The 70187-nt window shown below is 38.4% G+C and overlaps 3 protein-coding genes across 13 annotated transcripts; 1 reads left to right on the top strand and 2 right to left on the bottom strand.

The window, feature by feature from the left end:
- Window positions 1-96: 96 nt before the first annotated feature.
- Window positions 97-2259, bottom strand: LOC108560839 (myb-like protein X). Its single transcript, XM_017918548.1, has 4 exons — window positions 2061-2259; window positions 1685-1752; window positions 1179-1498; window positions 97-1114 (listed from the first exon to the last, which is right to left on the bottom strand). The coding sequence occupies exons 1-4, from the start codon at window positions 2168-2170 to the stop codon at window positions 125-127; spliced, it is 1488 nt and encodes a 495-aa protein (XP_017774037.1). The 5' UTR covers window positions 2171-2259; the 3' UTR covers window positions 97-124.
- A 174-nt stretch (window positions 2260-2433) lies between these two features.
- On the top strand, window positions 2434-6086 carry LOC108560838 (exocyst complex component 2). Its single transcript, XM_017918547.1, has 8 exons — window positions 2434-2934; window positions 2990-3142; window positions 3204-3477; window positions 3534-4395; window positions 4450-4809; window positions 4874-5476; window positions 5535-5776; window positions 5832-6086. Exons 1-8 carry the CDS (start codon window positions 2826-2828, stop codon window positions 5923-5925), a joined length of 2697 nt encoding a protein of 898 aa, XP_017774036.1. The 5' UTR covers window positions 2434-2825; the 3' UTR covers window positions 5926-6086.
- Window positions 6087-10194: 4108 nt separating this feature from the next.
- Window positions 10195-63892, bottom strand: LOC108560827 (latrophilin Cirl). Of its 11 annotated transcripts, XM_017918531.1 has the most exons (16): window positions 63739-63892; window positions 63007-63663; window positions 36052-36154; window positions 18924-19122; window positions 17925-18031; window positions 17223-17588; window positions 16491-17156; window positions 15687-16285; window positions 15431-15596; window positions 15147-15364; window positions 14926-15029; window positions 14389-14433; window positions 13788-13956; window positions 12937-13282; window positions 12308-12352; window positions 11730-11832 (listed from the first exon to the last, which is right to left on the bottom strand). In XM_017918531.1, exons 3-16 carry the CDS (start codon window positions 36140-36142, stop codon window positions 11819-11821), a joined length of 3135 nt encoding a protein of 1044 aa, XP_017774020.1. In that variant the 5' UTR covers window positions 36143-36154; window positions 63007-63663; window positions 63739-63892; the 3' UTR covers window positions 11730-11818. The 11 variants fall into 11 exon arrangements, with proteins under 11 accessions (XP_017774014.1, XP_017774013.1, XP_017774018.1 ...); XM_017918525.1 differs by lacking the exons at window positions 17925-18031; window positions 63739-63892 and adding an exon at window positions 18240-18346 and having other exon boundaries at window positions 10195-11832; window positions 12107-12352; window positions 13079-13282; XM_017918524.1 differs by lacking the exon at window positions 63739-63892 and having other exon boundaries at window positions 10195-11832; window positions 12107-12352; window positions 13079-13282.
- Window positions 63893-70187: the final 6295 nt, after the last annotated feature.

Below are 70187 nucleotides of genomic sequence, written 5' to 3'. Positions count from 1 at the left end.
CGGAAGCGACATCTTGCGGGTGGTAGGTGGAAATACACAGTTCGAATAATTTATATATTTCTCAATAAGTTAAATACAATATAATCAACATATTTATATAATAATAACTAGTAATAAAGATATTTTAAGCGTTATCTTGTCTGCCCAAAAGTGAGCCTCTTGTGAGTTTGTGCTTACGTATTTTCGGAATCGGCTGCTGATCTTCATCGATCATCTCCAAGTTGTTGTTTAATTCGTCACGCGAACCAGATACATAAATAGATTTCCTTTGGTTGAACTCTAGCAAATTGTCGTTAGATCCAGCGATGTACATTGATTTGGACTCGTAGAAGTGCACGTCAGTGACTCCCGACAATTCATCTGTATTGTTATTATGATCGTCCAAAAGAACCGTCTCTTCCTTCCTCTCATGATCATCATCTACTAATACTGACGCATCCTCGCTTACGACATTCTCATCACCTTCAACGACCTCCGCTTTAATATCTTTATGTTGCACCGCAACATCATCAATATTTTCAATAATTGATATAATTATCTCTGCCTCAATTTTAACATCGGCTAATTCAGTTTTGTTAATTGTTTCTAAATCACTTTGTGCAACATTTGTGCTTTCAACAACCTCGTTAATTTGTTTCTCATAATTAACTGTCGGAATTTCAGGATCGTCATTCGAATGATTCTCAGCGACATTCAAATTATTGTCATTCGCTATTTTTTCCTCGCATACTATTTTCACTTTCTCGCTACTTTCATTATCTGTTGGTTTTTCGTTATCCTTATCAGCGTTATCACCAAGTATCACGTTCTGATCGGTATTATTTATACTATCACTATGTGCATTATCGTTCATTGCAACATTCCTATTTGTATCCTCGCCTTCTTCTTCTTCAACTTCTTCTTTTATGTCGTTGGTGCATAGCTTTTGGATTTCGGCTGTCATCTCTTGTATGTCTTTCAAATGATCGGTACTAACGTCTTCTTTGGACGGCTCATGATCATCATTGAATTCCGTCTCCGTTTCGGATGCGTAGTTTGAGATGTCCGTATCGTAGGAGTTTAAGCTCCATTTGGAGTTATGATGATCTGGGACGCTAAGGAGATTACCTTCGGACTGTAATAAAAAAATATGGTCTTTATTAATTTTGCTGTTAAAGTGAATTGCTTATTTCATTTACCCTATTCAACTGAGGGGGTAGAGGTGCGCGTTTCTTTCTCCTGTGTCGCTTCCTGAGGGTATCCGTCGCAGGTATTTCTTCCTCCGCAAACGGATTGAGTGGAGATTTATCGGTTTCGTCGGGCTTCTCGTCCGCATCTTCCTCGAAGGGGTTCGACGAGTTTAATTGATCTGTAGCGCTCGGACATAAAGTTTTAGCATGATTTACTCTCTCGTTAAACCTGGAGCGTGGAAGCACCAGAGTGTTCGATCGTTGAACGGTGTTTGGCTTCCGCAGGGCAACAGTTTCCGTTCCTCGATGATTGAGATGAGCCGCACCCGCTGCGAAAATAATACGGAATAATATAAATAAAAGAATCCGGCACCGAGGATTATCCCATCGCCGCAACTTAGAATTAAGTACGGGATATCACATCCCACCAACAGCACTTAAGACAAAAACTGCGCGTAATCTGACGCAATCATGTTTACAAGTGAAAAACTGCTTATCAATTACTAAGAAATTACCTGATTGATCAGTGCGCCGCACCTCCACCTTCTTGTCATCCCTATTCTTCAAACGGAACGACTGCCGCCTGAAAAACGAGAATCAATCATACGATAGATCATAATTGGTAAACTGATTAGCATTTATAAATCCCCACATGCAGTCGTGAATTTATTTTCGAATGTGATGTAATTGGATTTAATGAAATTCAAAGGTCAGTGCGAGTCCGACAATAAAGTTGCGACGCGCTCGCGACTTCGAGAAGATACAACTAGATTGATACACTTTCCCCTCAAAACAAACTGATTGGCTCTGATTAATTGGAGTCAATCGATTTGAACTCTTTGTTGACAGACTAGTAAACAAATCACTTAGTGAACAAGTTTGTATACATACAGCGTTCTCTTCAAGTTCCGGAAGGAATTTCCGATGGCGGAGCGCTTTTTCGGTTCTTTGAACGGATTCAAGTGCTCCGGGTATTCCGTTGCGATGTCGTCCTCACCCATTTCACGCGGTGAATAGAAGCCAAGTTGTCATTCTCTTCATGCACTTATCACTAAGGACGATAGTAATGAAATGACAAAACTCATTTCACGGTCCCCCACCTTTCCGCATGACGCATAAACGCTATGTACGTAGAATTCAAATTGATTGCCGATAATGGAAAGAGATGCGCGCACGTTACGCCAACGGTAGAAAGCGATAGACTTATGTACATTGTGATTTTTTTTTGTTTGGGGAAAGTGGAGATTAAAATAAACCGCAGTGAGCTATTATTAAATAACAGCGCAGTGTGCGATGTCATTCTGGTTGCCAACATTCTTCGTCCTTCCCAGACACCTAGAAACTGCTAGCTCAACTTATTCACATTGTGGGTTGTGTGGAAGGTATAAACAGTAGACTATTGATTGACTCGACAACGTTTCGGGCTGTGGCCAACTGTCTCTGTTGTCAGTTGTAAATATATTACTCGCATAGTAAAAGAATTAACCAATTCCCACTTGCCTCGTCAACCTGTGATCGCTTCCGCGTTAACTGATACACCGTTAAACTCTAGTCAATAATGTTTATCCTCAACTTAGTTCAGTAGTCCAACATGTATATTTAGTGCGGAAGTTTAACCTTCATATACCTGCTAGTTAGTGTAGAAGAGTTGATAAAATGACTCCGCCCCCTATTGTAACAGGGTTATCGCCTAACGAAGGACCTCCTGGCACCAAAATCACAATTAGAGGGGAAAACTTTGGTACCAAACCTACAGATCTTACAGGTGCTTAAATTAACCCTGATTCAAAATACCAACTACATATGTCTGTTCTTTGTAGGTTTAAAGGTGTGTGGCTGTGACTGTTTATTGTCAGCTGAATGGAAATCACCAAACAAGATCATTGCCATATCTGGCCCTGGTAAGGGCAAAGGGGATATTATAGTTACAACTAGGTTAGGTGGTGAGGGAGTGTGCAATGTCAGCTTTAAAGGTAAATTGAATAATAACATCAGTCTGTTAAATGAGGTGTTTGAACTGATTAATAATACTAGGTTATTATGAGACTGTTGGGTCTTTGAAGGAGAGTGCAGTATGGGTGGAAGAGGCTCCATACTTTGGAGGCAAGCACTCTCTTTCATCAAGCAGTTACCAACAAGAAGATCCACTAGGACTATCAGTTGAAGGCAATGATAAGAAATTCCCAGAAGATGACTTAAAGGAATTGTTCCCTAATTCCTCTGGGAACATAGCATTGGAAAATTTCTCACCTGGATGGTTTCTGCTTGAAAACCATCATGTCACTTCTTTCAATGATTTGAAGGCTGGGTCAGCGTCTTACTACCTTTTTAAGTTTACATAATATTAATAAGAAAAAATTGCAGTCTCTTGCATCTTAGAAGGAAAGTGGAAGGTCAGAAAGAAGGTCAGTTATCATTCTTGAAATCTAACATTTCATCGGTCGTCGACCAATTGGATACCATCGGTTCGATGAAAGACAAATTTCGATGCGACCTAACGGAATACGGAAACGAACCAACTTTGAAACTGGATAAGTCTATCAAGGAATGCGAACGAGACGCGAGGAAGTTATTCGATGATGTTTTAACGCGTCGTGATCGTGCGGAGAAGACTCGTAACGCATTGAACGTCTTAGCCCGATTTCGGTTCTTGTTTTGTCTTCCTTGCGTGATCGAACGAAATATTAAAAAAGGTGATTACGAAATCGTGATCAACGATTATATGAGGGTTAAAAATCTGTTCAACAAAAGCGATGTGGCTGTGTTTAAAACGGCGCTGAACGAGATCGAAAAAAAAGTTGCAGGTTTACAAAAAATGCTTCACCAGAAGTTGGTGCAAATGCCGATAAGCGTAGAAGAACAGAAGCGTCTTATAAGACATCTGGTCAATTTAGAGTCTCCTTATGAACCTGCTTGGGATGCTATCCAAAGCCATTCAGAATACATTAATCTTAGGATGAGGCACTGCTACGAGGAGCACAAAGTTGCTGAAGCGATATTCATTGAAGAGATAAGTAAAGCTAAAGGCGGTAGTTCTACCTCTAAATATTCGAAGTTCAACCAGCCACCTCAGGATTTAAGCTCCATTCCAGAAAACGTGCTTTTCATCGAAGATTTGTGCGAGATTGTCTCTGAACTGTTTCCAGATTTATGGAAATTGGGTCAGGCCTATTTCACTGGTGATTTACACGTGAAAGTTGAACCTGGACGTCAAGTAGGATTTAAGGTGAAATAGGGCATAAATACAATTGAAGTATGAATAACCGGATTAACGTTTCAGCACATTGTACTAAGCATCATGGAAGCGTTTTGCAAGACGTTAAGGTCGGCAATCATTCCTCACACGCTAGATAAGAGTACGGATAAAGCGACTTACGGTACCTGGTCTACACCGGACAGTGATACTATCAAACCTTGGCTACCAGCATGCCTGAGATACGTGCGATCTACTTACTCGATCCTGATTAAATTGGATTTACCAAGTGAAGCTTTGGATATTGTGTTCAAATTCATATTAGATTTAAGAATACATTGCATGAGCGTTCTATTTAAGCAGGCCTCAGACCAGATTGAACAATTGTCCAAACAAGAAACGTGGAAGATTGAATTCACCGGCAAACACAACGGCGTCACGGAATTGGTAATTGATATGCTTCAAACTATATATTAACTTTGTTTTATTAACACTTTTGTTCATCAATCAGCCCATAAAGTTTGAGCAGTCTGTGCAAGAGGTAATTCAGATAGTCAGAGAATCGGTTTTGTTGAGCGAACAAAGGGAAGGGTCGTTGCTCGATAATCCGACCGCAAACAAAGAATTAGATAAACAAGTTGATTCTCTCCTTTCGATGTTCCATAAAGTACTCAGCAATCTCTCGCTGAAAAAGGATAACGACGATGATGACGAATGCACAACCGTTGTATCCCAATTGATAGGCACTCCGACAGCATCATATCGCACTCATAATTCCAAATCCCAATTACCAATTTGGGAGCACAGACTGCTGACGACGCTATCCAACTGCCAGTATACAAGACTAGTTGTACTGAAGAACTTAGAGGAAGGATTTACCAAAGGCGGATATCCTGCGCCAAAAGTAGCCTTGGATAATTGCTGTAGCAAATTAGAAGCATTAGAGAAAAGCGTGCTCGAATTGTATTTAGAAGAAAAGAGCGACCCACTTGTAGGCACAATAGAACCATCCATGTATTTAGAAAGATTTGATTGGGATACTCAAATCAAACCCACGGATGTTAGACCTTACGTCAAGGAGTGCATCAACAACTTAATACACGTTCACAGCGAAGTATATAAAATAAACTCTAAATAGTTCGGCATAGCAATTCTGGATATATTTATTTTAGGTGAACAGCATTTCGCCAACACTTGTCAATAGCGTATTGCCACAAGTTGTTCAAACAATCTCTGAGGAAATTTACAGACTTATGGTTTGCGTTCAGAAGTTTAGCAAAGCTGGTATTCTGCAAGCCAGAGTCGATATAAATACGTTGCAGCATTTTTTCCAAAATTATTCGACATCGAAAGCCAAGTATTATTTTAAGGAAGCCCTCGATACTATTCCCGCGCTCGAAACTTCGGAACAATTGTAAATATATCTAAAATGTATCTAGAAAATTATTGAATATTCTCATCTTTCTCAGGATAATCGAGGAAATATTAAAGGTTTGTAAGAAGAGGATGAAGCTACAAATATTGTGCCTACAACAACCAATCACCAACGGAGTACTCAAATAGCTTTACTCAGATATTTATTTACAGTTTGTATATGTGTAAATAAATTTTATTGTATATAGCGAGACTGTGAAAATACACTTATCTTTTTAGATTAAACTATTAAACCAAATGGTATATACTTATTGTAAAGACAAATATAGTGAATTTTAAGAGCTTCATATATTTTCTTTTGTATAATCTTTAAGTTTCTGTTAATTACTAAATAAAACTGCATTATTTCGTTTATTATATTTATTCATTTTTTTATTTCGCTAACCAAATGTAGTATTTTTGCAGCCTGAAAATTCAGTTTAAAATATTTGTATCCTATATTATAAGTATAATTTAAAGTTGTCCGATTTCTAAAAAAGCAGCGATTTTTAACAAAACACTATTCACTTTTAAACCAATTTCTACAGATCGAAGATGCCAATAGTTTCGTTGAAAAGGTGAGGTATTCAGATTTAAATTGTATGGTCGATGATGTAATTATCTTCCCAAATTGAATTGAGAATGAAAATAAAATACTTAATTTTGATAACTTATAGTAGATACTTTGGTACTGACCAAACCACAATGGTGGCAGTTGGCTCATTTGAAAGGTTGTAGTTTTCGCTTTAATTTGTGTATTTGATGGTTTTTTTAATGAGTGGTAATCGACTAATTTAAAAATCGTGAAGGTATTACAGCAAATTGAAAAAAAATAGTTAAATAAATGGTTATATTAATAAATATTATAAAATATTAATTTACTGTTTTAAAGAATAATTATTTCGCTTTCGTTTGCTAAAATACGTTAGTTTTGGTCAATTAATAAGAATTATTTATTAATTTGGTCAATTAATTATTAAGCTTTAATGAGGTTTTCGCGAAATACAGGCCATTATCTAAGACGTTGTTTTCCTATTTATTCATCAAAGTGTATATGTTTGTTTGGTTGAATGCACTTTAGGCGCAAAATATATTTTCCATTTTTTCTGACAGCTAGCGCCATCTGTTAGCAATATTTCAAAGATTGTAGTTCAGGCATTTTGGCGCTGCATAAAATCCAATTCGTTAAAATGTTCTAATTTTAATAAACAAACATATCAGAATAGTGCTTGAATTAATATTATGTTATTAGTTTAGTCTAATAATTTAAATGCTAATTATTTTTCGAGTTTTATGCGTTTTAATTTCCACAAGCATAGACAACTTTCGAAATATTTAAGAAACATTCTGCAACCAAACATACATATAAACTTTGATGAACAAGTAGGAAAACAACGTCTTAGATAATGGCCTATATTTTCGTAAACATGAGCTACCAGAAGAATGTTATATATGAATGTTGATCTTGAATATACACAGATTAAAATAAGCGTAAATATTAGTTTGTAGCTGCAATGATGTCTTCATAATTGATTAACAAACTTTGGTATTTCACAAATGAGTTGGGGAAAATAACGTCTTAGAAAATGGCCTGTATTTTCGTATACACCAACTCTCAGAAGAATTTTGTGCATTAATATTGATCTTAAATATACAGAAATTAAAATGAGTATAAATACAGGCTTGTAACTACCATATCTTGGTCACAATTAATTATCAAACTTTAGTATTAGATAGTTTGGAAAATAACGTTTTTCGAATATGTCCTTTATTTTCGTATACACCAACCCTCAGAAGAGTTTTGAACATTATTGTTGATCTTGAATATAGAGAGATTAAAATGAGTATAAATATAGGTTTGTAACTACCATAGCTTTGTCACAATTAATTATCAAACTTTGGAATTCGATAGTTTGGAAAACAACGTTTTGGAAAATGGCCTATATTTTCGTAAGCACTTTCTTCTAAAAAAATGTTGAACATGATTGTTGATATAAAATATACAGAGATTAAAATAAATGCAAATAAACATTGATAGTTCTATAAAATACTTTTAGTCTCTTTCTGGGGATTTGATGAAAATTAACATTTTTGTTTTTCCAGTATTTTCAATGCATCTAGCATTCAGAAAGGTTATCCAGTCTCTACTGATCATGTACAAAGCAACAACAGAATCATGGGTACTACAGGGTTCATAGTTGTTATTCATCTGCTAAATGAAGTAATGTTTTTCAGCAGTTAAGAATTCCACTATTTGCAAATGAAAACTGCTAGTAAAGAATGCTTTCCATTTTCTAGGGAACTTAAGATCATCAACTATACATTAGAGGCATGTTCCTATCAGCTCCACCTAAAATAATAACAATTGTACCAATGATTGTTGACTACTTACATTTTGACTATTAATAATTAATGCACATTCTTATATGAAGACACTGTTTCATGTAAAAGATTTTAAGAATTGTTCCTACTTAGCTTCAGTTTCTGTTGTATATTTTCTGAAGATAAAGTGATCGATGGTTGTTTACATTGGTACTTGCCCGAAGTGAAATGTGAAGTTCAGAGATAGGTTTTCCATACAAAGAAAAAGATGAAGGAAGCAATGGAGCATGTTGTTCATTAAGTGTGCATTCAGAACAATGTAGAATAAACTGTAACAATAACAGTTCGCTCACTCACCCAAACGTAAAATTCAAAAATTCAAATTTCAACCAATCAGGAACGACCGATCCTAGGAGCTCAGATACCTCCTCGCTACTCATGGTCTCCTAGTACAAATCGAAATTTTCTGGCATATTCGAGAATCGATGTGGGGGTTTTGATTCGCGAAAACCGCCAACTCATTAAAGCTTAATAACTTTCTTATTAATTCACCAAAACTAACGTATTTTATAGCAAACGAAAGCGAAAGAATTACTCTTTAAAACAGTAATATTTTATAATATTTATTAATATAACCATTTATTTAACTATAAAATTTGTAAAATTTATATAAAAATGTTACGTACTATAATGTCTTATATTTACTGAATAAAGTAGATAAAAATATTTAGTTTCATAATTATTAACGTATTCTTCATATGTAGTTTGACTATTATTTTGGGATATGCGAAATTTATATTTTGATAAACAATTTGTATTTAATTATTGAATATTTGTGAAATATATCAGAATAGCGTAACTAGGATTTGAAAGAGTCGCGCTTTGACGAAGGATGTCGCGAGGAGCGAATGCGCCGGGTAGGTCTCTACACAGCTGTAAAACACATTAATAACACTTCTATTGCAGAAGACAGTCCATCATGTCGTGATGGCATAATTAATTATTCCAAAATAAATTAAATTGTGATTTGTTGACCCGTCTGCTGGGCACGACAATAAAAGATAGGTAAATTCATTTGCATTGATGTTATTACTCTTACCTTTTGCATCTTCAGCTCTATATCAACGACAAATATAGAAAGCAAAGACAATTGTTGCATTGTATTAACTTCTTCTTTTATGCTTGCTTACCTTTATATGTATGACCTAGAATTAGATAGTTGGTTTCATGTAGTTAATAAGAAACAAATGACATCTATGCTATGACTTTATTGTTACACATATATTATTGAACATTTCATTAGATAAACATTATATCGAGTACAGGATGATGATGATGAGTTTATGATGACAAGTGTTACTTCCCTACCCATGTAACTCTTTTTAGGCGGAAGTATGGATCTGAGCGAAAAAGTGTCTATTTCTACGAGAAAATTTAAATGTATTGGTCAGACTTGTAATTTAATTGGAAACGTTCCTCTCTGCGTGCGAACTTATGGTTTAGTTATTATTATTTATTTATCTTTTTTATGTTATTATTATATTTTTTTTCCTTCTCCTCTCTTTTGCTCTTCATTTTTCTTTAAATACAATTTAAATAATGAAACTTCTAACAGTTCCCACATTGCTGTTATTATATTAAGATTACTTTTATGTTCTGGCTATGTTCTAAAGCCATAGCTGCGTTAACAATTTATTCCTGACTAATGTCAACATATACAAAGCGCTATACATTATATACAATAAAACATAATATTAATCAACGTAACTGTCGCATCATCTTGGGTTAGCTACACATCAAATTCAGCCTTAAACACAGGTGATGGGACTGGGATGATTACAGCATTACACTGTATGTACATTATTATAACTAATACAGATACAATATGACCAATGTAAAAAAGCCCATATTTTCTTTTCAAAATATAATAAATATATGCAAAGTAATGTAATGGCAGAAGTTCAGTGGGTTGGGGGGGTGAGACTTTGTTACATTGGCACGTTCACAAGATTATGTCTTTTCTTATTTTTTTTCGTCTTCACTTAGATATAAGTAATTAAAAATAAACCTTTTTTTTTATATTTATATATATATAGATATTTATACTGTATATACAATTGAATTCATTTTATTCGTGCAGGCTACCTTTTTTTTCTTTTCCACGTTAATTTCCTCAAAAAGCACTAATGTAATCAAGACCCAGTAACTTTGATGGCGGAAAAGGTACTAATAATAAATTAATTATCGTTTTCATTCTCTTAGTGTATATACGTACAATAAATAGGGGGCCAATGTTAACTGGGACTTTTGGAAAAGTTACATACATGCATAGAGATGGAGAGATTACAGTCGGGGGAGGTTGAATAGATATCGGTATCCGAATTGGTGACAACAGTATTTATCAATTACAGAAACACACACCCTCCTCCGGATACACCTTAATTCTTAAATCTGCTTCTTTAAATATGTTCTTTTATAGATAGATGATCGTTAATAATATACATTGACGCGATTTCTTATTATTTTTTTCTTCTTCTTCTTCTTCTCTTTCACTAAACATCTTAAATACTATGTAATATCACTCTAGGGCTCAAATCGTCTCATTCAATTGTCCATTTGAGAGCCCGAGAATCCAGTGAAAACAGCTACGAGTTTTTTATATCGTTTTAAAGAATAATACAAAAGGGCAAAAAAATATATATGTATAAATAGTAATGACTCGAATTACTCACATCTCGTAATAGACTACTCGTATATATATATATTTATTTTTTTCGTCTTATTCACCTTTTTTCTTCTTCGTCTACGCCTTCCTCGTTCTCTTCTCCTTTGATATAGATATATCATACTAGTGCGTGTTTCTTCTTTCTTCATTACCGTTTCTCTTTTTGTTTTATTATTTTTTTCTTAATAAAATAGTTCATTACTATAAAATTATCACTTTCCAATCAAATCATTCATTCTCTGAGCTTACTTATAATTACTATGACCGAAAGTTTGATCAAGGAATCACAGATATACACTTGCAAATGCAGGTTCTTAACTGTCCCCATATTGTGGCAGGACGAGAGTCCGAGCGTTGTAAGGGTCGTGAGGATAAATGTCGGGAGGTTCGAGATGGCACACGACGGTTTCGCCATCCAAGACGGCGGCTAAAGAACGGGCAGCATCGCCCCGGTACATGTTTCGACGACTTTGGTAAACGTCCATTTGGCCATCAAGGCAGGAATGTATGCTTCTATCGTTGGCGGGACTGTAGGGGATCAGAGGTCGATGGTCACCGTAAGATCTGGACGACTGTCGACTCATGTCGCTCTGTCTCTTCCCATCTTCATCGCTCATGTCGGACACCTGTATCTCGTTCCGTTCGATCTCCTCGTAAACAGGGTCATCCTCCGGTACCTGTCCCCTCTGCATCCTGGCATCGTGTATCTCGGTGTAAGTATGGTTCCAAGGGCTGGTGGCCCTCAGCAGGCTGCCGTTCTTCTTGCGCATCCCATGAGCCTGCGGCAACGGTAGATGCTTCGGGTGCGGCAACGAGTCGGTCCGTCTTCCGTATTCCATTTGTAGATTGTTGGCAATTGCGTGGTTGTACTCGGAAATGTATGGTTGGCGACGCGTATCTTTGGTGCTATTCATTCGTCCATCGGTGAGCATTGCGTGAGATCGTGGAGAATCTTCTTGTTCCGAACCTCCGTGGCCAGAATCCCTACTGTAGGACTTAAAAGAAATGTTCTGTGAATGATAAAGTAAAAAAAAAACAAATAAAAACGGTGATCTCGCAAATAACTAAATAAATGTAGTAGTAATAGAAGTAGAAGTAAGATTATATGATTTATATACTTGGATGATAGATATGTAAGTGAAAGAAGTGTTTAAAAAAAATATACATGAAGAGGATGGATACTAAATAAAAGCTACGACAAGCATTACCCAAAAACATAAAACAAGTTTCGTCATTTCAGCAGCAGATGATCTGCACTGATGAGACTTGTCTTATTTTACAAACCTTCCAGTGTAGAGGGTTATGCAGAGGCCCCCAAGTAGAAGCAGACTTAGGTAGGTTAGCATTGACAGCAGATTGCTTATAGAAGTTACGAATGTAAGGTAGAGTAGAGGTGTTGGGGGGCTCTACAACTGCAGCCCCCATTCTCTGTGGTCTGCATAAAGTAGCAGCCATTGTAGAAGCGGGTACAGTAACTTTGCCTACCCGGTTCATACTGGTGCAACTGCGAGAATTCCAATCCCGTTGTAACTGTAACAGATCGAGGGGATTCCTTCACCAATTCACCAATTACCAAAAGATACATTCATCCAAGCAACTCTACTAGTCAGAGTGTGTTAGATTAGCATAGAGCGAAAGAAGCAAGTTAGTAGCAGTGAAGAATCAAATTACCACCAGCGAACATGCGTAGAAAAAGGGATGCACGCAATGCACGCACCACCACTGCACCACTTTAGTTAGTAAGCAAACAAAAAAAAGAGACCATTATGTAACAACTGAGGGTATAGAAATATACAATATAAAACTCTTTTCAAAACTGTACCTAGAAAGATCATTACCAGAGAAGAACCTCTTGAAAAAGGAACAACTGAATGCGTGTTTCTGTTTCAATCAATCAAATGAATCTTTAAACAGCCAATGTTAGAAACAAAAACCAACTTTGTTAAAGTGAAATAAAAAAAAATGAGAGAGAAGTCGTGAAAAAGCAAAATAATAAAAGAGAATGCTAAAAATATGTTAAAACCACTAAACAGGAAAAGCATTGACTGTTTGAAGAGTATTATCGCAAGGCCACTCTCTGTTAATTCGTTCTAACTCTTTCTGGCCGTAGGTACCTTGTTGAGAAATATTATGTAGTCTGTTGTGGTTCATCGTGGTGGTACTAGCATTGTTGAGGTCAGTTCTAGTGAGAACTTGAACCAACGCAGTGGGACGCACGTTATTAAGATTATTGGAGATGACAATATTGGTACCCACACTTGTTCCATGCGGCGAAAGTACATTGTCCACGGAAGGAGCGGACGGGTTTCCGTTAGATCCGGCATATAAACTAGTGCGACCTTCCTTGCCTAAACCTGAGCTGCCGCTACCGCTGCTGCTAGACGTGTTAGGCTTGGAACAACGTAGGCATTTCGGCAGCCACGAGTGGTTCCTGATAAACTTCCGATATTCCTTGCGGACCTGAGCAGAAACAAATTCGGAAACCGTTGAAGAACAACAACAAAAAAAAAACAAACAAATACAAAAGTAACAAATATAAACGAATATTTCCTGAGAACTCAGAACAAGTGCAACTCAAACTAAAACTAGTGCACCTCATGTCAGATAACTTTGCAACGTTTCGAGGGTGGCCTCCTACATGGATCGTTGGCTAAAGGCAAGATCAAGAAAACGGAATTCATAAGATAACAACGGTATCGTGAAGCGAGTGAAACTTTTTGAAATGGAAACGGGGTCGAATTCCCAGGGAAGTTTATTTATTTCTATTCGACATTACATCCTCGTTCAGTCGGCGACCAACAAATTCATAAATATACTTCACATCTACGGCCTTCGAGACTTCGAGATTACATTAGCACAATGCAACACGTTTTATTACAAACTACACTCTCTTTTCAATAAAAATTATCGGTAATAACGAATAGTTATCGGATATATAATTTGTTGAATTACAAAAGTTTCTTACCTTTTCGTTCTGAACGCAATGGAAGATGAAAATGAAAAATCCTTGCAGCGTGTTGAGGATAGCGAAAATGTATGCCATGACGACTGTCTCCTTGTCCAAATAGAGGAATCCGAATGTCCAAGTCAATCCCAATAGAAATACCAACACTATGGCACCCTTAATCCAACTTCTGTAAACGCAAACATTGCATTAATTAAATATGTACGTACACACGTAGACATAGCATGCATTCGACAATGACAACAAATTATAGAGCCGAGCGCCGGAATTGTATGAAATAGAAATTCACGCATTGCATTTTATTGTTTACCGACAACTTCATAAATGCGTCCGCAAACAATGAAATTACATTTAAATACAATTTTAGTTTGATTAGGATTATTTGATATTTATACAATTGCCGCGCTGTTTACACTGCGAGCGTCAACAATAATAACGCCATGCAGAATTGGAAAGAAATCAACATGCATACATTAATTGGGCTGCAAACGATAATGCGAAAACCGAAGCGTTCGTTAATGATTAACCGAAAACACAACAAATTGCAAAATCAAAATGACTAATATTGTTTATCAATTAAATGTCGGGGATAATATCTTACAGGTGAGCATGGATTTTGGTTTGAAGTGCATTTTCTTCTTTTCCACTACCATAGAGGTTAAAGATCGCCATGCAAGAAAAAGAAGAAGACATTAGGCTGTGACCAAACATATCTCGTGTATAATTGAATAACTCGGATTTACAAGTAACTTATAATAATTAGACATGCCGACAGAAGAGGTACATAGAGACAAATCAAAAAATAGAAATGTTTATTGCGAACGCATAGTTTTCAATAATGAAATAGAAAACTGAGTAATTAAAATGTAATTGACAACGGGGAGTGAATGGTATGTAATATGTGAGTGCATGAAGTGGATGGAGAGAGAAAATGGAGATGGAGCGAGATAGTAGAGCAAAAGGAACAGAGAGGAAGGCATTTATTGGCATTTATAATTGAACCGTTTCAATTCTCTTTTTAATTATATCCGAACTATGCGACAGCATAAAATGAAATAAAAAGAACCGAATCGTCATCGGCAAACCGGAACGCAGGACTGAACCGGCGATGAGGAATTGAGTTATTATAATGAAATACCTGGTGCTGGCGAGTCGCGACTGCTCCTTGTTCTTCATCGATACCGTGGCGTTGGCATGTCTGCACATCTTGGTAATTGCCATCAGCAGGAAAATCAGGTTGAACTAGAAACGGCACCGTCGACAAACAAGGGATACACGAAAACAAAATAAGAACGAGCAAGTTATTAGAGAGTGCATTTCGAATACAGTTGTATAGAGGAATTGGAAAGTGAAACTCACCAGTAGAACGGCGCCGACGGGCACGACGAAGCTGTAAATGAATTGGTTGCCTGGACGTAGCCAGCAGTACTGTTCTGTTCCGTAGCCGTGCGAAAAATTCACCAGAACCGAGATGCCTACAATCAGCATAGGTGCACCGTAAGCAATTATGTAGTACCATCGGACACGCGACTTCTCCGCTTCGAAAACTTCGATCAGCATCACGTAGAGGTGGAAGCCTAAAAAATAAAGATTATTTGTTTCGATATTTGTTTATTTATTTATTTTGTGCTAAATAGAAATACCTTCGAAGAACATCCAAGCGAATGCGCAGAGGAATACGTATTGCATGACAGCTGCAATGACACCGCAAGCAATTTGATTCTCCGTTCTACCTATACCAGCCAGGAAGAGGACTTCTGCGATGAGGAGGCAGACGCACAAGTTTGAATGGATGGTGGTCCGGTCGCTCTGTAGAATCAATAAACAATCAATGAATCCGTAATCTGGTGTTGCCGTTTGAACGGATTCGTTGACAGATTCGTGCATCCGAGTGCTTACCTTCAGCCCCCTGAATAATTGGAATGTAATTATAGCCAGTATTAGGCAGATGACGGATATGATGCATCCGACGTAGGTAACGATCTGCAGCGCGAGTTGGTGGCCCGGAGGCAGATACACCGATCTGACGTCCATAAGGATGGCAAAGTTCGTCAGATGGTTGCAGAGGCAAGTGGTGTGCGTGTAGTTTGTGCCTTCCACGTGGCATCCTTCCTCTGACCACGCGTTACTCGTGTAATCCCAGAAAACGCAGCTGGGATTGGTGACGTTGTCGGTCTGCAGATGCCTCAGGGTTAATCTAACAGGTTCCCTGAGCTGGATGTGCCTGCCTTTGCCCAAGCTGGCCGAAATAATTTTGCTGTTCAGTATGCGGGTCAGATTCTTGCCGGAATTGGCTTCCGAGGAGTCGGGATGCCACTGCAGGATTTCCTCGAGTCTATCGAACGCGACGAAAACCAGCCGCACCAAACTACCGTCGCTGTTATCGAGCAAAGGCACTTGCGGCAATTCTATCGTGTCATTGCTCGCAGACCATTTATTGGCCGATGGGAATCTCTCGGTTGTAACTGTTTTAGTGTCCAGCACACGCACGGACAACACTGAAATTCGCAGGAGAAGAAACAGAAAACAAAATAAAAATGAAAGCCAATTTAAAATGAGGGATGGATCTTCGTGTTCGGAGTCATCCCTCAGCTCGCTATCTCTCGCCTGGCTGACCATTTATTCGGGCCGCCGCGGCGAGAGCAAGGGCGAAGGAAAAAATGAGAATGGAGACGGGGTCGACGTGAAGAGTGCAAAACTTACTTATGTTCTTTACGACCTGGTCAACGGTTTTTTCCCTCATCACCGTGTCGGCTAGCAGGAAAGCGTTCTCCTCTAATCCGATTAGCAGAGACGTGGCGACGCGCATTTGCTCCTGATGGCTGAGGTCGCGCCACGAGGGATGCTGGGAGAAGTCCAGCAGATTGCTTCCTGTGCGCACGACATCGCTCAGCAGCTCCGTGACGATGACCTCGCGCTGTCTGGGGTCGGAGAACGTCTGGATGTCCATTGCCATCTTGTGGGCCATCGATTTAATTATCTTCGTGGTGATCATCATGTCTCCGCCGTACAGCGTCTTGCTGGTGGTGACTTTCGCTAGGTCACTGGTAATGGCTAGCAATTTATCTTCGTCGGAGGAGATCCGTTGCTCTAGGCTAGTTAACCAGAGGGATCGGCACTCGCTCAGATCGGGCGTCAGTGTGGACCACTGAGATTCGGCATCGGTCCTAATGCACTTCCAACGGGCAAATCCGGTCGTACCGCCAGGACACGGCTGCACGCTGATATCCCCGGCCCGGGTCCAATTCCAATATATGTTCCTCAGTATTACGGGACTACAGTAATCCAGGTCATTATCGCCAGGAACAGCTGGGATGAGGCTAGGAGACGGCACATACGTATTTACAGCGGAAACGGCGCTGCTATCTACTGAAAAGAGGAATCCGCGATCATATCGTATCCTTTTCGCATCCAGGCTTTCGCTATCAATCTTACCAGTATACTTTTTCGGATGCGCGGTGGTAAATGCCACGCTCGTGATTTCGTCTGGTATTTTCTGCGGGAGTTCGGCCCCTTTGCCGTATTGCTGCTGCTGCTCTTGTCGGTCCTTGGTCCTCTCCCTAATATCATCATCTAATGCTGATATTGGGGGCTGGACGGGTATAGGCTTCAGAGACGTCGACGTGTGGATGGACAGGCTTGGTGTCGTCGGCGGTTTCGGAGGTGGAGACGTTACAGTACTCACTTTCGGAGGTGGTGGCGGCGGAGGCCTAGCTGACGTCTTGATCGTGCTCCACATGGGAGGTTGCGACGTGATCAACCAAGGCGGACTAGGCCTGTTTGTCGTCGTCGTCATCGTGGCTATAATTATTCCCAATAAAAAATAACTATTCCTCTGACAAAAGATAGAGTAGCATGCGAGTGATACGCACGCAGTGATAATGGAGACAAACATAAAATACCGACGCTAATGCGAATTGTAGAAACGGAGGAAGCATTTAATACGTTTGAAGATTAAATTGAGCTTGAATGATCAAAATGGTATAAATGGCAAATACGCGTTATTAACATAATACTCTTGTGAACATCAAACGCTCGCGCGTATAGGGACGACGGTGGGGTTGGTTGTTTGCAACCCCTTGCCGCATCAAAACACAATGCGCGCCGTCGTTCTTATTTTATCATGTCGTAACTTACCAGGAGCACATTGGTAATGCGCCTCTAGGTACTTAAGGGTACCAGGGCAAGGGTCGCCAAACATGCTAGTGCTGGCCGGGATGCTGCAGTTCTGTTTATCGTAACACCTGGTGGACGAAATGAAAATTCAAATAAATTCAAACAATCGGAACACTTTCAAATACTTCCTCGTGTTTCTGTCTAAGGGTCTGTATCTTTTCTATTTGTTTGTTTCTTTCTTTGTTTGCTTTGTATGTTACATGAATTACGCAAATAAAACTTTAAAGAAAATGACGCGCGGTAAAAATGATGATCGTTTTGCGTTTTGAAACTAACCGTAACACATAAAATGAGCCTCGACGTATTTTACGGTTCCCGGACATGGGTCTCCATCAAATACATCATTGTTGACATCAATAGTGCAGTTCGTTTGCATAGAGCATCTGAAATAAATAAAGTCTGAGAGAGACCGCAATGGAACGCAATGGATTTTCCATCATGCCAAATGTTAATTTATTTGTTATTGGTACAAAAACATGAAACGAAAAACAAACTTCAACATGTATGAAGCGCAAACCATAGTAGTTATAAAATGCCCCCACAAATAAAATGAAACAAAGGGTTTATATGAAATTCAATGATTTTTGGTAACATACATAACAGCAACAATAAAAAGAACACAAAACAAAACGAACAAAATATGATAGACACCAGCCAGAAACGTAAGGAGTAAAAACACATTTTTAACAGTGATTGGTAACAACGAAAATAATTAAACACAGCGTACACACACACACACACATATACACATACAGCGCAACGCATGGTCGACAATGGTTTTGTTGCTTGTTAGGTAATGATCAAGTGTGAGAGGCGACGTTGTTAATTAATAAAATCTGCGCCCTGGATGCGCGGATAATTGTTTAGCTTTTTCAAACCAAACGGAATGGGAGAGAAATAATGAGTTAGTAGTAATATAAAGCCATGTGTCATTCCTCCAACCCTCCCGGTATACTTTACCTGCTGTGTAGGACTCGTAGCGACTTCGCTGACATACAGTTGACACTCCAGTCGGTGTTTCCATGGTCGTTGCAAATCGTGATAGAGAAACGGCCGTAGTTCGCCCGTATCAATTTAATCAGCTCCCCATCTTTACATTCGATCTTTAAAATCTTCCCTTCGCAAGCGTACGCCGTGTCGTATCGTATCGACACTTCTGCTGAAACCAAACGAAACCTTGATTAATAAAAATGCTAATTTAATATAATATAACTACAACAAAAGCGGATGATGAAGCGGAGACAAGGATTGCATTATAATCTATAAGCAAGTGAGGAACGCTGTGGTGAAACGATTCGTTTTGCGGTTTATCCGTGTAAATAGTCCAACTAATTACGGTCCAGTGCTCAAGCACAAAAAACACGCGTTTTCTCTCATTTATCCTTAATTTATCATTATTCATAGCTCAATGCATTTTCAAAAGATAACTGATGATCCTATGTCACTTCTAACAAAGATATAATTCATATTAACATGAATTATACCAGAATAGAATTTTTCAATAAAAACTTTAAATTATACTAAATTCTCGATATAAATGAGTTAAAATGTAATCTGTAATCATCAAATATAAATCTTGAGAAGTTGAATATGTTATGTCGTCTTTAAGGTAGACATGGTTGGCAAGAAAGCTTACATGTCAACCAACCAGATATCGATAGCAAATGGAGGAAAATTGAATGCATTAATTAAATAATGAATTCGAGTGTTCAGACTTGCAGCATTGAATAATTGAAGGGACGGCAAATCGATCGTTGTCGTTCCGTTGTTTGTTTGTTTGTTTATTGTTGGCTGTTTTAGGTGATTGGGGTGGTGGTGGAGATGCATTGAACGATTTTTGATAATATGATGGAACAATAACAAATTTATGGATCCATCATGGTTTTACGACCGTTTTGTGCGGCCAGGGCGAAAATATCTATGGTTTTTACAACGAGTGAGAGAGAGGGGGAGACCTGGTGTGAAGTAATGTCTCGGTAATGGGTTAATAAAATGAATTATGGCGTCCGAAGGACAAAAATGCGGTCCCCGGGACGCACTTTAGAAGATGGCCGCGTTATGTGCGCTCGGCCGAAAGGGCAGAGCCTCAGAAATTGATAGTCATTATTTCTAGGATCGTGATAGACACATATACGTCTCCGTTGATAGCGAACGCAAGTCACTGAACCGTTAGCAGAGTTAAATCAATGCCTGTATATGTTTATACTTTGATACCTTATCGAAGCGCAGCACAACACCACAACGAAATCTACAAATACCCTTCGACAGAACGAAAAACTATATATATATATTTATCCATTGCGTGCGGTTGTATTCATTCCTCGTTTTGCACCAACTTCGGCAACAAAAATTGATATACACGTGCAAAAGAAAACAGGATTCCAGATGGATCCGATGCAAGCGAGATGTCTCTAGAGAAATTAATGGACCGTACGGCGGACGAAGATGGAAGGAGCACAGGCGATGGGGGCAGGAAAAAAAAGCCAACCAACGAGGAGGAGGATGAAGAAGAGGAGACCGAGCTGTGCCCTAATCCCTGAATGGAACAGCATAAAAATTGCTTATTATTAACTTTAATTAAAGTTTCTTATTAATTTTTCATCAAACCCACGAGGAGCGAGATAGAAAGGCAGAGGCACAAAAATTCCCCCCAATTATTTTTATCGAGCAATCCGGATTCATCCTAATCCCAGGGTAAATGGGATTTATAGTGCCGCTATAAATGTGTTTGCGCTGGAAACTATAAATTCACAAGAGGAAGACATCTAACGATTTCCTAGGGATGAAAAAAAAAAGACAGCGAATCACCCTCTTCGCTGTGATGAATTCGAAAGTTTTAGAGACACTGGCATCTCACTCTTCATTGTCTCCTTCATTACAAGCAGGAATTAAATTACCTTATTTTCTTTATACAATCAATTTGAAATTATTTCATAATATTTTTTTTTAATTTATTTTTTTAGAAATGTAAATCCACAATGTTACACAACAAAATATTAATGAATAATTTTCAAATTGGAAAGTTTAAGAAACACTAGACGTTTTCAATACGAGCATACGCTTTTGCTTGCTTACAACGCGGGAAATGATTTAGTGCAAATGCCATTGATTAAACTGTTGCGCAAAACCTATGCATTATATACGCCGCAGATCGCGTTCAGCAATTCTGATATTATTTTTTCTTTATTTTGGCTTGAGAGGTGTTGTCCTTACTTCACGCCGCAATAAATCCGATTTTATTGAAAACAAGTTATTTTCATAGCGATATTTATTGCACTTCCTTCAGCGTCGAGGCGCTAAATACGTTTCTCAACAAATAAATCAATTTTTGAACGAAAATTTTCCCAACGTCTGTTCTCTTCTTTCTCCCATTCTGAGCTCGGAATGGATATAAACCGACGTCAGATGGGAATTTTTACTTTGTTCGGAGAGCGCCGAGCCCTTCTGCTCAGGTAGATCTAACAATAACCTTAGAAATGAAATCACCGAAGAATGGAACGGACACTAATTTACTCCACTAATAAAACGACTTATGGTTATACCAATCTCGAGCTAATACTTCCATTTTTTTTCATTCAGCTTAACGCACATTAAGATCAAATTAATTTTCAATCATTGGGATAATTATTAGATATAAATTTCAATTTTTCAAATATCGCTCGAATATTTAACCTTTTATATAACTGAATAAAAAAGGTATTTCTAAGTTTATGTTGTAATAAATATTATTATGTTATTCATATAAAATAATTAGGTTTGAAGATGAATAGGTATTTTACCTTACCGAATGCATTATTATATTAATAAGGTGAAGTATGAGTATAATACGCATCAAGTCTGCTCATTTAATTCGTTACAAGTGGCATTTTGAAGATGAACGTTATACACGGTTGTAAAACTCTAGTTAATTTAATGTACGGTAAGAATACAGAATGTTATTATATATTTTTAAAGTAATATACAATTGTTGTTGAGCATTTTTAGCTCAGTGGATTTGTAAAATGGAGCTGCGCTAATTTGAAATGGAGCGAGGAACAGGAACAAAACAAGCTAGGTATTAGGTGTTTTCAGTTTGGAACGAGAAGCTGAGGAGTTTTAATGGCGGAGAAAAGAGAAGATGTGGGAGCGATAGAGAGAGAAAGATCCACAGGTATGTACGAGGAACGCCGTGGTGCGGGAAGAAAAGTGGCTTTATTTAATTCTGAATGGGTAATTAGAGCATTTTACATGCGTCGCTCGGCTCGTCGTGGGAGTTGCGCGACTCCTCGAGGACGAAACCGCGAAAACCGTCCGGAGGCCAATTTTAAACGATTCCAATTAGGAGAGACAGAAAAAAAGAAGAGAAATAAAATGAAGATGAATAAGAAGAATGAAGTAAGGAAACTCAACGTTTTGGTAGGGAAATAAAATAAAGCGGACACCTGTCCCTCTTCCCCGCACAACCATCCATTCCTTTAGATGCGAATATTTGTTGGGCCTGGCGGGTGTTTTCGTTTAATTAAAAATCGAGATGAGGCATTAGGTGGATGGATACCGGCCGTCGCTTGTTGCTAAGGTTGCTCTTGGGTTGTTGGTTGGGTCTGTTGGTCTCGTCGAAGGCAAAGCTAAAGGAAAATATCGAAGGCAACAACGGCGTACCACACGTTGGTATGTGCCGTGAAGTGCCGAGCCCGAGCGGGGGAATATAAAGACAGCAAGAGGAGAGCTGGAATGTTGCTCGCACAACAGGTAATTACTAAACTAGATAGATGCAGCGTAATGTGTGAACTAACCGGGTGCCTTTTTATGAACGAACAACCAAAACGAAGCCAATAAAAATTCAGAGAAGAAAAACGAGTACCACGTAGGCAGTTGAAAAACACACAGCTATATGATCGTTCTATTAGGAATAGCGCAATTGTGTGCAGTGGCGTAAAGATTTAATTAATAAAAGCGGAAGAGCTATTCCGAAATGTATTCAGGATAGAAGCAGAGCGAAGACATAAAAGGATTTTATAGTTTTATCCAAAAACTTTTACGATACAACCGGATTATAGATTCGGGAAAATCCGTGTAATTACAATTGGAACTTCAGGCAAACTGAAAAAAAATGAAATAAACTGAAGAATACAAAAAAAAAACTGAAAATAATAAATGGCTTTCGAAAGAAAGAGTAGTGTAATAACAACGTTCAGCGTTAGATACGTATGTACCATGAATGGCATCCATTTTATGAGAGATTTAGGTTCGGCGGAATCGCGCTTATTTACGACGGCGAGTGGAAGTTTAGAACGGATGCATGATTTGTGATTTGCGGTATCGCCGGTATCGGGGTATTATGTGCTTTATGGAGCGGCAAAGCCAATCGAACCACTAAATTACAAATTAATTGACACTCCGCAATTAATGCTTCGCAATAATAATAACAGCGGCAATAATAATGATGATAATAATAATAATAAGCGTCGCTGCGGTTACGATGATGTTGATGATGATGATGATGATGACGAGGAAAGTTTCGACTGGACCGAAGCGGGGAAGAAAACCGGGCTTTCGGTTTCGGTTTCGGAAAAAGTGAACGCCTCTCCAGCAAGCCGCGGGGGCAGGGCGAGGCGGCGGCGGCAGCGGCGAGAAAAGAGAAGTAAGCGCAATAACTTGTAATTATGCAACGGCGCGCCAATAAAAGCTACGCAACTCTTGGGCGTTTTCCCTTCTGCCTCTCTTTGTCGCTCGGCGCTTTATATTTAATACTTCCATGCCGACGTACATGCATACACACACTCTGACTTACACACACGTATACGTAAACGGTCATACATTTGATATAACAAACCTACGTGCATTTAACTTTCAATAAACATTAAACTGGAATTAATTATCATCGACCTGGATGTGGTAAGAAGGTGGTTTTTGATAGTTATTCGCGTATGGTCAAAGATTGGTTCGCGGCGCGCGGAAAGCGCGCGCCTATCGGCCGAAGCCATCTAAGGTTCAATTACGTGATTAATGTACCATCCAGCGAAAATCGGTTGCGCAACACACAATGCAACGATTGCGATCTGCGATATTTTCAATTACCACTTTTTGGTCCTTTCTGCACAGGCAAAACCAAAACAATACGGAATTATTCCTCTCTCTCTCTCTCTATCCACTCCTCTCCAACCGTGTCCATTCGTTCCGTTAAAAGCGAGGCAAAGATAAATATCCCTTTTATAAACAATTACAATGCGAAATGATTCTATTAAATTTATCGCGGACGCACAAAGGCGCTGCTGTGTTTTTGCCGCCGCCCCCGAGTTGAAGTTGAACGGTTTCTCGGATGCATAATATTCGCATCGGTTAATTGAAAAGATAGCGCGAGGGACGAAAGAAAATGGAAGGGAAAAACGAGCGAATAATAAAAACAACGAACGCAATTACCGTTCCGATAATTGCGCGCACCAAAGAATAAGTAATAATCGTTACAGGTAATTGTTATCGGAATTAACGAGTTGCAGATTATGGAAACGTTTTATACCAACTTTTTTTCCTGAATCATCTTGATTTTTATTAAATTTACTTATTGTTTTCGTGTATAATAACGCACTTTCAATCTTCAAAAATGCGTTTTATGTACATACTCATTATTTTTCATATACGTTTCCACTATCCAATCAATTCGTTTATTTTTTTTTTGTAAATTGACTATTATTTCGTATAATCAATTGGTAATAACTTTGGAGCAAATTTCTATGTGTATATATCCGGATTAAAAACTGTAAAAAGATTAATATGAAAAAACAAGTCTATGAAAACGATTTGTAATTTACTTGAATTTAATATCGATTTAATTTTAATCTGATAGATTTTTAGATTGAAATAAACGAATACAAATGCGTGAATACAAAAAAAATTCTTAAATGTTGAAAAATGAAATATATATTTTTTATATATTAAAAGGTTGTGAGGAATCAAACAAACTTATAAAATTTCAATAAATTGCCTTAAAATTATACTTTGTTATATGTTATATAATATAACATATGTATTATACAAAGAAAGCTTTGTATCTGTGGAAACCGTTACGTTAATAACTGTTTTATGTTTGTTTTGTCCTTTGCTGATGGTTTACAATGATTAATATTATTGTTTTATTAACCGTTAAATTGATGCATGGGGACGTTCAAAGTGTTGCTTGATTCGGGTTAATTCCTGACTGATGAACTTTTATAACGCAACCCCTATAAAGCTCGTCCATCACCACCACCAGCTATCGTTACAAATTTACAATCTGTGAGAAAATGATTATCGCTTATCGCCGCCATTAACGATGAAGGTTCTAATGAAGCGAACGAAGAATTTTTATGACCGCGCGTGTGTCGAAAGCTTTATGTACGTTACGTTTTCGAATCCTCGAAGTCTTCCATTTTGTTTTCCTTGCCCTTTCTCGATTTGGTCATTCATAAATGGTGCGTTTAAAGTGTAATTAGGGTAAATGCTTGATGTAAAAGTGAATATCATTTACGTGAATTCATTTCAGCTCATGCATTCAACTATTGAATTCCATAAACATATACATATATACAAACAGACGCATACAATGCGCATGTATTTATCTTCTTCTGTAGTCTCGTTAGCGCAGCATACACGGCCACGGTAAATTAGTATAACATAATTTATTGCCTAATTATTGTGAGTAAAGGCGTGCAATTAATTGAGTCAATCTTGCGGCCGGAGGAAGAGTGGATGGAAAGCACACATGTTGTTCAGTAGGTCGGGTAGGGGGGGGAGGGGGTTGTTTGGTGCTGTCGGACAGATGGTCCCTGTTCGTGTCCCAGACTCGCGTCCCTCGGGGGGAAAGCAGAAATTGTGAAATTCTAATCGTAAACATGTTTACAGTCCAGGAAGAAGGGAGCCTGCCGACCCGGCGACGGGTCAACCTTAATAACGGTAATGAAATGATCGATATTTTATTGTTCGCGGCCGCGGCGTGGGCGGCTCAGAAATTATGAGCGATTCCCGAAGAAGTAGAAGAAGAATAAGAAGAAGAGAGGTACAGGTCTGGTCTTCTGAAATAATGGGGAGTTCGGTGGCAGTATATCATCAAGCGCGCCGTGCTCAGAAGAGGTCCTGAAGACCGAGCCTGCTGCCTGCGAACTGGTATGCATGCACAAGCCAACATCCAACGGAGGAGAGGAGTATTCAGAGAGATGTACAGATATCCGAGCAAGATAGAGCGTGTGTTGGTGTCGGTAAGTGTTCGGCCTTTGTACGGTCGATGGTCGGCCGGGTCGGATGGCTCATGGAAGTCAAGCCACAGAAGAGAACCACAGCTTAGACGATTACCGCTAACTCTTGTTTTGTCCGCGCTCTCCTCATCCTCCTCCTCTTACCTTCAGGCCCCCGAGGATGGGGCCCGGAGATGTTGCAACAGCGGCGAACTGCCACACTAACAGTTGGGCCTTCGACCGGTTTCACTGATATACCACTCACATCCAACACACATACATACAAACATATACATGCATACCCTCTATTCAATGAAATGAAAACATTACGAAGTAACAGAATTCCTCGGCCGCGACGAGATCAGCTCGTGGTGGTATTAAGGGTCGAGTATCCTTGATTCGTAATGGTACCAATGGAAAAGGGTGGTGGCGTTGGCGATGATTTACAGTGTACACACAGCCTTTGATCATTTTATCTGTTTCTGAAAGACTTTAATATGATCTGCCGATGACAGGTACTTTACAGCGCGATTGAACATCACGGAACGTATATCAATTAGCCGAACCCCCGGCTGGAGAGCCAGACAGCCCCAACAATGTATGCGATAATGAAAACTATTCTATCATTGGCAAGCGAACGTCAAACCAGAAATAAAAATTCGACTGCATATATGTATATGCATATATGTACAGGGGGATAGATGTTGGGTCTGATGGTTGGTTGGTTGAGTACGTATATACATGCATTTGATGAGAGGGATGAGATGGGGTAAAGGCACAGCATGCGAGCTTCAGTTTTCATTATGCATGGCGGTTGCAATTTCGCAAATTCTTGCCGCCTCCGCCGCGGCCGCCTCATACCTGCGAATATCTTCAAATTCATATCCATCATAAGTTATATCGTAATCCCCGATGATTACGGCGCGTTTGGTGCATAAGCATCGGGCCATGGGAAAAGTCTCCTTTTGCACGGGAGAAATATATCTCTCGCATCCATGCCAAGTTCCGACCTTTATACAACAGCACACTAGCATATAATAACGCCAGGGCAAAACATGAGAAATGTATAGCGCATGATAGGTGGAAAAAAAGGTGCCATTATATCATCGCGCCGCGCCGCATCACTAGATATGCACTTATGCAGGAAGAACCCGTTTCTCGGCTCTCCGGCGAACAAGAAGAAGAACAAGAATGAAGAAAGACTTGAAGAGGAGACGACGACGATCGGATGGATGGAAGGAGCTAAGATGTAAAGAGAGAAAAGAGAATATCGCTATATTTAAACACTGGCGCAACAATAAATATTATAAACTTTAGTAGTAATAAATGATTCTTCCCACAAATGTTGGGAATTTAAAATGCGGCAGTTGCTTACATTTTCGGAACCGGAAACTATAAAGCATGCAATACCTACGAAAATAACAATAATTAAATAAAATCATTGGCCGGAAAACGCGACAGTTGTAAAGTAAGGAACGAAACGAAAGGAAACAGCAGCAACAACAAAAAAATGGGAGGACTTTTCCAACTCGGTAATAGATGGCGTGACCGAGATAGGGGCATTAGCTACAAATGCCGTTTTAATTAATAACATAAATAGATTTCGTTTCTCCTTGTTCGTTTCCTTTCGAGCGAATAAGGATAGGCGTACACCCAAAAAGAAACAAAATAAAAACGAAAACAAAGGATGAACACATGCACAGAAAGGAAAAGGTAACAGACGAGGAGTCGTGGGGAATCGTTGCGGTTTAGGGGCGAGTTTTCTGTTCACACCTGCCGGTCTGTGAAGGTATGCGGTCCCGCCTGACCTCGAAACGGCGACTTAAGTATGTCTTCGAGCCATGTTAATTATTGCGATTAAAACGAGCCAATTTTATATACATATATGTACATTATATATAGGTATATATATATACACATATATGTATATATAAGTCTGTGTTTGTTTTGATTTGCGGATGAATAATTCAAGGACTGTAGCCGGTCCCGGGCTGGGATGGCCGGAGGGATGCACTTTATCGTCGAGCCAATATTCTGGACTAACGTGCCTAGGATGTCTCAATAAAGCAATGACTTTTTACGAGTCCCCGTGGGGCGAGCGCACAAAACAGCTCTCCTCCAGAGCCGACCATTCAACTCGAGGCGATTGCCCAAGAAATTCATCGAGAATGAGAAAGAGGCGAAAACGGTGAGGAAATGAAAAGCGAGAGATGGTGATGCTGGTGCGGCGACGATGATGAAGAGGAAGAAGAGAAGCGCGCGCGAGAACAACAACAACAAAAAAGGGAATTCATAATTTGGACCGTTGTCGACATGTGCTTTGTTAGAACGAACGGTGAATGTGTATATGTATATATGTTCGCCCTCGTACTTTTTACCTATTTACCCCTCGCCCTTACCCTGTTTTGTCCACGTAACCGAGATTTATGGAGCCATTTGAATTTTTAGCGGAATGATACATTCCACTATATTTTTGTATTAAAATTTCTCTGACGCGAAACGAGTATTTTAACACGAAACGATGGAATAGCATTATCAAAACAGCGAAGCTGAAAGTCGAGGTAAGCTTTAGAAAAGGCGATTGGAGGAAAACGTTTTGATAGTTCGGAGATGGAGGCTAGTTGTTTTTCGATATGAACTCTCCAGTTTCGGTTGATCCTCGACCGGGGGTGGTAGTTGTAGTCCTCTCTTTCAATTCCTCCACCTCTCATCAACGTGAGAGGAAGGCATCGTTGAAGGGGGCTTTGGTTGCGCCGCCGGCGACTGGTGATGAAATAGCCAGCATCCGTAAAGCGATGTGGTGTTAGTATTGATTTATCTTTCGTGCAGGAGGATGGAGGAGGAGGAGGAGGATGAGATGTAGGGAGGATGAGAGTGCGAGAGAGTGAGGGAGAAAGATCCCATTCCAACTTTCCGGCAATCACTCCGACTCCGCAACCCCCGTTTACCCTCGGGCTCCAGAGGAAGCCACTCAAAATCGAGGTGCATAAATTTATTGTTCGAGTATTATGCACGCGCGAAACTGTTTACAGAGGTAATCGGGGAAGGCCCGATTTGCATAAAATTTATCTCTCGCAATAAGAAACGCCGGGGATAAATCATCGCAATCAACTCGGCGCAACTTTTGTCGCGTATGCAAATTGCTAAATAAATAAGAGCAGGCGCTGCCATGTCTCTATGTATGTACGTGTATGGTTGGTGCTGTACCTACATGCATATGTATATAACCATGCTATGCTATGCTATGCCATGCCGTGCGAGCCGAGACGAGAGAACGGAGAATGTTTTAATTAACATCCGCCGCAATTGTAAAATCTCCCGTCCGACGGCCAAACTCGTGGTTGCTTTGCGAATATTTTTGCCTTGTATTAGATTGCCGATAAACATATAAGCTCCACGGATAACGGCTGGCAAACACATATACAGTGCCCATACAAAACGAATTAACAGCTAGCTCGCCCTTGACGAGCGAATATTTGTTTGGTAAAATTTTAATTAAAATATCTGAGAGGATGCAGCAAACGCGTCCGCCTCAAGAACAAGGAGATGCAAATAGCAACAACGAGATGAAGAAATAGTGCAAAAACTTGAAAGCTCGTTATACTACCAAAACCCAAACTACGTGGATCGAGCTTTAAATAAATACTCTTCTTTACTTTTTAACCCATTTTTGTTTGTTGTATGTTATAAAAGACTTTAATTTTTATAACATACAACATTTAAATGCACTAATATTATTATATTAGGTAAAATAAATTCATTTTAAAATTTTCTTAACTTGAGTTGTAAGTGCAACTGCCTTATGATAACAAATATTAGTTGGTTATTTTGAAAGACATATGTCTTATGACATATAGTGTGGATGCACCATTAAGACTTATTTTCTGGCTGCTTGTAACGATTCCTCTCTACAATTCCTCTTCGCCTGCTTGCATTTTTTTTTGCGCTATTCCTCTTTCCTCGAGATGTGTGTAATGCCTCAAGAATGGGGAACTAATGCGCCATATTCTGTAACACAATCGTAGCAGCCAAAAACGATCGGAGATGATGATTCGGCTATTTGTAGAGTCGTGAACGGCGCCGTATCAGCCGGATTACCCGAACTCGGTCCATTAGGTTCGAAGCATACAGTGCCAGCCCAGCCAGAGTGGGACTATGTGGGGTGCATAGCTATGAGCTTACTACCACCGCCACTCTTTATGCTTTATGACTAATGTTCCCAGCACGCACTAGAACCTACGAGAATGTCGCCATCCCCCGGAGCACACTAACTCATTTATCCATTTCCCGTCTCCAAGAACGGCCCAATCACCGCATACTTCAGGCCACCCTTCGTTATTTATCACCTTCATTTTTATCACGGCCCCTCCGATCCCGATGACATTTTATTAATTATTAAAGATCCGCTCCGGCGTATAAGGGGTGCGAGCCCCCAATAATGGCCCGATAACGGCCTTCTCTTCATCCTCATCCTCCTTTCCTTCGCCCCAGCCTCAATTTCAACAAAAACACATTGCCGCAGTTCAGATTCTAGTCACACACACAATCACCTGAAACCCACACGCCAATACCGAGATTGATCCAGACTAATCACCGATATTATCCACACGATAACGAAATTATCCAGCTCCACTAATTACCACTTTCTTAAGCCGCGTTAATGACTCGGCACAGCGAAAACCCATTGTTCCGTTCTTCCACCCCAACGAAACAGAAGCGGGGCGTACCAAAAAAAAATATGAAGAGAAAATATCGTCCATAATTACTCTCCTTCATTTTAGTTCTCCTTTTTTCTCTCTCTCTTCGCCAGAAAACAATTTCACCTATTGTTTCCGGCGCAAATTCGAGTGTTTGTCATCACGTAAAACCAATATTTCAGCGGATTCACAGCGTCCGGGATCTTTTCAATTAACCTCTAACCTACATACTGTCTTCCATTCCATTTGGAAGGGGAAAACAAAGGCCCCGCCGCCGCTTCCTTGGTCTACTTTCGTTTTATTTTATGGAACGCCCTTTATTTGTCGCCTTCTTCACTCATCGCATACCTACGTACAATAGTCGAAACAAGCAAGCAACGGCCGACGATTCTATCCGTCTTCGCGCGCCTCTCCGAAACTATAAAATATTCAGCAACTTAACACGCCGCTTCCGAACTTTTCACATTATTGCTGTTACAGCAATATACTCTCTCTACACGTGTAACGTCAAACACGTGTAACGTCGAAACTCGATTACCAAAACCGAAATTTTCCTAATTCGATCGTCCCGCATTAAATTATATTAATATTTAACCTTTAACTAGATCAAATACACTTTAATTATTTGCCCCGCAACTCCGAAGGCGTCAATTAGTAAAGATCAGAAGACGCGTGTGTTTCGACAAAACTCATTTACTTCGCGACCTCAAAGAACATCAAATTTAATTTAATAATGGAGAATCCTCTAATCTGTAACTAACTTTTTCCCGTCGCCCTCGGTGTGCAATGTTTTGTTTCCACGCTGTTTCAGAGTTGGAGCTTCGCAACACCAACTATACGACGTCGACCAACATTTTCCTTTCAGAAACTTCAAATTTAAGCCCATCTCCGTGCGAGTTTAATTGGCTCCTTCTTATTTTTTTTTCCCTCAACTTTAATGAAGCTTTCGAACAGCGGGACTTTCGTAAACAAATACTATTTCAGATTTTTCCTCATCGTTAAAAAAACATATACAAAGAACCGTTCTGCCGGAGGTGTTAACAAAATACAGAAAGAAAGACCTAGATACACACACACACAAATATTTGTAGAAGCACAGTGAAGAAATTAGACGTTCCCATGTAATTACAAAAACGATACGATTTCAGAAATCTTCATGACCGTAAAATATATAAAATATTTTATGTAGAAAATTTTAGTTTGAATTATCACAATTAAATGAATAACATCCACATTGTATGTATTGATTTTGTGAAAATCAAGGAGACAAACACAGACTGAAATGAATTCATTAGTCAAAGTAAACGTACCATATACATTCATAGGTGGACGTTTCGGATGAAGGGTGGACGGAAAGAAAATAGGTTAATGAAAAGCGGATTCGCGTTAAATGAAGTTGGATCAGAATTTGGTTAGGCCCTAGATTAGATAATATTAAATTAGTGTTTGCGTTTCAGACGGCGCCGGCGGCGAAGTTCGCAAAGTTGTATCACACAATGACCCTTTGAAGCCACTACATATCCTAAATCCATTCGACTATTAAAATTATGAACATTCATAAAGAAGGGTGAAAACGGTTACAAGGGGTTGGAAATAAGCAACAAAAGAAAGAGATGAACGGAAGTTCGTTTTCGAAGCAGTAACTCTTCGACGATTCCTATCTTTCTTTTTACCAAATCCCATAAAGCCGTATACGATCTACCAATGCTTATTTTATTTTTTTGCCACCCCCGCAATTTCGTAGCGGCTAAACGAAATATACTCGAGGGAGTGTCCGTGCGTATGTGTATCAAATTTTCTGATTGACGTGGAGGAGACACAAACAATAATTGTACACTCGCCTACGGTTTTTACTGTATTTATACCTACAATTATGATAATTAATACAACTGTTTCAAAAAAGAACAAGCAAACAATTAAAAAAAACTTTCAATATATAGAATAAATTCATTTAAAAGCAAATTGAAATTAACACAATTTTATGCGATTATTTTTTTTTTGTGACATTTTTCAACGAACGTTTAAATTCCAAATAGGAATTATAGAACAAAATACAGTCCTGTAATTCCAATTTGTAATCCGTTTATTAAGTGTATTGATGTCAATAATAAAAGGATTAAAACGTGCATTGATAGATCCGTTTCATTTTTTTTTGAAATTTTATAAATGTAGTAGATAATTTCATTTGCAATGCTCTATACAAATTTGCAACACGCACTTTGATGTTACACGAACCAAATTATTTTTTTTAATAGTAAAAAAAAATGTTCTCCGTTTGAAATTTATTTAATTAAGCTTCACTCTGCAATTTCAATATTTAACATGTTTTATTCAATTACTGTTAGATAATCGTACATATTTTTTTAAATTTTAATGATAAATTGTTTGGTCCATCTTTAGTTATGTAAAATGTTTGATTTTTTTTTATATAATCAATATTAATTGAGTTAAATTAATATGAACTGTCGTCTTTGTTTTTTGTGTCTGTAAAAATAATCAAATTTGCATGTGTTTTAGACTGGATGACTTAAACTTCATTTGCGTTGCGGGCAGGAAGATCGAGGCCGTAAATAAAATTGCGGCGGAATGAAAGGCGAAGATTTTAATTAAGAGTGTGGAAATGAAAAATGTATGTGGAGGGAGGGTGGATTTAATTGGGTCGCGCACGGTGGATGGAGTTTGGGGGGGTGGTTTGGCAGAAATTTGCAACCAACCGATCCGATGTTGGAGAGTGTGAGAGAGGGGTTGGTTTAGGGAATGTGTGTTCACTTGGAGTTTGCGGTGTTTTCGGAGGCGCCGTTAAATCTCCATAACTTCTTAATCTCGAGTGTTCCGCCAGCCGATAATTATTATTGCACTCTCCGATACATCCGCAGATTGCCGATTGTACGAAGCAATTAATGAGAGAACTGCCGAAAACACATTCCTGCGCGCACAGCCTGGCTATAGGCTATGCAAATGCCTTTAATAGCATTCGTTACGCAACGTGCGCTGTGTTTCTTTTCTTTCCTTACCTTCCTACTACTACCTTTTCGTTGCCGCATAGAAAGCGTGGAATTGACAATGGACTAAACCACTACATACATTTCCAAACGCCCACCGACTTCTCTCTCTCTCTCTCTCTCTTTTTCTAACACACAACGCATAACATATTTCTTTTTCTTCTTTTCACTAATCGATCCGGAATACATCATTCATATTAGTGTATTTCAAAAGAACGACAACTTCTATTTTTTTTTTCTCCACACAGCAACATTCAATGGCATAAATATATAAGGCGGAATTCAATTTCCATTAGCGCACATTCAGGAACGTGTGTACCGCGCCTCAAGTTCATGTAATTTCTTACTTTAATTACCTATGGGGGAGTTGTATATATTTTTTTCCCTCCGTCTACAACGTAAAATATCATAAAACTTTATGCCAACTCAATCAAATATATATTTTATACAAGGTGGAATACGTGTATACAATATATATATATATATCTTTATTTTTTTTGAGCAAGACATGGGGGTGGGTTGGGAAAACTTTCCTCGGCTATCGATTCGTTTTTATAATCGCGCACGGGTTTGGGTTTTCGGTTTCGCTACGTGTTTCACTTCTAAAAATACAACTGGCCATTAATGTCACGTATTGAGGAATAAATCTTCGGCGCGAAGGTATATTTAGATGGTGAGGTTATTTAATATTTTAATGGGGCTTCTTCCTTTCGGGTCCCGCTCGAATCGTACGTGTTTTATTTATTTATTTATTTATTTTTCTTCTTTTGTTCCTGTTTCGTTTTTCTTCATTCCAAGAGATTTACATGGGTGTATTTTATTTATCTCATTGTCGTTCATTTCTTCCGTCGCTCCTCCGAGGTGCAGGAAGAATTGCGCGCATTATGTAAGAACGGGCGCTTTGAGACCAGGTAAGAGCGCACCATAGTTGGGGGTAGCTGTGGGCTTTACAATCATCCGCCGCACGGGTCTCTATTGATTTTCCACGACAACTTGGCAAGGGTTTCCACGGGTTCTCTGCCATCGGGGACCAAAAACTGGAGTCACTTCGGTTTTGGGAGGTGGTTGCAGCTTGCTTGCACTTAAGCATTCCCGATATTTCACGCCGGCGGCGATTAATCTGGCGATTAGCCGCGGGGGCGGCGGATTCCTCTCCCGCCGCGCCGCGGCTTATTTGCATTGTTGACGCAAAATTATTAATGGGACCTTTGGGGGGAAGCAGCGGGGGATGATGGGGTTGGGAGGTCGGTCGCTCTAGCGAAACACGGGCGCAAAAACGCTGATCGATGCGTGGCGAGCGCCCACGTGGCCACGGGGTGCACGGAAGCCGCCCCCTCCGAAGCGGAGGGTGTAATGGAAGCAATCTCGCAGCTTCGGTATTAAAACATCAAGACCCAAGCCGAGCAGAAGAGATGGTTCGTGCTACAGAATAATAATGTCTAATTTCCTTCGCGTAAGTGCAGTGATATATTTTAATAAGACGTCTTTTTAATCAGGAATTCCATTATTGAAAAACAGAGCTTCCTAGGATCCAACTGGTAGATTTAATTCACTACCATTCAATATACTTCTCAAATCACGATGAGTAACTAACATTTATATTAACAAGCGGCGAATATATTTGCCCTATCCTTTATACAGTCTTCGAATATTAATTCAACAGTAGCTTTGACATGTTTTCTATAAAACGAGACTCATATTACCAAAATACGCCACAATAAAATAAAGAAATATATTAGTTATTCTTAAAATATCTTACTTTTAAAAAAATTGAAGTTTTCTATTATTGCATAAACTTGAAGCTATAATAATAATAAAGCAATTAAATGAAAATATTATTTGCTAAAATTACATCTTAATTTAATTACATTTTCTAGAAATAATTTATTTTACATTCATGGCGATTTTTCTCATAATAATTGAAATTAATTAATATTGGAATTAAGTTTCTTCGCAACTATTTCAATAATATAATTTTGATAATATTGAGTGTTTGGTAAGCGAGTAAGCATTTGAAACTTGGAAGCAAGACGTATGTGGAAATGCGATTGGATGGGATCAGATGAAATGGTAATAGTCACTTGGAACTATTAGTATTCATATTGGTCTCAGTTAGCTATGATATCCAATATGCAAACTGGGGCCGGAACTTCGGACGCCCGTCTAGTCTAATAATCGGGGAAATAGATAATAGACAACTTACCCATCGCTTTTGCAGCGGCGCCTTTAGCGTAGAAACAGAGGGCGTAGAGAAGGAGCACCAGGCCGGGCCGCGCCACTCCATGCCAGGCCATGGCACTGTTACCCTGTAACAACAAAGAAAAAAAAACAAACAATTATAATCAATGCATTTTTAAAATCATTCATTATTACAACAAAATTATTCATAGATATTTGAGACAAAAAATGTAAATTTGTCTTGACATAATATAAATATGTAATGATAATTTATAAAAATATTTTAGGAAGATTATTCTTGGGACATTGGGTAATAGAATACAAATATTAATTATTCAAAGGATTGTTTGGATGTGTTATGTCATTGATGGATGCGTTGCTTCTTTTCGTCGTATTCTTGAAAGTAACGTGACCGTAGTCCAAAATTGGTTTACACATACTTTTATGTATTTTTATACACGTCGATTCTTTCTATATGGTAATGCATCTTGTCTTGATCGTTTCCAAATTGTTTGGTGAACGTAATTTGCTTGCATGATAAATATTTAACTGAATATAAAAAAAAAATGCTTTGCTGGAGTAAAGGAAAGAAGAGCTCGATGGTCAGCTGGAAGGGAAACCTAGCAATTTACATATTGAGCAAAAATTTATTTTAAATATATTTCCGTTTAGAATATTCATATATTTTTGGTCCCGAAGTTGCAATCTCCGTGTCGGGGGTTGTTTGGGGATCCGGAGATTGAGAGATAGCATAGTAAATTCGAAATGTTTTAGGTGCGGCGGTGGCGGCGGATAAAGTGTAGGGCTGTGTGGAAGGTTGAGGGGCGGCCGGCGGTGGCGGTGGTGCGAGAGAAAGAGATATATGACAGTGTCACGAGCAGGGGGTTACTAAATAATAGCTCTGCGCCAAATTCATTTAACCCGACGCGGATCCCATTGAATGCAGCCTTCTTAAAGGAATTTGAAAGATGGGACTAATGAGGACAATGGTGTAGTTGGGTCGGAGATCCGGTGAGGCAGGGAATGCGATTGGCATTTAGTGCGCGCACTTTTCCCTCCCCCGGGAAGTGGCCTGCCTCGCAATCTGCCGCCCCCCGCGATCGCGTGCGCTTTATCGTGTATGTACACTATGCGCGGAGCTATTTTACATGTACATTGTGGCATGGGCATTGTCGGAAATCAGATGCTATAGTCATTAGAAAAAAAATCGCCCGCCACAGAAAATATCATCCCCGAATCGTCGCCGAACCGAGCATTAAAATTACTGAGATTCTATAGCGCGCAACTACATATTCTTCAATCTGATCAGATGAGCTCGACGATAAACTTCCGTAATTTCTGTTATTGCTGCGAACTGAGAAATGGGGAAATGCGGGGAAGTGAATAAAAACATCAACGACCGTGTGATTTATTTAATTGATTTGTTTATAGAGGTTTTGAAGCTGTGCCAAAAAAATTTGTGACCCGATTCTGTGTGGCCAAAAATTGATATTATGCGAGCGTGTCGAAGATTTCTAAATAAAGTTCGCGCTCTTGGATTTTGGTGTGCGGCATGTATAAAAGGAAGGGTTCGTTCCTTTGGAATAGATTACAGTTGCTGAGGCTCAACGAAATGGTCTTTTTCGGTTGCTACGTATGAATATAATGTCTATGCATTGATCTCGGCAAATATTAGCGGGGTAATGGAGGCGAAGCACGCTCATGCATGTGTACGCTCATTTGGTATACAATAGATGGATATTTCACCCTCGGAGTCATTACTCAGATTCTAATGGGCCCCAACTGCCGACTGGCATTGGATAAGTGGGCACAGTTCCACTGTCAAGGTATATACGTTGCGGACTCGCTCATAAAGCACGAGCAAAACTTGGTGGCGGTACAGCAGCGAGCGGCAGTTTCTGCCCCCCACTTCAACCCCTAACTTCCGTCCTCCTGCTACACCTCCTCATCCAGCATCCCCGAAAGATCTCAACTATGCTCCACTACACTCGTATACACAGATACGTACATCTGGCGCAGACGGTATAGTGAGTACTAGAGGGGTGTCAAAATCGGTGCCCCCCGTTGCACACCCTTCTCCTTCCCTCATCTTTTGTGCGGCGGGATTACTTAAATCACACATAACCGTGACAAGTGAAATATTGGGTTATTGATTGCCAAAATCCAGGACCATGGCGCAGACTATACACCCATACCACATACACACTGTTGCCAATTTACACAATCAGATCGCATGCCCGAGCTATATTAATCACGGCACCTTAACGCCCCCTCGGCCTTCCAACCTCGCTAATATTCCCCCCGTGCTTGATCGGCCACCCCTTTCGACCGCGTGAAACAATTTTGAGCACAACACCGCCACCGCGTTTTTCCCCCCATCCTTCGAGCGCTTTTTAAGTTCATTGATCAACCTAAAATTTGGAGTAAGCAAGGGGGGTCGCGTCACGCCGATGAAATATTGCCCACACTGCGGTATCGGCGATGCGTGTGGAAACGAAACAACCACCGCCACCCCCTCGAACACACCGTTCTACTCATGTATATTCGAATGTAAACCACTCGCTACACGATAACACAATGTCCGCCGCCGGCTTTCCGCCGATCCATTCCAAGACAAAAATCGCCCCCTAACTATGAAATAATGAAACGGTGGAAAGGAAACGAGGACGTAGCGCAACGGTGGCGAACTCAACGAAAAAAGGAATAAGAAGAAAGAAATGGAAACAAAAAAAAAGAAAAGAAAGAACGAAAATTACATAAAGCAAACCCGGGATAATTCCGAACTTGTACCAACATAAATATAAAGCAAAGTGGCTGTGCAACTGCGTCTGGCGGCAAAACACCCGAAAAAAGGTCAGCCTTTTAAAAAAAATAGAGAGAGAGAGAATAAAATAAAAGAACCAACTAATAAATTACCCCGAGAACTCACTCCCGAGGAAAATCAATAAAACGCCACCACTCGGTGCGCTACTTACATCCCAACACACACGCTCCAACAATAAAAAATAATACAAAGAAACACCATTCCTTCAACAATTACCAAATTACATATAAACCTTAAAGATCAAAACACAAACGAAAAATATATATATAATATTCATTCGCAAGGATAATTCAAAATATCAAAAGGATAGAATATTTAAAGATCTACAAAAAGAAAATGACACGTGTTCTTTGAAAAGGATTTTTTTTTTAAACAATAAATAATAACAGTGTTCTTAAGACAATTATCAAATTAAATATGAGTTGGGACAGTGTCATAAATCTGGTATTCAGCTCACCTTTTGAAGAAGGGAAATATGCAAAAAGGTCACCACGACAGGCACCCAAAGATAAATCCAGCACGAGACAATGCGTATAAATCTCGTCGCTTAAATCTATTTTTCCGGAGAAGAAAGAAGAAAGCCGCACTCGCGCGAACATCCAGCGCATAAACGAATCATTATATATCATCCGGATTGCTGAAGACCTACTTTCATTTACAGCCTAAACCGAAAATAAATACAGTGCGAACAGTTATTTTCATGTCCACAAGAATTGTTGTAGGCTTGTGTAATTAAAATACTTTTGTCGTTTAGATGAAAATTTATATAATTCTATAGCGTTTAATTTTAATTTCATTTCATTTAATGTAAACTTGTTTAGGATGCGAAAGTTCGGAATTTCACTCCAACATTTGAGTGTAAATATTATTTAGCCGCGTGATTTATTACGGTTTTCTGTAACTATTTTGATGCGAAAACGTAATAATTTAGTTTCCACGTAAAACAAAGTTTGCTTATAATTGCTTTAGTTCATTATGAAAATAATGTAAAATTATTTAAAATTAATACCTTTTTTAGGCATCTTTATAAATCTTGTAAAGGTAATAATAATAATAGTTTTTAGATGTAACAATTGAAATTTCATCATTTTCAGATGGTCAAAAGAATCTCTTTCGCATTGGACAGCAGTTCGTTTCGCAGGGCTTTGTCGCAAATTCAATTGGGGATCTTTGTGTCCACGGAGCTGTGCACTTTATTTTTCTTTCGTTTTGTTTTCAGTTCTCTTTGCGTGGTTTATTCAGTTTCGGCTTTTGCAGAATGTTGTGTCGTCGCGGCATTAAAGATTCACCTGGCACGTCTGTGAGGATGTCACGGCACGAAATGAAGGCGCGCACGCGAAAAAGATAAAAAAAAGCGAAGAACTGAAGAAAAAAAACAAGAACATACATGCACATACACACACCGAGCGGGAAAAGAGAGAAATCAAGTTGCAAATTCGCATCGCCGTATAAATTTTGCAGGATTCCGTCCGGTGTGTTCCCCTGCTGGCGCCGCAGCAGCCACCATCCGACCGCACAAACACGCATACAGCAGCAGCAGGACCTTTGTGCTGTATACTCGTACCAAACCATCACGGCCAGAGTTTATTTAATTGAAATAAATTAGCCGACAGTAGTTCGTTTCCATTTTATAAATTTAATACGCGACCTAAGTGAATTACACCTCTAATGCGCGGCCGCGCAGTCCCCCCTTTGATTCCGCTCGCAATTAGTTTGAAAGTAATTTTATTAGCTAATAATGTAATTCGGAGTCATATTTTTACGGAAACTAGTTTATGAACAAGCGAGACTGGACACAATAAAAAAAACTTTTACTACGGTTTCGAAATTTGAAAATTGAATGAATATGTAGTTATTCGAAGAATTCTGAGCTGAGTTGTGAGTTTAATTTAATGCCTGTACAACCATTTTATAAAATATAATTTATATATAGTACAATCCAATTAAATCGGATCGCTCTTTTTGATTCCTAATAAATATTGATCAGTTGTTATATAAAGCTTTTGGGAAGCGCTTCTTCCTTTAATTTAATTTTTTTTGTTGGGGGGCGTTGATTTACGGCGGCGGCGGCAATTGAATCTCTCAAAAATTTAAAAGTAATTTCGCAAGAGGTGCTGCGAGATCGGAACGGGCGATTGCGAAAAAATGTTATGTTTATCGAGGAGCAATTTGCGATACCATTCGATTGGATTGGATGGAGAGAAGCAGTTTGCTTTGGAGAGAAACGAGCGGAAGGAATGGGAGGGGTGGTTTTGGTGGAAGGGCACTAATTAAAGTTTCGTTTGGTTTTTTGACACCCCGGAGACGGAGATGTTTATTGCTTTTATGTAGATAAGATTGCGTCGAGTGGAGCGAACCAAAGGGGAATTTATCCTGATACAGGATGGGATAGAAGGAAACGAGCGTTCGCTGCACATGCGGCACACGGGGATTCCCCCTTGCTCGTCGACGATAAAATGCACATTTTCCCCCAAATCCAATATCAATATATGCAATGTGCGGACGCGATCGTCCTTAATGGCAGTTCGCACAGCACATATGCCATCAATAATAATCTTTTCCCACCCTCGAAATACGAATAAACAGGCTAGAAAATAACCAACAAAAAAAATAAATAAAAAGGAAATATGTGCCGCAATTAAACCGAACGCGTGCTTCAACCTCTCGAAAATTTTAACTATATGAGCGTTAAATAGGCACTTAATACCTCTCGCTTTTCAAAAAAAAAAACAACAACTTGCAACAACGCGGCTGCCATTTAATTTGGCCTTGTTTATGGGCGAACGTGTCCCGTTTACGATTTCGCGTTGTTTTCAAAATATTCATAATGCAAATGAGCATTGATTCCGCCTCCCGCTTGTTGTTGCTGCGTTTTTTTTTTTGTTATTTTCACCACTTCAGTACTGTTTTTTTTTATTTTCAGCACACCCATTTTCATATACACGCCGCGATAACAATGAACAGTTGATTGCATTTGGGATTGTGTTAAAAATTCAGTTTGAAGCTTTGTAACGTCGGAGCGTAACGGCCATCCTCATTGCCATCACCATAGCCAATCTGTTTTAATATAAATAATTAACGACAGCCTGATTGGACGATAACCATAAATGGATAATGGTAAATCTGAACATCAAACTCACGTACGTATTTGCCTCGGTTATTCATCATCCGAGCAGATTTTTTTTTTGTTCTAAATGTTTTCCGCTCTCTCTTCGTCCTCTGCCAAACGGTTCAATTTTAATTCAATTTTAATTAATCCAGAATTAATCAATAAAAAAAATATTGAATCCAGATCATCTGCTCCGCTTAGTTGAGCGATTTCATCACCAATACTCTAATTGCAATAGCCACGTGAAATAATAGTGCTCGCCTCACTTAAATTCCATTTCACCCCGATCCGGCAATCATCAATTGGCGATTAATCACAGGGTATTTAGTGTGTTGTTACAATTATTTAACGGATTAATAAACGATTATTACAATTAAAAATAATCCTACTCGTCTATCATTTTCCACCCTCTACGCGTTATTCAATTGTAATCACATGTTAATTATTTAATTAATAAAACAACTGTTTTAAAAATCAGATTTTTTAACTNNNAATTAAGATTTATAAATAAACCGAGTTTATTTGGAAATTCAATTTTGTATCAAATTATGTTTTGTATAGGAAATATGACACGATGCAACGAATAATATTAATGAAAGAATACGAATGGAAATTGGATTTGTCTACTAGATCAGATGAAAAAAACAATACATTTTGATTGGATTCAAAGCAATATTCAGAAACGTTTTGTTTTAATCATAATTTATACACTTGAATAAATTAGATAATAACTAAAAACTGCGAGTGTCCTTGAATTAATGGACACGATGCGATTGAAATTAATCCCTGAAGAATTTTAGGTAATTGTTCTTTTTCTTTCAATTCACAATTGGAAAGTTTAACGGCTTCTTCTGAAGCGTGTAATTCGCGGGGGATCGACGCGGGTGCAAAAGTAAAACAGAATCTGCAAACAGAGAAACCGGGGGAAAGAGAGAAAAAAAAAGAACGAAATGAAGAGATGTATAAAGCAAACTGTATGTTCGTTTCGCGTAATTAAATGTTATATTTGATGATAAAAAAAAATAAATATGTATAATTTGTATATAAACGACAATTCTTTTATTTATTTTGTTGCTGTTGTCTTGTTTGAAGGTTGTTAAAGTACATATACTTATTTTTATTCAGTTTGTCGCCGAGTTTACTCATTGCGCTTAAGCCAACAAAAATACGATACATCTATTTTTAACAAACGCGAATTTCTGTTTGTATGTATGTATGTTGTCCACGCACGCCGTTTTCGTTCCTATACTTCTACAAGGTTTTCGAAAAGAGTTTGTCCAATGTAATAAACGCAAACAGCGGCAACGGCGCGTATACATTTCTTAATTAGTTTTGTAATTAAATAAGAGTGCCATTTAACCTATTTTATCCTTTCCGACTAATTATAGCAATTCTTTTCGAAGCGTGTTATTATTATGACGGCTGTTATTTCTAATTCTTTTTTTTTTCTTTCTATTCGTTTCGTTTCGTTCGCTTTCAGTTCTCTCTCTCTTTTCCTGTTACTTAATAGCCAGGAAATTTTTCCATTTCGTATAATCACATCTTTCTCTCTCTCATGTATCTTTTTATTTTTTTAAATTCTTGTTTCGTCCGTCTGGTGTGTCATGGAACTATTTACCGAAGAGAATGCTTGAAAGAAAACCACCTCCATTCTCGTCTCGGCTATATACGTGTATATAGTCATTGTTCGGAATAGTTAAGTTAATAGTCAGACTTTACATAACATCAACAATACCTTGAAACAAAGTTTCGGTTATTGTGCTAGCTGCGAGCGGAGTTGCTAGAAACGTATGTATTATGCGTTTTCCGAAACGCGAGGATGGAAAATAGAAAATAAACATGTCGAGGAGGATAAAGAGAGAGATTCGGTGATTATGAATGCTCCCGGGGCTGTGAGTAACGCAGTTATAATTCTGAAGATAAATAGGGGTCGACGGGGGTGTTTCGTTGAGTTAGGGGATCGGGTTTTGGGTTCGGTTTTAGTTGGTCGTCGGTGTCTAGTCGCGCGTACTTTTTACATAAATCGTCACCCCAACAGCGGAAGAGGAGAGAGAACGAGCTGCCGTTATTGTTGTATGAATAATACTCAACTTTGCTCAATTCCCCTCGTTCTGTTTCGCATTGATAAGCCCTGCGCGAGGTGCTCTGAACTGTGGACGGAGACTATCCTCTTTGTATGTGGAAAAGCGGGAGAGTGGAAAGCTGTAGTTGGCCTCCTGAATTCAGTTGGCCCTAATTTCGCACGTTATATATATGAAGAGAAAGAGAGATGTACCCTCTATCTCTACTCGACGATATGCAAGAAGCAAGAGATAGCCTAAGCGAAATCATTACCCGTGGAAAAGTCCATTCATACTGACGCACGCACATCTAAACCCAAGTGTATTTCCATATGAAATTTAAAGCCATTTTAATCTGTTGAGTCCACATTTTGAAATAATTAATTCATAATTTTTGTCCTTACTTTTGTCCACAATCAATTTTTTTAAATTCTTCGAATACTTTTGAAGAAGAAGTTAAAGACGAAGGATTAAGTTGCAATGGTACAGTTCACACGCCTCGGACAATTAATATTAATTAATGCAGAGAGAGAGAGAGGGTTGGGATTGTGACACCAAGAATACCAAAGACGAGTCACTTAATTTTAATTGCATTTAATTCGTAGGCGACGTGAAAACAGAAAAAAAAATCTTGAGCTCGCGCAGTAATTGATTAGAAGAGGGGTTGGCGCAATTAAATTTGTATCATGTGTTTCTGCTAGCGCCATAAACTAGCCGGTTCTATTTTAGGCGCATACTTTAATAACGTGTAAGTGCAGATGGTGCTAAATTATTTCTGCGTCGAGGGGAGGAAAGGGGAATGGGATGAGGATGAGGCAAAGTTGGGGGTGGTTTAATGAATAAAATAATAAAACCGAGCGCATAATGGCGAATGTACACGGAAATGCGTCCATGATTGATATGGAGCCGAACGCGTGTACAACGAACATATGATGCAAGATTCATAAATTCACTACGAGGGGTGAAATTATAATAAAGAAATCGAGAAAATATAGATGAACGCCGCCTCTCTTTACATGACTAATCCTTATTGTGGAGAGGATAAACCGGGATCTGAAATGGTCTTTGTGGTTGTTTGGGGGTGAGGAGGAAAACAGGCGTCGTAATGGAGCCGACCGCGTATTCTGCAATTTGAATTATAATTGTGTGCAAATGCGAAACTTGGACTCTGTGTTTGCACGGAAACTGTGAATAATATGGTGAAACAAAACAGCGTTTTACGCATAATGAAAGTCCCGTTATTTCGGTGAGGCTAAAACGTGTTCACAATTGAATCGAATCCCTTTGAAACATAAAATTTATATAAATAAAAGAAAAAGCCTGGTTTCAGCGAAAACGAATAAAATCAGATTTCACTTCTATGAACATTTTAAAAAGTTATATTCAATTGAATAACTTAATTAAATTACATTTAGTCTAATTGTATAAAATAGTTTGAAATTTTAATTTTTATATTTTGTCAAAAAATTTACAGAAAAGTATTAATTTTAAAAAATATAATTTTCAGTTGAATTTTAAAATATATAAAAGCAAACCAAACAAAAGGTACTTTTACAAAATTCGAAGTAAAAATCTGTCAAAATTGAACAAAAGCATTTAACATCGTCTACCTGAAATCGTTTCATTTTGTAACAGCTCAATATTGGGTATGAATGAATGAACAAATTGCAAAGGAAAAGCACGATTTCTCTCTTCACAATATTCTAGATTTGGATATATGCGTTTATATTAGTGGAAGAAACAACCAGAGAAAACTTATATTATTTCAGTTAGTAGAAAAAATAACTTTCTACTGAACATGTAACTTTCGAAAAAATAAAATTGTAAAAAAAAATAAATATAATTTGTTTATAATAAAATTCCAACCAGTCATTGACTTTGTATAAGTATATCTCAATTGTCGGTAGTTTTGGTGTTAAAACAAGGTGAAAATAAAGTTGAAGATAGTATTTTTTGTTGTTGTTTCCGTGCAAATTAACGATTAATGAGAGGAGAGGCAAATAAATAAATGAGCCGTGAGTTACCAGGATTAATGATCGCACGTTTCGCATTTCTCGGTTTTACTTCTTTATGGCCAAAACCTGTAGACATAACTCGCATTTTTACATACGCGACCACCCGTATGACGAACCCGTCCGATGCATTAAATATTTACGCACAAAAAACAAGATACGTAGCTAGAGGCGAAGCCATAACGAGAATTATGTTCGCGGTAATGAATTAATATGGGGAAATTCGGTGATGCCGAAAGAGTTTTTTCTGTCTACTCTATTAATAATAATAATATTATCATATATTTTTTTTAGTTGGAAAAATGTTGTTTTCAATTTTGCATTTTCTTTTATTGTTTTGCGCGTTGTCGCTGCTCTGCTGATTGAAATTGAATGATGCATTTAGTGCATTAACGTGTGTATATTGATATAGTTCACGTATCATAGACTCGGTGTTAATTTAAAATCACACACACGCACTCGCGAAAACAAGACCATTATGATTACGCTCGTTACATTAAAGCCGTGATAGATTTCCAATTTCAGCGGCTCCGAGGGTGGTTTGGTTTTGTGCGTTAGAGTGAGAGGGACGAGGGTTGAGCCTCCCCAATTTCAGGGGAGATCAATATTTAGTTTTCGGGCTACGGTCTCCCATCTCTCTCTCTCTTTCTCTCTCCAACTCACACTCTCTTCTTTCCAGGAATCCCGGGGTGTTTATTTTATTTTCGTATACCTGAGGTCCCATCGGGAAGCAAGGAGCGAAGGGTCGAAGAGAGCGGGGTCTTTCGGAAAAATGATTTTTGGATGCGTTCTATACTTAAATATGTGTTGTTTTTTTTTCTTTAAGGGATGTTTGTTTTTTGAAACCAAATATAAAATAAGGCGCGAGCCTACCTTCTGCGTCTCTTCTTCGTCGGCGTTTTTTCCTTTCAGGTTCTTTATAGTTTTGTTTTTAAGTGGTCCTAAGCATTAAAGCGGCACATCGGTCGGAATATTTAAATGGCTAACCTTAGAGTACGGTTTCCGGCCATGGCGATCCGTCCATGTTTACACGTCTTGGGCGAACACACAAATGCCCAAAATTCCTGTAAACATGAAACGCCGGAGAAATTCCATCGCGCAACGAAACACACTGCAAGAAGCGAACGAACCGAACCCAAGCAACAACAACACAGAGGACAGGACAACACCACGAGAACTGAAGAGCGGAGGTAGTATTAAGTATAAGCCTGTGGTACTACTTTCCTCTCGCTCGAGCTTCCACTTCTTCTTTTTCTTAAATTCTTCTTCTTGTTGTAACTTCTTTCTTGGACTCACGCAGTTTTAATAATGTTAAATGCCCGGCACGAAGGACGATCCGATATCCCTCCTGCTGCACACGGCACGGCGCGGTGGAAGAGAGAAACGAACTGGCAGCTGGAAATACTGACCGGAGACTAAAAGGTGGAAAAGAAGCCGCAAAACTTTCGACCGAATAACAATAAAAACGAACACTGTGAAAGAGAGAGAGAGAGAAATGAGAGGAAATAAAAAAGAACTAACCTCCCCCCACCATTCTATCTTTTGAGAGGCAAGGGCTGCGTTTGGCCCCACTCTCTAGAAAGACAGAGAAAGAGAGCAGTTACCAACCCTCCGACCTGCAAGTTGCATTCGAACTGCTTGGCCAGGCACATTTTCTGTTTTTTTTTTAATTGTTCCTCCTTGCATTTCGCACCCGAACCATATAACATAAATTCTTTAATTAGCCCATAACTTATTTAAGAAAGATAAAATAAGGATCCGGGCCTAACTAACCCGAAACGGTCAGGAAATTTTAATAGCCTTATAAATTCCTTAATTAACGAACTAATGTTTGACTTCGCCAATGCGATGCAACAAAAATAATTCAAGCAAAAATGAGTCTTCAGTACCATTGTAATTATTTACATATTATATACATATATATTTTGTTATTAATAATAAATTGCTTTTTTACATTGATTACAAATTTTACTTTATTAAATTTCACACAGTAATTTATTTATTATTCCGCGCCTATAAATATTTAATAAACGTCAATAAAAACGGATATTGTTATTACACACACACATTACTCTTTCATGTTCAATACACTCTTTTGTGAATCATATTTATTTATTAATATATATATATATTGATTTTTCAATTACGCCCCGTATTTTATACGCTCTAAAAACATAATTATTTTTGTTTTCATTTTATTTTCTTTTTTATATATATTTTTTTTTGTTTCTTCTTATATCATCCGAATACATGCAAGTTGTATCGGAAAGAGCATGTAATTATTCGTAAACTCAAGTTTAATAAATATACTTGGAAACTGAACTTCTGCTCTTGACAATCGATAACTTTATTTTTCGTAGTTTCTCCAATTTAAATAAAATAGTAAAACTCATATTATTTTCTATACTTGATCCATTACATTTGAATATGATTGAATATTCAATTTTAAAATAGATATTCCAAACTTTGAATTGGATTTTAATGTTTTTTTTTTAAATACTAGAAAAATGAAACTCTTAATATGATTTTTGATGCTTCATCAATAAAATTACTTAAATCTTAAAATAAAAACACTTACAACAAAGTTTCAATGAGATCATCGTTTGTTTGTGTGAACTCGAATTAGCTTATTGAGTCCAAAAAATATAAATAGATTAACGAAAATATCAAAAAGTTTTCTAATACACATTTTATTTTTAAAATATTAAATAAAATTGTATAGGCAAAAAAATTCTATATGTAACTTAATATTAATTAAAGATTTTTCTAATAAAAAATAAACTAAAACTTACATTAAAACAGAAAACAAATTTCCACGCGTTGCGTTTCCGTTTTCAATTATTTAAATGAAGCTTAATTGAAATAAGCCATTACATCATTAGGCATTGCGCGTTATTGTATTGTTCGTTGTTTCGTTTCGATCTATTTTTGCGCGCTCCCCGTTTTTAGAGAAAACACATCCGATCGGTGCGAGCAAATATTTGATGTTTGCTCATTGTATTTGTTTCCGAATTAAATGCCACTCCGTAATGAATTTTAATAAAACAACTAGCGAGAAGCCTTCGGCTACAAACCAGACATTAAAAAATAAATAAAACTTGTATTTTCAGTTTCGTATTAATTCAAGTAAAACTTTTTTTTTTCAGTTTGATTTTTAAATAAAACAGAAAACTTATAAACTTCCTAAATATATATATATCAAATTACTTTAATATAGACTAATAATTTTCATATTATAAGAAAAATAATTTGATTACTTTTAAAATTTAATTTAAAACTTGTTAATTAAATTATTCTCAGGGTAAAAATTATATTAATTTTCTTAAGAAGATGTTTGGGTTTCTTTTTTTAACTTTTGCTGGAGGAGACATAAGAGTGAGTAACAAAAAAGTTTGGAATACAGATCTATTATTATTTTTTGTCTGTTTTATTGATTTGGAAATAAGAACAAGACTACGGTAAAGTGGGGACTACTCCTAAGTGGCTCTTACGACAAGCAGGAAGTACTTCGGTTGTATTCTTTTAGAACGCAAAGAGCTTCAAACGAGAAAGAGAGAGGATGGAAGGTTGGTTTTAGTTGTGGTAGATGAAGAGGGGCAGAAACTCATCAAGTTTAGAGAAGGGGAGTGCAGTTTTTTTTTTGTTGAGCAGATGCTTGAAGAAGGCGATTGGAAAAAATATCTCGGAATGAAGAGATTTCGGAAGGTAGAGAAGATGTAAAGTAGGTGCCGAAAGTAATCAAGTCTGAGTGGTGTAAACCGCGAATGCAAGCAATGATTACTTATTATTCGTTAAGCAGAAATGGCTGCTTTGTATACATGAGATATTGATTGTGTGAGGGAATTGCAGCAATGGAATTTGTAATACGAAAAGCAGGAAGCGCTGCGATTTATCCATCTGCGGATTGCCTGAAAGAAGAGAAGAGTGCATTGTTGCAGTTCGGGGACCATTGAAATGGTGGCAGACATTAACACCCCCCGGACGGCGGTGCGCCATTATTTCGCCACCCCCGGTCCGCACATCTGTTCACATGATCTCTCCCGATACTGACGTCACCGTCGTCCCTTAATAATAAAGTGGCGGCCACTTCATCCCCCTTCAACGATCACGAAAGTAAACTCGATTATTAAAGAGATCGGGACGAGCGTTTGCACGCCATAAATTTCGCTTGAACTACAGATAAACGTTTCCCGATCTAACCAGATTTGGGGTGGCTGCTGCTGCTGCTGCCGTCGCCTCAGGGTGGATGGGAACACGAAACCGCTTCCGCATCCCTCCGAAAAATAATGCCTCCTCCGGAATTAGCGTGTGCTCAGAGGGTTGGTTTCTTTTTAAAATGCAAACACACATCCAGAGATGTGCGTTCCATGAAAGCATTTCGCGGTGGAGGCGGCGGTAACGGCCTCATCCCAACCCCAACCCATCCAAACCCAAGCCAGCACATACACACACGTATAATGTATACACAATGCGGTTCCTAATGTAACGTGTCTGCGTTCTGCATTCCAGAATATTTGGTTAATTTCGGGGGCCCAACTCATTAGCCTTATATGTATATTTTAAAGCACCTGCGCTCCCGATCTTCACGTAAAGTGCTTTTATCTTCTACGGATATAAATTTATTATGACCGCGTTTACCACTCGTCCTGAAATTAAAACGCCGTCCCTCCTTTTTTTAAATACACACGTTCAGTTTTTAATTCATTCCCAGGAAAAGCCCATGCATTATTAATAATCGGTTAGTCTCTACATCAGAGAGAGAGAGAAAAAATAGACGGTTACGTCTATGAACAAAACTAGGATTTACAATCCATGGTTTATTTATAAGCGAGTAAACGAAGAAGAAGAAGAAGAGAAGAGACTAAGAAAAGTATAGCATAATATGCAAATTAATAAAGTTTAGACCGAAATTTCCACAAAGATGAAAGCTCTCTCTCTCCCCCAGAGTCGGGATTCAAAGCGTTGGCGTTTGACGGCCCTTCGGATCTCCTCTTCACTTTTACTTGTTCTCCAACGAGATGATGCTCTCTTCTCATCTTCTCCACTTCCCTCACATAGAAAATATAAATTAGCCCCGAAAACTCACCTTCTTATCGGGCAACTTCGCGCAAAACTGATCTCGGCGAAAATAAAATAATAAAAAAAAAAGACGAAATTTAAACGAACTTTATATTTGATCTTCTAGTCCAACCAACGTCTTCCCCTCTTTTTGAGCCACCCCCTACGGCTTCTACCGTCGCCCCTCGCGCGGCAATTTCGATATAATAAACTTTACTCATTTACCAACGGAAAACTTCCTTCCCATCCATATTTTTCCCTTCACAGCCGACGTCGCTTCTTTAATAATTACGAGACGTCTTCGGGCCGAACTAAAATTCAATCTTAATTATAATTCACGGCCCGACCCGCCCGGTCCCAGCCAAAACCGCACACATTTCCACCCATTAGTTATTCAATTAATAATTTTGATTACATACAGGAGCAACATTAACGCACCGGAAGTGTCGAACATAATTGCTTCACCAAAAATACTACTACGCCAGTAACCTGTTCCGGCCACCCATGAATTACAAAAATTGTTTTTACATTCATTCCACCCAACGAACTTCTTCCATATTTTTCTTATACTTATAATTCTACAAACATTGCTATTATTTTTTTATCTTACGTGCATTAAATATTATATAACTGTTTTTAGGTTTTCACGCTTTCCATTTTGTATATTGCAAAACAATTAAAGTGAAATTTTACGCGTTTATTCTAAGAATCAGTTTTGTCGGGGGATTTCCCATTAGTAAAATATTACATTTAAATTAATGCAATGCGTCAACATTTCCAAGAACGCTTCATTTCCAATTTATTGATAAAATAAATAATTTTTGAAAGTTGGAAATTTTTTGTAATTTTTGAATCTTTGAAATTTTGCGGTAATTTTTGAATGTTTGAAATTTACTATTAAATAAAAGTAAAAATAATGTGTAACATAAAATGTTGTTATTGTGTTGATAAAATTTTCACTAAAAATAGAAAATATTTTCATTTTGAAACTGAACAAATTTCATTTATAATTCCCATTGGGTCAATATTCAATATTCAAATTGCGTAATAAAAAAAAAATATGCATTGAAAGAGACAGTTTGATGGTTGGCTAATGGAAGTTGCGTTTTATTTTCAGTTTGGTTTTCTGCTTTAGTTTATGTAAACTCTATACGTAAATATTATTTTATATATGTTTCAATCGCATCAGACAAAACAATTAGAGAAATGTAATAACATTATATTATTTAGACCACATTTGTAAATAATAATACTATTTGGACAACTAATACAATTAACTTATTTTAACACTCAAAAGAGCAGTGACTTCATATTCTGTTATATTAAAATCTAATTAAAGTTAAATGTTCTGATTTCAATTATGAATAATTATTAAAGGTTTTTGTTTGAAAGTAAAAGAATCTGTTTGTAAAAGATTTCGTTGTAAGTTATAATACATGCATAAATTTTCGTTCATTTCTGTGCGCTTTAATTACAGTTTATCCCCTCGACGTGTTTCTGTAATTAAGCAAAACAAAATGAATGCGAAAATAGCACCTGGATATTTGTTATTCGTTTCATATATATTTTTCTCTCTTTCTTTCTTTGCCAATTCACCAGTCAACGCGTTTAACGCCAAAAAGGCTGAAACGAATCTCGGCTCGGATTCCGACATCGAAACTTAATTAAAACATTTTAAACGCGCTCGCTAATAAACTTATTAAATCCAAGTGCGAAACTGGACTCGAGGATTATTATTTTCTGCTCTTCTCCTCACCTCTCGCGTGTGGATGGGATGTGCATGCGTCTGCCCCTCCGTTTTTATGATTATCCTTCGTCCTCGCTTATTTTGTTTCTGCTCTCCGCGCGGATTGCGTGTACATCGTAATTATTGGAATTCGCGAAAGCCCTTGGAATGTTTCCAAGGATGCGAGCGGATAATGCAACCCCGTGAGATGTTATTAAATCGCAGCGGCGGCGGCAGCAGCAGCCAGCAAGAAGCATGTTTGGATCAAAAACGAAATCCCAGTAATTACTTTAATGAAATCGACATTGGTCGAGCATTAATAAAGCAGCAGCGACGCGCTCCGTGCGATTTTTACATTTTTCTCGCATCCTTCTGCTTAACTCTTCTCTCTCTCTCTCTACCAACTTTTTTTTATTTATTTCATTTTTTTTTTGCAACTTGTAATATCCCCGGATGCAATAACGGATATGCCGAAATCGCGTTTTTGCCCATTAATCCTGGACAGCGCGATCCGAAATTAAAATGGCAATTTGCGCTCGGACCTCGAAAGCTCCCAAAAACGAGAACCGGAAGCTCTTCGAAGGGAGGGAGATTACTGCGAACTCCCCGGCGTTTGCGAATATTTCGGACATTCCGCAATCCCAATAGATATTATTGTCTACAATTAATTTCCTAATTAAATTCCTAGAGACACTCGCTCCAAAAAAGAAAATGAAATAAAACTGTGGTCACAAAAGGCAACAGCGAAGAAGATTTATGTCCTTCGACGAAGGCAATACCTTCGCGGTGCGCTGGAGGAGGGGAGAAAACAGTTTTCGGTCACACTAAATCATAAATTATTTCCTTCAGGTACGACGGACACCAACAAAATTCAAATGGTCCAAGTCAATCCGAGATTTCGGAGAATTTTAAGTCGGTGATCACACATTCCTAAGTGACCACTTTCCCCCCAAATAAAATAACGACATCTACGATACACACAATAATTAACCAAACGTAAATTTTAGCTAGACTAGTACGCATTTTTTTTTTCGTTCATCCTCCTCAATTATTTATTTCGCTTCTTTTTTTGGGGTGTAGGGTGTGTGTTGTATACACGTAAACGTTTTGTGGAGCAATTTAAATTTAAAAAGCAACTTTATTGGATCAAAGGGTCTGCGGCTCCATTCTGAATATTTTAACAAAGCAGGGCGCAACACAAGCAAACAAACAAACCCAACAAAAAAATATACCAAAAAGGTTCGCGTTTTTTTTCTTCTTCCATTTGTTTTCGGTCGTCGTACCGGAAAGATGTATGGTATGTTTGGGAGTTATGGAATTAGAAAGGGGTATATGTCCTTGCTAGCTTAATTATGAAGGAAGGCAGTGCGATATAATTTATCGAAATGGGAAATGGCGGTTGATATTGGTCAAACTGTATTGATTCCCCCTTTTCAATAATAAAGGGTAGCAAAACAAAGCAAGCTCGGGTCATATATATATGAATTTTTTTATTTTCATTTTCACTGGTTCCACCCCGTCGGTTTTTAATTCTTCCACGTTCGCATTTTTTTTTAGTTGTTGTTGTTGTTTTTTAACGTTGTTGCGAGGTCTCGACAACTCGCGACCCGCCAGGCATATTATCATCGCCCATGTTTATGGGCTCGGTCTATGTCTCTATACCCTTGCAAACAGACTGCATAAATTGTAATTGGCTTCACGTGCAAACGCGAACTGGATGTACGTGGATATGTGTTTGACTTCGCATATTAATATATACGAAGAGCCCCATCCAATTCTGCATGAAGCTACTACTACTTCTAATTTTAAATGGAGGCACAAAGTGCTCGTTCTTATCTGCTCCACGCTTCTCTCCTATCCTATCCTCTCCTCTTCGTTTCCACTCTTCCCCCCATCCCTTTGCACAAACCGAGTGAAGAAATAATTTGATTTATAAGGAAATTATAAATGGGGCGTTCACTGAACGAAACTCGGTGATAAGAGCGAGGCGCCAGAATAATGAGATTATAAATTAATGTGAGGCAATACATTCGGAATTACTTAAGAAAATGTAGTACGGAATGAAGAGACTCTTGGCACGAATCCCGATTTCGCGTTACGCTTCTTTCCTGTGAAATGACATCACTGCCACTGACTCACCAGAAATTATCGTAAATAATAATTTCGAGATTAGTAATACTGGCTTGTTGTTGTCGTCGAATGATTACGAGGAAGCGAGGCAAGTGCGGGAATTATTGGATTGTAGGTAACGACGTGGAACTGGGGGGGTAAAACTATATATATATATGTGTGTGAGGACGAAAGGGGCGGTTCGGTTGCGTTGAGCTATGGAAGAAAAGAGTAGAAAGAAAACACATAGCTAACACATTAAACCCGAAGGAAACGTCTTCGTCCTTTATCGATCCTCGGGCCAACACAACTCGAAGCCCGGTACTTTCTACTCGCTCTTTTTTTTTCTTTCTCCTTCGCTCCTAAAACCCATCACCACCCCCCGTTTCGACACAAGTAAATAAAGAACTAATTCAATGTTATAGTATGTTGTTTTTGTGGTCGACATAGGGGCCAAGTAATAGTAAATATCCCAAAGTCTAATTAATGGCATTTCAGGCTAAGAACTATATTCAGCGATGATTCTGGCAGTTAATCAAAGAATGCTTCTACAGGTAAATAGTTAATATTTAAAGTGAGGTGCGCAAGGTAAGCAAGCAAACATCTATATATATATATACACACACTCACACACTTTACATTTTTCTACTCTTTGTTTTGTTCTTTTTTAAGCATTGTTTTCAGTTCAAACATTTCTCAACTCTTCCACTCCAACAGTTTTCCCTTTTCATTCAGGCCTTGTTGTATTGCACTGAATATATCTCTCTCTCTCTTTATATATATATATATTTGTTTTCCGATCCAAGTTTTTTTTTTCGCCTGTTCTGAAGGCATAGGTGTTTTCGTTATTCTTCTCTTAGTGTTGTGCTTCTTTGTCGGGATTTTAGGTCTTAGTTGATGTCTGGTGAAAAGAAGAGTCTCCGACTTAAATGTTTCCATTCGTGGAAGAGTAGGAACAATTTACTTTGTCGCGGAGGGGCATTAAAATATTTCTGGTGTTCCATTAAAGAGGAATTTCGGGTAGATAACACGGGTACCCCAAAAATCCATCTCTCTAAGCTGAGCGGCGCGCCCCTCGCCGCTGCCACCATCGTGTCCGACCGCCCGAGGGGATTCCCCGAAAATGTCCGCGCCGCTCGGTATTTACTGGAGAAATAAATTATTGCGATCGCAACAAAGAGATGATGGAGGCCAGAGGATGGATGATGAAGGAGAGAGACTTGGAAAGGGAATCCGGTAGCCGGGTGGAGCGTGTTTCAATTGAAAAACTCGCTCGCACACGAAATAATTTATTACTTATTATCTCAAGGTGCAATTTACATCCTTGCATTGCCCCCCTCTACTATCGCGTATTCTTCTTCTCCTTGTATATATATATATATATTTATTCCTTTTCTTTTTCTTCTTATTATTCTTCCTTCGCTCTTTACGTGGATCGCCGTGCAGATAAAAATATTCCATACATAAATTATAAACGAAATAATTTGCCGACGCCGCCATTTATAATTTTTCTCTCTCGCTCGTTCTTAAGACCTTTCCTCTATGTTATTCTTAGTACATCGGCGCGTGAGTTTGTATGTATGCTCGTATGTATCTGTCTCTCTATATATATGTGTGTGTGTATATATATACATATGAGTTTTTTTTGTTGTTTTGTTTCGGAATCTTGAAATCAGGTTACTAGCAGTTGAGTTGGGAACGGAATGTATTCAGACTGAATAGTACAATAGCATTCGGGTTTCAGGTTTTACCTGAACGAAAGGTACTAGACTAGATTAAGTAGGTAGGCGCGCAACGGGGGTGCCGATATACTCCGATCGGGACGGAAAGGAATATCGGGCTGAAAGCGCAACGCAGCATCAAGGAAGAAGAAGCTCGACAGATCTTTTGCCAAGAAATCCATTCTGTTACATTAGACTCTGAGTTAGTTAATTGTGTGTCGACGAGGGATGGTCGGTGGTTCTCGTTTTCAATGTTTTGTAAAAGATGTGTGTGTGTGTGCGCATAGTTTTGCGAGTACCGGATGGAGGTTTCCAGTGAGAGAGAGGGTGTTATTACATAGGCGTGCACATCCCTTACGTCAAGCCGGGCTATACAAATAGCGCAAACTTCGGGCACCCCCGCGCCTATTATGTAACGGAGGCGGTGGTGGCGGCGGCTACCGTAACCAAAACACGCCGTCGGTATTCGGCGAGGGAAGTTTGGTATTCGACAATTGCGAAAGGACCTTCGCCGATGCGGAAAGAAAGGCATCTTCGACGGCCGACGCGATGGGAATGATTAGCATTGCTTCGTATTAATTACAATATGAATAGACGCTAATGAGCGTCGGTCCGTGACATCGGATTTCTATAAATGAAATTTCGTAGCAAACGAAACGAAAAGAAGGACAACGTATTTTTTTCTTTTCTAAATGGAATTCTGAGAGAGTCGATGATGCCGAGAGGTGCTTGCCTCCTCTCGTTGTAACATGATCGTAATGATATTTATAAAAGGCCGAGGGTCTGAGAAATCCATATTCAGCGTTTCATAACACAATGGACCCACTTATAATTATAAATATTTCCTTTCTAAAAAAAAGCGATTAGGACAAAGTGAATAGCTTTGATGTGAAAAGCAGATAAAGCGATGCTTTACCGATGTGTGTGACCTCGATACCGCACGGACATTCACTATTTAACTGCAAATCAAAACCAACACCTCTACATAATACTTGCGACCACAAAAGCCAGACCTATTTATTCAACAAATCGAATTCCTCGGCTCACGATGATGAAACTAGGGACTAGCACATGTGTATACATACCAGAAACATTTTTCACTTCTTTTTATTACAATTATACTAAATCAAATAAATCTTAACATTAATATTCTGACATAACACAGTGGACAACGACAGTTACTAATTACAGGACACTTGACAGCTCAGTACACTTTGTAATTATCATAATACAAATCTCAACCCTGAGATGGCGTACTATTTATTTTAAAAACAAATACTTCTTTAAAAGAGTTAAAAATCTACTGATAAATTGATTTTAAAGTATAATTAAAATCTTCTAACAATTTTATTAATATATTGAAACAATTTAATTTGTTGTAATAATTTGAAATTGTTGATATGTGAAAATGTTTAACAATGAAATAACATGTGTTAAGAAATAAGTACGTAGAGGACAACGCACAAACAATACTAGAATTGTATTCGGCGAGGGTCGTAGATGTCCAACAAAGTAAACGGAATAAATTAGATGCAAATCTTTCAACATTAAACTAGAGGTTACATTCGAAATGTCCGCAATTCCAACATTAATCTGAAAATGGAAATGCTTACTATAATATATACAATCACAAATTGTAATAGATTCATTACAAATGTAACAAGTCCAGCGAACAGTTATTTTGCATATTTGGTTCTGCTTAGCATAATCCAACAATTGTGCGATATTTACAAATTTTATTATATTTATAATGCATTAAAAAATAAAATTTGAGTATTTTTATTAAATTATGCACGAATTAAATGAAATTAATAATTAATTTATAACTTTTTCAAATTTTATGTTTACATAATTTTTATGCTCTAACTATGAATAAAATGAGTTAAGTTTGTTACGAAATATTATAATTTATTATATAATGCAGTCCATCTTTTAGAAAGAACATAAAAAGACAGTGGGTATAGGGAGAGAATCCGGACGTGGGGAGACAATGCAAAAACTTGTGCGCGCTTTAATATTCTAGACAGTTGTTCGTTAATTTATTATTTAAATAGTATAATATTCCCGGGAGGGCGTAAACAGGGCGACACAGAGTCACCTAATATGAATATCGGAGAAGAAGAGGTGCAGAGACACTAGTCCCGGTGGAGTTTTCGAAAAATTCACTAAATTTTACAGACGTCGGGGAATTTCGAAGGAAAATTTAAACACTCTCTGGCTATGAATATTTGAGTCGCGGAATTATAGATTGCAGATAAACGTTTAAAGTTCAGAGGGAGAAAAGAAAAGAAAAACGTCGGGCGAATGCAGCCGACACAAAGGTTCGTTGCTACAGCAATAGAGTGCAGACACTTCTTCTCCCTCTGGAAAACTCCACTTGAATTGAGTCGTCAAAAGCTTGCCAATTCCCAATAAGTTGCGATTCCATTATTCCGGCGTTTTTGTGCGTAGCATTTAGCGCGCGCTGTTAAGTATCAAAACGAAACCGAAGTGAACTTGTCAAGTCATCCTGTTGGTACAAAGCCGGTGGTCTGAGCGAGAGAGGACGAAAGTTGGTCTGAACGAGAGAAGGAGGAAACTGGATTCTGTTAGTCCAGCAAGAAGAGATGAGAGTGAGCAAGCTTGCTCTGTGCTGTTTGCAATGGCGAAGATATCTGGTTCCAAGGTGGAACACATATAGCAGCATCTCGCACGGATATCTCCTCTTCGGTTCCAAGTCCCCTTCGCAATCAGTCGCTGAGATCTCGGGGAGCCGCACCGAGTCCGAGTCAACATTTATTTTACCCACAGTAAAATGTAAATGGCCAGTGGAAACAATAATCGGTCGGGCAATCATCGTGCTGCAATCGAATCAGCCCTATCAAAACATTATTATCACGCGTCGCCCAATTGAAATTCAAACGTGCGAATTCGGGCGCCGCACAATTGGATCCAGAGTACAGGGTCTATAGCGTAGCATTGGATTGGCATATAGTATAGTACAGAGAGCACTCCATCCATCCGTATTAAGCAATTGAATGGCCGAAACGGACATGAGCCTGCAACAGAGCATGGATGGGTGAAAGGGAACGAATCGAAGAAGACACAAGGTGGCCAGCCATCGGACTTCACGGCATCTTCGGACTAGGAGGAATGCCAGCAACGGCCTTGCAACTTAACGTTCAGACTATCCTTGTCTTTCCACAGGCATCGTCTTTCGCTACTTCTTCTTTTTTCCTCCTCCTCCTCCTCCTGCAGCTCTTTCTTCTTCGCGTTGTTGTTCTCCTCCTCTACCTCTTCTTCGCCGCCGTCTCTTCTTCTCTTTCTGATCCTCGAAGCCGGCCGCATCAAATGAGCAGAGCGGAGAGAGTTGAATGGCCGACTGTGACCGACCATTTTGTTTCATGAATAACGAATAAACAATATTTTTATTGCCTAATATCGGGACACGGATTACACATTCTTCTGCGCTGCGTTTTAATATAGCCCGATTAATAGTAATAAATAACGAGAGAAAAGGAACGACGCACCATCAACTGTCGGGTGGACGAAATTCCAGTTAGGTAGACCACATCAATTTATCGGTGCCGTCATTTTATTGTCTCGCCGTTTCAGTTTAAAGCTTTGCAGCGCGATAAGGATTAATAAAGCACGGTGTACGTGACTGCGAGCCAACTTGGACGGTTTCGATTGTGGGGGAGCTTGAAAACCCCAATCGGCTTAGGGTGTGTTGAGGAGGGCGCCGATAGACCGTCGGCAAACTGAATTCTTCTACAAGCGAAGACCACTTGAGGAAAGACACTCACCATCCAATCCTCAGCAAAAATAAAATATAAATGTAGCTTCGGGGGGTTGCTGTAATCGTCCTTCACCATCGGACGATTACCCGAAAACTCTTTCCGGCAATCGGAGTATTTGGGAGAACGATTTTTCGCCAGAGTTTTGTCATCCTAAGTAGTGCTGGCAGATAACAGATTTCGTGTATGAAAATGATCATGTCTGAGTGTGAGATAAAACGGAACGAATGCGAGAGGTGAAAAGAAGAAGAATACGAGAGAAGAAGTGAAGAAAAAGGAGCAACGAAGAAAGGAGAGATAAATATAAGTAGGCGTAGAAGCCAGTAAATGAGATTCGTTAAAACAAAACTCTGAAATACACAAGCCATCAACTTCAGTGATCTACAGCATTAATACGGTCCATCCTTTCAGTCCATATCCATTAATATAGGTACTGCTATCAATTTTAAATGTACGCACACATTAAATACAAAACTCGAAATTTTAATCTGTTTTTGATACCTGTATATGATTCGAACAAGCGAACAGCATTACGCTATCTCGGGGTCCATTAATTCAAAAGCAAGGTAAGCGTCATCGTTCCCGAGGCGAGTCTGCCAAAACACGTCTCTGGAAGGCGCTCAGAACGAACCACATGTGTGCTACCGGCAGTCCTCCTCTCCTTCTGAATCTTCCGACCCGTCCGGACGACTACTATCCTCTTCTGCTCCTCCTCACTCGCAACAAAAACATCCAACACCCAACCAACATCAGCATCGGCCTGTCCTAATTGCATTACCTCTCGCCGTATTACTTATGCCTAGGCAACGAATGTATATGTACATGTGTATAACAGAGATAGATTGAGTGAGCGAGAGTGTTAGAGAGAGAGGCGAGACAACAGCCCTCCTCGGCCATTAGATCTCGCAGCCTGCCTGCTCTTTAGTCCCAGGTGCCCCGCAATAATTTAGGGTATGCGAAATGTGCAAAAACCCGGCTCGGACAAAATAAACCCCTAAGTATGCAAGGGTTGTTGGCCGACGACATATGCGCGCCCAGCGAATGATTACGCAATTAGCCTCACGACGTCGCTCCCTATGCAGAAGTGAGCGCAAAAGTGGCCGTCGCATAAATCGCACGACAATTTGTGCACTTGGATGTACGTACACGTATGTACATATTTTCCATCCTCTTTAAAAATACTCGATCTGAAGGAGCGAACGCTGAGAAGTGCTTAAATGGGATGAGGGAGGAGAGCGCAGCGCGCCGGCCCATCGTAATTCATCCAGCTTCTCGACAATATTTAAACCCGACCTTTCAAGAACCATCACCGAAATGATACATGCACTCGCGACTCGCAGCAACATTCAAAAATAGATCCTCTCTATCTACGCATCTCCAACTAACAATGAACTCCTCTTATTTCATTATTTTATTTTTCCTCCTTTCTTTCCCTCCGCTGATAACTATCGGCGGTAATCGTGCAAACATATAGTCTTTGTCTGAGAGAATACTTTATTTATTTTATTTATAGCAATTCTTCTCCGTCATCCTCCGACAGTTTTTTTTTTGTTCTCTCTTGATATTCTTATTCTCCCTCCGCAAAAGATCATTATGCAACTTATGTATTTAAGTTGAGCCAAAAATAAATCTTCGACGCGCTCATTATCAGAAGAGGGCAGAGAAGAATAAAATGAACAGCGAAGGAAGTGGAGGGGTGAGGTTTACAAAATGGAAATGTATGAGAGAATGTCAGAGAGGAAGAATTAAAAGAAAAGAAAATAATATAAGTAATGCGTCTGCTACGAAGTGGGGCTCATTTCAATATTTCCCAACCGTTGTACCTGCTAATGAAACAATGGCAATTAAGAGAGTTGGAACTTAATCTAGAATTCAATGCGCTTCACGTGTTTAATATTCCCGCATATTAATTTCGTAATTCAATCGTGGAGGTGTCCCCGGATGCCGGGCATGTAAAGGTACACCATAGGGGCCTTCCTAGGGCTTCTTCCTTCAGCATCGGAGGCCACGAAACAGCTACGCTGAGGCCATCTACCCAACTACCAGCAACTTATTAAAAACGAACGCACAAAAAAAAATACCCTTCGAATTCTGATGAATTCAACGTAACCAAGCTCCAAGTATAAAATCCCTCCAGGTTTACGTTACGCTACGCTTACGGATTAAGCTCCCACTGAATTCGAAATCAAATAGAGCCTTTAAATTGCCGCATTTGCATTCGCAATCATTTCCGAGCAAAATAATTAATTAACATACATTTGCATACATCGGGTGATTGTTCATAACGAGAAATGAAGTACATGCATTCTTCTTTTTCTTAACGCTGCTTTTCTTTTGAAACGCTGCGGTGCGACGCGTCCCTCTTACCGTCGGCCGCCATATTCGCAACAAAGCTTAACTTAACTGTTACTTTAATGATATGGCTTAGCGAGTATCTTCAGATTGTTCCGTTCGCACCGAAGCCAAATAAACTAGTTGAGGGTACGAACGAGTCGGAGTGGATAGATAGATACCAGGCGAGCAGAGGGGATACGGTCATCAAGGCGGCATGCGGAAATTGTATCAAATATTGTTATGGTACATACCTCGAGTCGGATGCTTAACTTAGCAGTATATCACACACACACGCTGTGCATAGCGTATTAAATTAAGAAGCACTCTGGGATTCACTGCACTATGAGAACACTTAGAACATGTTTCAATGGAATGCATTTAGAACACAGGATATAGATTCGGAACTTCCTCTAATCATCATCGGCGCGAGCAATATTTGTCCTAGTTACGATGATTGCTTTCCGACCACTTGTCACTTTAAAACTTTTTAAACTATAAATTCTAAATATTTGAAGTGTCCTTTAAGATAAATGTCTGAAAGATAGAAAACTTTTGCGGAACTCGAGATTGAAAAAATTCGTAACTTCTTCAGCCGCACAATTCTAAACGAACAAGCATCGGAATGCGCACTTTGTATGGAGGGTCTTAAGAATCACATCGAAACTGACCGGAAAAGTTCATCGGTATTGTGACCGCAGTAATAATATAGGTAGGTGTCCCTTAGAGAAATTTTACGAACAAGAGAACTTGCGATGCGCGCTCGAGGAAGAGCTGTGGGTCGACTATGTCCTGACGTGACCGGAGTTCGAATGTCGAAAGCTGGTGAAGTCGCGGCGGCGCGCGTCTGCAACGCTGCTCACTGCGTCACTGGCTCAACTGAAGTGCAGTCCTGAAGCTCGAACAGAATCCTGATGCGAATAAGAACGACTATTACCGAACATTCGCGGCACAAAACTGAATTAAACCCTGGCTTTTCTACTTACATTCTATGTAGACTTGGTCCAAGTACGAAGATGGTATGACCTGGTACAAATGTGGTCTTTGGAGTTAATGCAGTACCAGGAAAACATCAAATACCGGTATTTTCATGTTTAAAAACCTGCTAATAGTGCTTACGTACCACAGTTTTCAATTATAGAACTATCCTAAAAAAAATAGATATATTAAATTTCAATTTACTTACATTAAACAATTTACTACATTAATGTATGTTTTGTTGCGTACACACTATGGCTGATATAAGACGTAAATATTATTTACGTATTGCGATGTGTTTACAATTCTCTTAACTGAAGGAACTGAATGTAATTGACACAAATTTATTTAAATTGGTACATATGGAAGTACTTGTGAAATGTAGCTGTCAGTTTATAAAAGACTAAATCTCTTAATTGTAGTTGGTACCTTTTGATAAATATTTATGTAACAGTTTAGGTATAGTGTGGATGCACCATTATATGAGCCGTTATTTTATAAAAGAGATATTTAAGGGTTTGCGGTGATGTTAAATTTATGATTATACATATAAAAAGATGAAATTATCATTAACTCATGTTTAAAAAAAAACAGCTCATATACAATTTTGTATTGTTTAACAATTTTAATAAATTATTTACTGTTGTTTTCATTGTTTTAGCTTGTTGTTAAATATGATAATTAAAAATTTAATTATACTGCTATCTTGTTAGCAACAAGAAATGTTATTTATGAACATTAAAAACATGTGTTATGTATGTGTGTGTATTAGCGTAACGGATGTTGAAGTTTGCAAGCAAGGCAAGGCAAGCAGCGTGTCCAAGGGCCGACAGAAGAGCAACGCGCCTTTGTGCTCCACTCCTGTCTTAATTAAAAAGCAGAACCTTTCCCCTCGCGGCTAATCGTCGGCCACGGCTTCTTTCGGAGTGCACGGAAACGGAAAACGCGTCGCGACGCCGAGGTGTCTGCCGGAAAGCCCCGCAGCAGCGTCCCGGCGCATTTTTACAAATTAAATTTAGAGGATTAGCCGGCTGAGCTGGCTGCGGAATTTATCTACGAGTTCAACGCGTCGCCGGACAATGGATGAAGAAGCCATTGAAAGTGATGCAAGGAAAATTGGAGATCGCATCTCCTTAATTAAGTTAAGACCAGTGGTCGGGTGTTTGTTGCCAACTGGTCTCCGCATCAGCATCCATGTTGGAAAGGGTGGATTTTGAATGCTTCCCATTCATTCAGAAAGGGGGTGCTAATTTATAAATACATAACCATTCCGCCTAAGTGCCAAACCGAAAACGTCCCGGACATCCTCCTCATCCCATCCCAAAAACCATCCCTTTCTCTCGGACATCATCAATCACACACACACACACACAATCCTCGCAGCATCTTGCAATTTATAGTCGCCCGTGTGATTAACTCAAGTAGATCCGTATATAAAAAGCGTTTTAATAACACCCAACCCCCGCGTATATAAACAACGCTAAATTGGAAAAGTTTTCCTGCAAATTCTCATAAAGTGTTCATACGGGGAGGTTTGCGGCTTTCCCAGCGACCGAACGAAGAAGCTCTGGCACTTCTCCACCCAGAAACCCAGAAAGTAGACTTCATTCTCAAAACCCTAATCTACTTGCATGTCCGCTATGAAATTATAATCGAAATCCGCACAATCAATTCATAATTAAAACAGAATTTCATTAGCAGGACTTCAATTCAACAAAACTTTTGCGCCCGGATTAAAGCGTTCTTAAGCCATCTTAACATCTGTGGCAGCAATAAAACAGTGAAAATGAAAAAAGAAAAGAAAATCCACCACCGAAACCTAATTCATATGCAAAATAGGTCGCGGCGATATACCAGGAAACACCTAAATACCAGGACATTATACTTCTCAGCCGCGGCTTCGTCTTCAGAAACACACACGTATTAAAGAATACAAGGAAAGAAAAAGAAGAAGAATGATGGATGCACCGATCCGAAATAGACGTAGAATCCACGACGCGATCGTATTTACAAGAATACATACACAAGTATACATGAACTGTTAAAACCACTTTATGTTACAAATAAATTTAATCTGACGTTTATATGTTTTTATTACTTTAACATGTCATAAAGTATCGTTTCAAAATCGATAGGCGAGCATAAAATCTACAACAGTATCTACGCCAACGTGGCAAACATCTGCATGCTTATACTCACATATATATAAAGTATATATATATATATAAAAACACAGAGAGAGAGTAGGGATGAGGTTGGAATCGGGATTGGGAATCGTCGACGGGGTGTCAGGCTATTGGGCTTTTCGGGATCTTCGGGCCACTAATATTCTCCAGGGCCGCTCGCATATATAGACTTCAAACTGTATCCACACTTTTCTTTACAGCCAGGATATTTCCATTCCGGAGCCCGCAAATGATCAATACAATAAGAATGAGAATAAGGGTAGATCAAACTCGCCCTTCCTTCCCGTAGGAGAGGACTGCTATAGGAAAGAAGAGAAAAAAAAATATGTATATATATATATATATTATATGCGCACTCTAAGGAGAAGAAGACGACGCTCAGACGGAGAGGATGAAAAAGGTAGGGAGAGAAGAAGCAAGCAAGAAAAAAAAATATTGGGAAAGTTCCCTCCGCACCGGATGATAGGAAAAAGAAAATAGTAATAATAATAGCCGTGGTGGAGATGCCTTTCCTTTTGCTCCTTTTTTACTCAATTTTTTTTTTTACTTCTTCGTTTTCTTTTTTTTTCGTTCGCTTCTTCTCTCGACGCTTCTCGCTGAGAGGCGCTCACTTATTCTGCAAGTCTGATGCCAATTATATTACAAATTGTCGGGACCGGGGCTAAACTCTGCTGAGGAGACTTCGTCCGTGTCGAATCTGGAATCGACGTGTCCCCAAAGCGCAGGTAAAAAAAATGGCTATTATCATTAACTGTAAACCGACCGTAAAAGTATCTTCCAGGAAGATGAGATATGATCTTTCCTTTAATATTTATTTATTTGTTTCTACAAATACATATATACACTCACTTTTCAAAGATTCCTTCGAGTAGAACTTCGTTTTGTTTTCCATAGCATATTTCAAGTTCTACATGTTAATATTTGAATATTAAATGGTTCCTTAGTTTAGGTTCCAGATCACCGCCTAACAAACCGCAGTGTGTTTCATACTTGTCAGTGCGTATAAAGTCCTAAAAACATATTGACTTTGCTTATTGATAAAATGAAAACCAGTTTTCTAAAGAATTATCAATAAATTTCTATATTTTCAATTTTAACAAATGATTTATTATTATTTTTTTTATTAAACTTCAATTTTTAAATAAAATAACTGAAAGAAAAATATCAAGTTTTTTTTTTTTCTAAATTATTAATAAATTTCATATTGTAAATATCTAATTATTTAATATTTTTCAATTTTCTTTATTTACACTTCTTTTTAACATTAATTTCATTATAGAATTACTGAATTTAATTTTTTTTTTCATTTACAACATTTTCTTTGTTATAAAAAAAATAATTGGTTAAGGATTAGGGGTGATAATGAATAATGTATCAGTACAGTTAGATGTAAAAATAACCTTTTTTTTTAGAAATGAAAAAAAAAACAGTTAATTTCAAACAAAGGTACTGTCAAATTGTAATTTAGGAAACTTGTCAGAGAAAAGAAAAATGAAAAACGGTCCCGTTTTTTGTCAGAAAAGTAAATTTATCTTTTCTTAGGGTAAAAAGTCTATTAAACAAAAGGTTCGACTCAAGGACACCGGAAAGTATTCAGTGAACATTTACTAGATTTGGTTATAGGAAAAAAATTTAAAAATAGAAAATGTTTCCACTTCCGTCAAAAAAAAGTTGTTTTTTTCAAGAATTTGTTTTAAATGAACTTGAAATAAATAAGAATATTTATTTAAATAAGGGTGGATATATATATTTTTTTATTGTATGTTAAAATTTATTTATGTGTAAATTGTACTTTTTTTCTTCTCTTATGTATTAATGTTTGGCCAATAAATTATTATTATTTATTAGTTATTTAAATAATTATTATAAAAATGTAAATAAAGATAATACTAATTATTAAAGAAAATAGTGATCGATTCTTATAAGTAATTAAAATAGTATTAGAAGAAATATAACAATAAAAGAATTAAATGGACTTTGAATATTGTAGTAGATTAAAATATATAATAGAGCATCTGATTGTTTCTTGAGTATAATTGGTACTCTAGATGGAAACAATAAAAGCAATCAATGTATTAGCAGCATTAGTTTCGTTCGCTGCAAATGCATTGGAAACGCGTATCAAACGCTGAAAACACTCGAAACTTTACAGCTCCGCGGTTGTCCGAGTCGCAGTAAACATGTTAATGCACAGTTAATTACAAAACCGGGACGTGATTCAAAGTCGATTCATATAATGGAGCGTCGTAATGTGTAGCCGGTTAATCCTCCCGATTCGATTCAATCTTTACGAGAGGAACTGAACCGATTTTCGTTTGCGCGCCGTTAAACCGGTCGATTAACATAAAACGAATATTAAAAAAAAAATGGAAAAAATGGTATTGGCCCGTTTCAAAGACCTCTTCTTATTCATCTTTGCTTCTTTTCCTTTCTTGGCTGCGCTCTTTTATTTTCTTTTCTTTATTTTCTATGAAAAAAATAAGAGCTTTCTTCCACTCCGAGAGTAGTCTTGGGCATTAGATAATAAAAAGGACGGAAACAAAACGAGAAGAGAAAAGAAAGGGATTGAAATTAATAGTTGAGTATTGTAATAAATAGAAATAAGTGTACGGAGTATAATAAAGATTATTTAAATAGCCGGGACTTGGACCCTAAGTTCTTCTCTGTAGGTGGTTCCGTGGACAAGGATGAAGTGGCGTGAGGCCATCCTCGTCCACCCCGTCCTCTCCTCTCCTCCCGCAAGGGGTATTAAGACAATGTAACGCCGGTTTTGGTGAGCGTTCGCGTTTTCGTCTCTCGCTGCGAGAGGCATGGCCCTACAATTTTAATGGATTCGTGGTAAAGTATAAACAATATGTTTATGCATATTATTACCAATATCGACGCATTGTTATTTGAGCCACTAATTTAAAACGTAATTAAAATTAATTACCATATTTTCTCCGGCTAATGACGGCGCGTTAAAACCGAGCCAAGTTAATAATTTCGACTTTTTATTATTAATATTAAAACGCGAATGATACGATGCCACTATAATTAACCTATTCATATTTCACTCGGCTCTCGCCTCTCCTCATCCTCTCCTATCCATCTCCACAGCGTATTACACCGTCTTCTTCTTTGCCGTTACCGACTATAACTTCTTATTTTTTTCTTTTCGTCTTTCAATTCGGTTATCCTTCTCTCTCTCTCCGGAATCTGGCCGTGAGAGGATCGGATCACCGCTCGCCCTAATAAATAATCAAAACCAATCTAATTATAGGCGACTCGGATCATCATACCGCGTCAAATCCCTAAAATAGTTATTCAAATGCCCGTACCTACGGCAATTAAATTTTCGTTTCTCATTTTTCGAATTTCATTCTTGACCACATTCCAGTTTCAGGATCGAACGCGTTGCATACCTTCCTTCCAACATTGCGATTTTCGTTGGCCCAATGATCAATAGAAAATCTGCTACCATCCTGCCTATGTATGTATGTATATGCGAACATTGGTGCTGCTGCTGAATTCATAACGTTTTTGCATACACACTTCTCGTATGCGGCAAATATTCGGAAATATGCATGCACGGTTTTCGTAATTAAAAAATCAATGCACGTGAGCCGGCGAACCTAATTACTCGACAAAAGCAATTTAATTATTAAAGGGCGACTATTGCGGAATTAAAAAACGCGCACGTACGGACAAGTGCGGGTTATTACTGGAGGAGGTGTCGGTGGGGTGGCGGAAACAGGGGGTGGCGGCGACGCCCGTTTCGATGGGGGCGGCCGATGCGGTGATTAATCAGCGGAATTAATGCGGCGCAAAAATGCGCGCCCACAATTAGCGGAATCGAAATGATAAATAACTTATCGGACTCTCCAACTGGACGCGCGTAAACATGCTCATAGATCGCGATGAACTCTGAATTTTTCAGTTTTCCTCTACCCTCAACATAATGAAATTTCACAAAAAAAAAACAAACAAATAATAGTTTTACCTCAGTTGCTTTAGTTTTCGCTCACAGACAGTCATATAATTTTTAAAATTAAGTTAGCTTAATTAACCTAATTAAAAAAAATCATTAACTTAGGATAGGCTTAAATATAAAAAAGAATCAGTACTAGATCTGCGTTTTTTAACAATTTCTTTAAATCTAACCTAATTTAAGGTAACTTAATTACAAAAATTATGTTAAATTGGCATAGACTACCTTACAAAGTTGAAATTCTCAAAAAAAAAATGTATTAGGTTACGATGTTGAAATTATTTAAAAAAAATGGATTAGG

The sequence above is a fragment of the Nicrophorus vespilloides genome, unplaced genomic scaffold (assembly GCF_001412225.1).
Source record: "Nicrophorus vespilloides isolate i.1.1-1 unplaced genomic scaffold, Nicve_v1.0, whole genome shotgun sequence".
NCBI classification, from domain to species: Eukaryota; Metazoa; Arthropoda; class Insecta; order Coleoptera; family Silphidae; genus Nicrophorus; species Nicrophorus vespilloides.
Note: the sequence above shows the minus strand (reverse complement) of the source record. Positions and strands in the feature narration are given on the sequence as shown.

Coding starts and splice junctions, on each gene's coding strand:
- LOC108560838 (XM_017918547.1), top strand. CDS start 2,826: ATGACTCCGCCCCCTATTGTAACAGGGTTATCGCCTAACGAAGGACCT. Junction 4,810..4,873: donor ACAACGGCGTCACGGAATTG/GTAATTGATATG, acceptor TTCATCAATCAG/CCCATAAAGTTTGAGCAGTC. Junction 5,477..5,534: donor TAATACACGTTCACAGCGAA/GTATATAAAATA, acceptor TATTTATTTTAG/GTGAACAGCATTTCGCCAAC.
- LOC108560827 (XM_017918525.1), bottom strand. CDS start 36,142: ATGGCCTGGCATGGAGTGGCGCGGCCCGGCCTGGTGCTCCTTCTCTAC. Junction 17,157..17,222: donor GCATCCGAAAAAGTATACTG/GTAAGATTGATA, acceptor TCCTCTTTTCAG/TAGATAGCAGCGCCGTTTCC. Junction 16,286..16,490: donor CCAGGTCGTAAAGAACATAA/GTAAGTTTTGCA, acceptor TGCGAATTTCAG/TGTTGTCCGTGCGTGTGCTG.
- LOC108560839 (XM_017918548.1), bottom strand. CDS start 2,170: ATGGGTGAGGACGACATCGCAACGGAATACCCGGAGCACTTGAATCCG. Junction 1,753..2,060: donor CGGAACTTGAAGAGAACGCT/GTATGTATACAA, acceptor CTCGTTTTTCAG/GCGGCAGTCGTTCCGTTTGA. Junction 1,499..1,684: donor GCGGCGCACTGATCAATCAG/GTAATTTCTTAG, acceptor TTATTTTCGCAG/CGGGTGCGGCTCATCTCAAT.